The 65312-nt window shown below is 40.6% G+C and overlaps 2 protein-coding genes across 2 annotated transcripts; both read left to right on the top strand.

Moving 5' to 3' along the window:
* Window positions 1-498: 498 nt before the first annotated feature.
* GPR61 (G protein-coupled receptor 61) lies at window positions 499-10248 on the top strand. The gene is made up of 5 exons (XM_069573677.1): window positions 499-1072; window positions 1163-2050; window positions 6527-6644; window positions 6868-9049; window positions 9727-10248. Exon 4 carries the CDS (start codon window positions 7446-7448, stop codon window positions 8796-8798), a length of 1353 nt encoding a protein of 450 aa, XP_069429778.1. The 5' UTR covers window positions 499-1072; window positions 1163-2050; window positions 6527-6644; window positions 6868-7445; the 3' UTR covers window positions 8799-9049; window positions 9727-10248.
* Window positions 10249-12865: 2617 nt separating this feature from the next.
* GNAI3 (G protein subunit alpha i3) lies at window positions 12866-57419 on the top strand. The gene is made up of 9 exons (XM_069573679.1): window positions 12866-13169; window positions 40094-40136; window positions 40257-40398; window positions 44853-45010; window positions 47326-47454; window positions 50598-50727; window positions 51303-51456; window positions 55930-56142; window positions 56234-57419. Exons 1-8 carry the CDS (start codon window positions 13052-13054, stop codon window positions 56118-56120), a joined length of 1065 nt encoding a protein of 354 aa, XP_069429780.1. The 5' UTR covers window positions 12866-13051; the 3' UTR covers window positions 56121-56142; window positions 56234-57419.
* Window positions 57420-65312: the final 7893 nt, after the last annotated feature.

Here is a 65312-nt window from a genome sequence, read left to right on the forward strand (position 1 = left end):
ACTCAACACTTTCACTGCTGGGGTCTGGATTCAATCCTGTTGGGGAATTGGGATCCCACAAGCCATGTGGCATGGCCAAAAATAAAAAAAGAGATGATGGTGGGCAAGGGTAAGGCAGGGCAAGGAGCAAGCGTGGGATGAAATCAGACCTCAGTACTAAATCAGACTTCAGTACCAAGGACCCTGCTGGGATCCTGGGAGGGACTTCAGGACCTGGAGACTTGGCCTGCTGGCCACCACCCCAGTTGTTTGACCAGCTATGGTAACTGTACTAGCTCCCCTGAGCCTGAGGAGCAGGCTTATTCCTATTAGATAGGCTTCTCGGGGGGCAGTGGTGAAGAATCGGCCTGTCAAGCAGGAGACGTGGGTTCAGTTCCTGGCTTGGGAAGATCCCCTGGAGAAAGAAATGGCAACCCACTCCAGTATTCCTGCCTGGGAAACACTATGGACAGAGGAGCCTGGCGGGTACAGTCCATTGGGTCCCAAAGAGGTGGACATGACTTAGTGACTAAACAACAACAACAAATCCCGGCTGGGTAAGCAGGAAGTAAAGAATTTTATCCCAATTGGAGAAGGAAATGGCAACCCACTCCAGCACTCTTGCCTGGAAAATCCAATGGTCGGAGGAGCCTGATAGGCTACGGTCCATGGGGTTGCAAAGAGTCGGACACGACTGAGCGACTTCCCTTCACTTCATAGATAGAAATACTCAGGCACAGGCTAAGTTCCTGCTGTTGACCAACAGAGTAAAGCCCAGTTAGAACGAAGGACTTCTGACCAATCCAGTGCTCTTTCTTTCTTTTCTCCTGATCTCACTGTGTGGCCTGTGGGATCTTAGTTCTCCAACCAAGGACTGAATCTGGATTCCAGCCATGAACGCTCCAGGGAAGACCCTCCTATGATCCCATTCTAAGTGTAGTCTCTGGTTCTTTGTGAATCCTTGGACGGGGGCCAGGTCAGTCTGAGCTAGGCCCCTGCAGGAATGATGTGGGCCCTGACCAGAGACAGGCTTTACCTGATCCCAGAGGGTCTGACTGATGCCAGGATGATCCTGCCAACATGAGAGCACAAGGTTTGATAAAAATCACTTTGCTGTCTTCGGGTTTAATTTGACATTTTAATTAGATTTCCCTATACTCAGGTATATCTAATTTTGTTTTAGGCTATTTCCTGGAAGGTGGTGGCCATTTCTATGGAATTGGCTTTAGAGCCTCAATGGCAGCCGACTCCAGTACTCTTGCCTGGAAAATCCCATGGACAGAGGAGCCTGGTGGGCTGCAGTCCATGGAGTCGCTAACAGTTGGACACGACTGAGCGACTTCACTTTGAATTTTCACTTTCCACTTTCATGCATTGGAGAAGGAGATGGCAACCCACTGCAGTGTTCTTGCCTGGAGAATCCCAGGGACGGGGGAGCCTGGTGGGCTGCCGTCCATGGGGTGGCGCAGAGTCGGACGCGACTGAAGTGACTTAGCATTAGCATCATCCGGTGTTCTTGCCTGGAGAGTCCCAGGGACGGGGGAGCCTGGTGGGCTGCCGTCCGTGGGGTCGCGCGCAGAGTCGGACGCGACTGAGCGACTTAGCAGCAGCAGCCGGAGTCTCGTGTCAGACCTCCAGAGAAGCCATGGGGGCAGGGGAAGGAGTGAGTGCCTTGGCTTCAGACGACGTGGGCTCAAATGCTGGCTCTGGTTCTCACTAGCTATGCGATCTGTGCAGTCCCTTCACCTCCGGTACCCATTTCCTCATCTGCGACGTAAGGTGAATGATGGCTGCCTCACAGAGCTGGTGTGGGGATTGAAGGCCTCGTACGTAAAGGGGCTGGCACTCACACGAGCTCAGGAGAGGGTGGATGGGAACAGTGGAGACCACAGTGTGGGTCTGGGCTGGTCGCCGGACTCTTTGTTGTCGACCCAGGGCCTGGGACAGCCACCTTGCCCTCTTCGTGTTCCCTGGGAAATTCATTGTGCTTATGACTGTTTGACTGGGGTCTGGTGAACAGTTCCAGAATTCCCTTTCTTCCTTTTTCGAGACAGAAGGAGTTCCTATACAGGTGAGTCTCAGGGAAGAGGGCTCTGGAGCAGATATCATGACTGAATTCCTTGTCTAGGCTCACGGCTCTGCCATACGTGACTCTGGGCAATCTCTTCACCTCTCTGGGCCCAGAAGCACAGACGCCTTGGCCTGTAGGACGTCTTGCAACTCTACAGTCTTAGGATCCTGTCCGTGGGTGTCAGCCCCAATCCTGAGGGAGCTGTTTTCTTCATAGTTTGTGGGAAGTCATGCCCCTTCATCTCACTTCCAAAGGCTCATCACCTGTTCTTTGCCCTTCTGCCAATGATGTTTCCCAGCTCTGTTCAGCCCCGCAGACCCAGAACAATCAGAGCCTCCCCAAGCACCTGCCTCCCACCCTGCCTTGAGGGAGCAGTGCTGTGTCGGTACCACAGGGTGGCTTATGAGGGTGTTCAATTCTCCCGTCTCCACAAGCTCTCGCAGCCCCATACCAGAAAAACATACTATCTAAGAAGACAAAGCACTTTTTGAGGGGCAAGTGCAGGATTAGGACAAGGCCCTTAGCTCTCCTCCAAACCTGTTCTCTCTATACAGGAAGCAGCTTTTGAAGGAGCCCAAGTTTGGGCCATGCTCTTGAGCCACAGCCCCTGTCAGACCTGACCCTGGGCCCTGTGTCTGCACTGGCTGGCCTACTACAGAAGTGCCTTGGTTCTGATGTCTCAGAACCAAGCGAAGGCACAGCTGTCAGAAGCCTCAGGGATCACCTGTCTTCTATTCCCTTTGAGGGCTTCCCTGGTGGCTCAGACGGTAAAGAAACTCCCGCAATGCAGGAGACCCAGGTTCGATCCCTGGGTGGGGAAGATCCTCTGGAGTAGGAAATGGCAAAACCTGCTCCAGTATTCTTGCCTGGAGAATTCCATGACAGAGGAGCCTGGCTGGCTACAGTCCATGGGTCACAAAAAGTTGGAGATGACTAACAGACACTTTCACTTTCATTCCCTTTGAACAAATAAGAAACCAAGGCCAGAAATGACAAGTGACTTGCCTAAGGTCACACAGTTAGGAACTGCCAGAGTCAGGCCTTAAACCTGGATCTTCTGACTCTGAGTGCTCTTTTTATGTCATCAGGTTAGCCAGGAGGGTCTCCCCAGCCTGCCATCACCTGGCCTCACCAGGCTTTTGAGCTACCACTCTAGCAGCCTGAGAGGAGTGGGAGGGGCTGGGCCCACTCCTGGGTACCTTGCCTGGGGGCCCTGGTCCCTGGCTCCTGGCTCCAGAAGTGGCTCCAAGGGTCTGGGTGGGAAGCAGGAGGCCATTAGGACCCAGAAGCTCTCAGAGCATCCTGCTCTGCCGGCTGCCTCTCACTGATCACTGCAGTGGTTCAGGCTTCAGCAGCCTTGGAGAAGCATCAGCTGAGAGGCGCTATCACATGGGAGCTGGGAGCTGCTCAGCAAAGGTAGGAGTTGCCGACTAGGCCAGAAATGGGGGCCAGACCCAGGCCTGGTGATGAGTGCTGAGATACCCCACAGAAGGGTATACAGCCCACCCTCCCTTATGGTAGGCAGTTCTGTCCAGGGATGGGCCCCCAGGTATCCTGAAGGAAATATTGGGGTGTGGGCATCTCTGAAGTCTAGAGATGGGGGTTGATCTACAGAAGGAGTATCCACATCCTGCAGACAGACAGGGTTCCCCATCTATCTTGCTCCATGTCATAGAAATGGGTCCCCTACATCCTAGGAACAGGTCCTTTGGCATCCAGGCCGACAGGCAACTCTGTGTCCTAGGCATGGGCAACTCTGCCGGGGGGAGGTGCCATAGCCCCCTGGAAATCTCTCCTGGCTTGGGGGGGCATGCTCTTGTCTGAAGGAAGACCAGGCTCGGGTCCTCAGAATGGAAGCTCTGTAACTAAGAAACAGGTGCATGTGAATCCCAGCACCTCTGTGGCCTTGGGCTGGGCACTTATGTACATCCTGCCTCCTGAGACAAGGCTATTTGTAACTTGACCATACCCCTGCTAGAGGCCCAGACTTCAGCCTCTAGGATGGCAAAGCCTTCCAGGTATTGGGATGTCCTGGAGGTGAGGAAAGGGTTGCTAGAAGGGAGCAGGGAGAGGAGAAGAGCATCCGAAAAGCCACGATAATCAAGCGAGGAGTGGAGCGAGGCTCCCTGGGCTTCCACTGTGAAACTGTTACCCCATGTCCCTCCCAGCCTTTACCCTGGTCCATCCATGAGGAAGTGCTGGGGAGCGGGTATACTGGCTTTTCTTTGGAAGGTAAATGGGAATGCTGTTATTTAGGGAGCAGTGCGGAGATACTGGTAAGGCTCAGAGGGGCGGCGAAAAAGAGGAATGTTCAATGCCTTCTTGCCTAGGGCTCCATTATGGCTGCACAGCACCTCTCTACCTCCACGTGGAACACACATCCGCTTCCTGTGGTCTGGGACCCTGGGCAGGCCCTGCTGGCAGACTCTTGATGTCTGGGCCGATGTGGTGGGCCTTGACTCTTTTAGTTCCAGGGCCCCAGAGACATGTCTTCTGGGCCCCACCCCAGGTGGAAGGGATGGGGGAGTCATGGCATAGGAAAAGGGCACGTTTGCCTCTCCTGGTGTTTCCTCCCACATTTGTTTCTGGAAGCTTGTCTTATGATAAGCGTCTCTACTCTGAGCCCTCTCTTTCACCTTCTCCACAGACTCCGAGTCTACGTGATAGGAGCTGTCTTTTTTCCCCTGGGAGAGGCACATCTCTAGGTAGGCAGTCCAAAGTTAGGGCTCTCTCAAGTCCAGGAGCCCGAGTTACTCATTCCAGAAGAGGCTCCTGGCTGGCACACAACTGATGGACTGAGTGTTCCTGGAGTATATCCTGTAGGAAAGGACTCAACTGATCAATCTGAGTTTGATTCAGGTCACTAAGTTGTATTGAGCACCTATTGCATGCATGGCGTGCTAAAAGTTAAATTAGTGCAAAGTTGATGGTAATGCCAAAAACCAAGGGTGATTGTAAGGCTGTAGCTATAGAGGGGCAAGGGACCTATCTGCCCCATGTGGGCCTCTTTACTTCAGTCAGAGAAATGATGGGGTTTTTAATTGAGCAGCCACCAGGCCCTCCATAGCCCAGGAACTCACTGAGCCATCCAGTGTATCACATATGGAAACCCTGAAGTTTTTCCAGTCCAACTCTCCAGTTTAACACGAGGAGAGTGACCCAGGAAACTTCTGACTTGTCTGCAAAAAGCCCATCAGACTTGGCATTGCCACAGTTTGCCTTTAATTTTTATGCCTTAGTACACTATGCTGAGGGACTCTGGACTGCAAGAATGGCATATGGAAATCAAAAAAATTAAAATTTCAGCTGACTCTTGAACAATGTGACGGTTAGCAGTGCTGCCCCTTTGAGCAGTGAAATATCCGGGTATAAACTATAGTCATCGGCCTTCCGTCTTGCAGTTCCACATCCCATACTGCTGATGGGATCCTGTAGTACTGTAGTGTTTACTACTGAAAAAAAAAAAATCTGCGTGTAGACTCACTCCAGCAATTCAAACTCATGTTGTTCAAGGGTCAACTGTACGTTGGGCAACTTATTTCAATTCTGTGCGAACTCCCCATGGATAATGAGACACATGAAACAGATTTTATCAGAGAAACGAGAAACGCTGAACCCGGAGACTTCTCCTTTGCCAGTTTCTTCTGGTTTACCTCTCTGCCTTATGCTCACCCACATTTACTCCCCATACGTTTTACACAGACGCCTACTCCCCCTTCTTGTTCTAGGTCTATGGTAACAGCCCAGGAGCAGGAGGGCTTTGGCCAGAGGTCCCTCCATGGTCAGCTGCAATGACCTGAGATCCAGGGCCCTGGACAGTGGGAGTTTAGGAGCAGCTCCTCTCCCACCTCCGGGGGCACAGTGACCTTGGGAAGTTAATGAGTGGGTAGAGATGGGCACCTATCATATGCCTTATGCCCTTCTGGCTTTGGGAGCAATGGAGGCTGGATGAATTGACTTCCCAGGTTCTTGCCAGTGGGACGTGTTGTTTTCACTGGTCCTTCTAAACACTCCCAAAGGAGCAGCTCTTTGGCTCGGGGGTGGTGATGTTAGAGCAAACTCAAGTGCAGTCTTTCCTCTTTTCAGGTGATCTCTTCCCAGTGGTAGCCTCAGTTCAGTGGGAGACATTTTTTAATTTTTAATTAAGTAATTACTTTTTATTTTTGGCTGTATTGGGTCTTCGTTGCTGTGTGGGTTTTTCTCTAGTTGCAGCGAGCAGGGGCTACCCATCATTGTGGTGCACTGGCTTCTCATCGTGGGCAGTTTCTCGTGTTGTGGAGCATGGGCTGTAAGGCGTGCAGGCTTGCAGTTGTTGCTCTGCGGCACACAGGATCTTCCTGGTCCAGGCATGGAACCCGTGTCTCCTGCATTGGCAGGTGGAACTCTTTACCACTTAGCCACCAGAGAAGTCCGAGAGACATTTTTAGAGATGTTTCAAATTCATCAATTATTCACTGAATGTCTGTTGTGTTGCAGCCACTGTGGAGGGCACCTTCAGGCGAAGCATGGCACGGTGGGCTGGAGTACTAGCCCTGGAGCCAGGCCTCCTGGGTGTGTAACTGGACCTGGCCACTTACTAGCTATGTGACCTTCGGTAAGTTCCTTTATCTCTGGTAGGCCCCAGTTTTATCAATTGCAAAATACCTCATAGGGTTGCATAAGGATTAAAATGAGTTAATTATGTGGAGTGCTAGAACAGGGCCTGGCATGTAGAAAGCACCATATATACATTACCGCTTACTAGGATCTTATTAATAAATCCTGCAGCATCTTCCAAACACAGTTGTGAAGTAGGTATTATTCCTTTCATTTTACAGGTGGCTTTATGAGGAAACTGAAGCTGAGAAGAGCCACAGAGTTAGTAAGTCCCAGATCTGGGACTGGAAACCGGATCTCGTGCTTATTCTCTGCAACGACTCCTGCCATTCTGAGGAGACAAGAAATCAGGAAATTTACATAAGCAACCTTAAAACTGGGGCACGATCCCAGAGCTCAGCGGGACCCTGAGGAAGGGAGACAGAGGATTTAGACTCTGGACAACAGTCCTTGAAAGGGGAGAAGGGTGTGAAAAAGAGAGGAAAAGGAAGTGGAAAAGGAGCTGGAGACCACTCAGAAGATGGAGTGTTGAGTGGGTGAGGCTCCTGCATCGCTCCCTCTCTTGCCTCTTTGCAGTCACCGAGGTGGACCAGAGCTGCCTCCTGAGCCCTCAGTCACTGGCCTTGAAGGCTGGCAACAGGAGCCTGCTGAGAGGCTCCAGCAGGGGGCGCTCTCTCCCCAAGATCTGCACACACAAAATTGGGAAGCCTGGGCCTGGGCTTGCCATCCCAGGGGTACTGGACTAGGATGGGGGATGGGCCTGTGACAGGAGGTGCCCTGGGTGTCCTCTTTCGGCCCCATGGAGTCCTCACCCATCCCCCAGTCATCAGGGAACTCTTCCACTCTGGGGAGGGCCCCTCAAACCCCAGGTCCCTCTACTGCCAGTGGGGTCCCGGAGGCAGGGCTGCGGGACGTGGCTTCAGAATCCGTGGCCCTCTTCTTCATGCTCCTGCTGGACTTGACCGCTGTGGCTGGCAATGCGGCTGTGATGGCTGTTATTGCCAAGACACCTGCCCTTCGAAAATTTGTCTTTGTCTTCCACCTCTGCCTGGTGGACCTGCTGGCTGCCTTGACCCTCATGCCCCTTGCCATGCTCTCCAGCTCCGCCCTCTTTGACCATGACCTCTTCGGGGAGGTCGCCTGCCGCCTCTACTTGTTCCTGAGCATATGCTTTGTTAGCCTGGCCATTCTCTCAGTGTCGGCCATCAACGTGGAGCGCTACTATTACGTGGTCCACCCCATGCGTTACGAGGTGCGCATGACGCTGGGGCTGGTGGCCTCTGTTCTGGTGGGTGTGTGGGTGAAGGCCTTGGCCATGGCTTCCGTGCCAGTGTTGGGAAGGGTCTCGCGGGAGGAGGGAGCCCCCAGCGTCCCCTTAGGCTGCTCACTCCAATGGAGCCACAGTGCCTACTGCCAGCTTTTTGTGGTGGTCTTTGCTGTCCTTTACTTCCTGTTGCCCTTGCTCCTCATCCTAGCGGTCTACTGCAGCATGTTCCGAGTCGCCCGTGTGGCTGCCATGCAGCACGGGCCGCTGCCCACGTGGATGGAGACCCCCCGGCAACGCTCGGAGTCTCTCAGCAGCCGCTCCACAATGGTCAGCTCGGGGGCCCCCCAGACCACGCCACGCCGGACGTTTGGGGGAGGGAAGGCAGCAGTGGTCCTCCTGGCTGTGGGGGGACAGTTCCTGCTCTGCTGGTTGCCCTACTTTTCTTTTCACCTCTACGTCGCCCTGAGTGCTCAGCCTGTTTCAACGGGGCAGGTGGAGAATGTGGTGACCTGGATTGGCTACTTCTGCTTCACTTCCAACCCTTTCTTCTATGGATGTCTTAACCGGCAGATCCGGGGGGAGCTCAGCAAGCAGTTTGTCTGCTTCTTCAAACAGGCTCCAGAGGAGGAGCTGAGGCTGCCAAGCCGGGAGGGCTCCATTGAGGAGAACTTCCTGCAGTTTCTTCAGAGCACTGGCTGTCCCACAGAGTCCTGGGCTTCCCGACCTGTACCCAGCCCCAAGCAGGAGCCACCTGCAGTTGACTTTCGAATCCCTGGCCAGATAGCTGAGGAGACCTCTGAGTTCTTGGAGCAACAACTTACCAGCGATATCATCATGTCAGACAGCTACCTCCGTCCCGCTCCCTCACCACGACTGGAGTCATGATGGGCTGGTGGACACTTGGAGGGTGATGGGGCTGAGGGCCAGTTATAACTGCAAGGAACTCCTTGTGGGATCACCTTTTCCTGGCTAGCTGGGGCTGGGGTCCCTGCACACAGCTTTTGCTTAATGTTTTCTGGGTCAGCAACAGAGCCAACTGGATGGATATGTGGCAAAAGCCTTGGACATGGCTATGATCCTTGACTACTGGGGGAGGGAACCTGGTGAGATGGTGACGAGAGTCAAGGGTCACGAAGGTGAGATGATGATGATGATGATGCTTTTCAACCAGTGAACTTTCCAAGCTTCAGAAAGCAGGGAAATTCTAAGGGCAGGAGCTGGAGGATATAGGGCAGCAGGCCAGGCATGGAGTTATTCTGAGGACTCTTTAGGATCTTTCATTTTTCAGTATAAGAGTCCATGGTAGAAACTGCACCCAGGCAAAGTAAGAAAATGACCCCTGACTTCTCATTTCCTTGCTAGGCTTAAGAAAAAGGACAAAATTGCAGCCAAGTGTTTCCATTTAACAGATTTTTTTTTTCTAGTTTTAAACCTGAGGTCTCTTTGAAGTGAGAGGACCAGCTTTACTCCTTTCTTGAGTTTGGTCAGAGAAAGGGGAAGTAGTAATCAGGGCCCATTGCGTAGAAGAGAGGAAAGCTGACTGCAGCTCTGTCTCCCACCTTTCAGGAACAGCCGTTCTGTTGCATTTCTTCTGTCTCTCTCTTAGACGTGAGAGATCAATTTTGCGACTTGATCTTAGCAGAGGAAAGATTAAAGCAGGATGGCTCTTCCTCTTTGTCTTTTAGGATGAACTGGAAGGATTGGGGGGTGGATTGCTGAAGGTGGGGGTTAGCATTTGAATTGCTAAGGTGGTTGGATACAGAGAGGCCCATAATAACCCTGACCAATAATACTGTAAATCTTTATTTTCCAGAACTGGCCTCCCTGATCTCTCTCCTCATGGCAGTGACCCATCGCCAGCCCCCTGGACAACCGGGTACAAGAGACTAAGGTTGGGAATGGGAAAGGTGGGGTTTCCATGGTTCATTAAATGCTTCCTTACTCCCATTCATCGCTCTCAAAATTAGCTTCAGTGACAAAGACTTAAATCTCTCTCCTATCTGCAGCCCTGGGTTGGACAGGGGGCACAGGAACTGGGCTCAGCTGTTCACTGATTGAGACTGTAGGAACTGTGTTAGGTGGTACTGATGGCAGTATATTCAAGGGAGGGGGAATAACTGCAAAACTGGACAGGACACCCATCTGGGACTACCTGTTCATCCATTTCCCTCATTTCAATCAGGTAACATTAAAGAATCAAGGCAGGACCAGATGGTGATGTGATCTGTATTTGAACAAATTCCTGGTTTATTGAGCTTCAAGGGGGAAGTCGGGTTGGTGGGAGTAGGATAGCTTCCCCTTCGAACAGCTAATAAATAATTTTTATTATAAAAAAGTTATGCTGATATCAACATTGACTCCTTCAGTTCAACCCAGTGCATAATAGCTGAATACCCCACTCTCTGGGACTCACACAGATTTATAGTCACTGCCTTCAAGGAGTGCACAGTCTTAATTTGATCAGGTACCTTATTTTATATTTTGACAGAGCATTCACATATAGTAAAGCATTTTAGAATTTTAGAGAAATATATTGAAAAATATGTTCATGGTTCTAACTTGAGTTCAGCCCATTGCAGCAAGATGTCTACATGGAGGCTTCCTGCAGACTGGAAAGTGTGGGGGTTGCAGATGAAACCCTAGTTGAAGAAAATGATTTATTAAATGAAATAGGGCAGCTTTTTCTCTCCAGATCTAGGAAATTTTCCAGGTTTCTGTCTTCCTACTGCTAGACTTATTTTAGCACAAGGCCTATTGCACTGAGGAGTTCCCTCAGATAATTTATACGTCGAAGAGAGTCCTTTGCGATTGAAGGCATGTTCTCCACCACTCTCTCCTCCCTTTTAAGATAAATTCATGAGGAATCGCATTTCTAGACAGGGGAAACCATCCAAACATCACTGATGAACTAGTAGCCTGAGCGTTGCCAGCAGGTGGCAGTGTGAGTCTAGTGGAAATAGGAAAGAGGCGTGTGGGTGGGGAGGGGGAGCATTGCCTGGCAGCCATTTTGTTAATTTATTTTGCCTTTTCCTTTGACTTTGCCCTCCAACTCTTCCTTCACCATACTTCAGAAGGAGAGAATCTTGAGAGCAAGGACATTGCTAATTTAGGCTGAAATTTCTTGACACTGTGACCTCACTGGCATTTATTACAGAATTTGACATATGCTGGTTTATTCGCATTTATTTTTCCTTGAGTTGATCATGAAGGAAATAAAATTTTCTCTTCTATTCTGCCGAGAACTTTCCCAACAATTTCTGTCATGACCACCTTCCAGGAGTATTCTAATCACCAGGATCACTTGGTAAAGTTCCATATGTAATTCTTAAACTTGTGAAAGCAGTTCCTAGGCAAAATTTGACTTATAAATCCACTGAAGAAATCAACAGGTTGAGAAAATTGTGCTCTCAAGTTATTTTTTCCCTCACCCCAGTGTTGTTGGAGTAACTCTCAATCCTAAATGAAAAGCTGTTGTCAGGACTTCCAGGTAACATCTTATAATGGCATGGTAGAAAAGGAGTGAATTTGGAGTCAGATCTACTTATTCACTGTGTGAACTTGGAAAGATGCTTAATTTCTCTAAGCCTATCTGTTTATCTGTAAAAATGTGGACAACAACCCACAATCACAGGGTTGTTGTGAAGAATAAACGAGATGACACATCCAAGTACCTAGCCATACCTGGCAAATAGGTACTCCATAAATATTGTTTTTTCTTCCCTTCTTCTTCCCTTTCTTCCCGTAAGTACTGATATTCTAACAGTCACTAGGAAAAGTAGGAGGCTTGGAACTTTGAAGAACTGGCATTGACAAATTAAGGTGCATGAAGCTATTTAATGTGGTTTTCAAGAAATCCCTCTAATGATCATCAGTCACCGTATATATCTTTCTGTTGGGATCTTATATTCTAAGGTCTAGGTTCGATTGGGGAAATAATATTTAATCATAGGGAAAGGTCTTGGAGGCTGCAAGAGTTCCCCTCCCTAGAACGTACGGTGAATGTTTTTGTGGGGCTCTTTGGAAGTAACGGTAACGTAGGGCTACTTTCACCACAGAATCCAGGATTATGAGTAAAAAGAGTATCAGTGTGGGGCTTTCATAGGGGATTTATCAACTTCCAGGTGATACTATAGCTGAGAAACAAATTTTACTATGACTTCTCTTTTCGTGTGTTACCACAACAGGAAATTTTAATAGAGATTCACAGGATGCACTGGTTTGTTTTAGGGTGTGGAACTTTGGTTGACTAATCTTGGTAGAAGTCCTAAGTCCTTAACGCACGACAATATGTCAGGGCTAAATCTGGCTTGTGTGGGGGAAAGGCAGCATGGAAATTTCATGGAAAAACCACATTCTTACCTTATGTAAGATCTGTTACCGATTTCAAGAGATCCTTTACCGACATAGTAGCTGGGCAACTCAAGCCCACTAGGTACCAGTAGGTGAGCCAGAGAGGGCAGAAAGGGACTGCAAAGTCCCAGGCATGGTGGGTCTTAACTTATTCCAGATGTGGAGCGTGACTGCGTCGAGGCCCCGACTGTAATTCTCATCCCATAGCTCTGGCTGGGACGACGCCAACAGACAAACTATCCTACACTTGGTCTCAGATCTCCACAGCCAGAATTAAACTGGTTTTCTGGCCAGTGGAAAAATTCCCAGCAGAAATTCCCGTGCGGATTGCGGGCTTTTACTTGGGAATTTCCATTCCCCACGCCAATCGGCCGTGCGACCTCGGGAGGGTGCCTTGAACCGGAGAAACCAGTCCCTGGTATCTCTATATTCATCCAAATAAGACAGCCAAAAAGGTGAAAGGGGATTAAAGTCGAGCGGCGCCCGGTAAGCTCGACAGGGCCGCCCTACACCTCGGAACCGACGCTCGGCGTCCTGGTCTTTCTCTCTCTCCCCGTACTTCCGCTTTTGGTTACGCCTCCTTTACCCCAGCTAAGGAGGTCGAAGAAGTAACGGCCGCGGGCGTTGCCGGAAGTGTCGTAAAACGCCGGATATCCGGTTTCTCTGGGCGCCCTGGGAGCTGACGGAGAGGGCCGCCGCCCAGCAGTAGACTGTGTCTCCGCCTGCCAAGCCGCAGTCTCCGCGGTTTTTGAGTGAGCCCCGGCCCGGTCCCTTCTTTCGCCGCCGCCATGGGGTGCACGTTGAGCGCCGAAGATAAGGCGGCGGTGGAGCGAAGCAAGATGATCGACCGCAACTTGCGGGAGGACGGGGAGAAAGCGGCCAAAGAAGTGAAGCTGTTGCTACTCGGTGAGGGGCTGGGGGCGGGGCTGGCGGGGTGGTTTAGAGGGCCCAGGCACTTGAGAGTCCTAATGGGGGGTCGGGCCGGGCGGGAGGAGAGGACCCCGAAGAATCTGGAGGGCGTGACGGACGTGGGGCGGGGTATGGGGTTGTGGCTGGTGCCGGAGGGCATGATGAGGGGGTGGGGTTTTGGGGTTGTAGGAATTAGGCTGGAAAGAGGGTGTGCCACCATGCTGGGATTGTGTTTAGCGAAGGAGCTTCTAAATGTGGTCCAGTAGGACATTGAGACTGTATTAGGAATATGGGAAAAGCTCATAAAGAAAGAGCTGATGTTAGAGAAGGTTTTTCAAGGGAAGGGTTAGAGTGAGTTGGTGTTGAGAACGGGAGAGTGTGTTGGGCTTGTATAATGGATTGTGAGTTTGGAGCGTGGTGATACTTTATGACATTAGAGCTGGGGGGGGGGCTTGAATAATTAATATAAATAGAGAGGGGGTCTTGAACAGAGTGGTCACGTAGGACCCTGTCATTTATTAGAGAGTGGACATTTTGAGCTCTCGCTGAGGTGGAGGAACCCTGGGTCATCCAGGAACATAAAGGTGTATGGTTGAAATAACTGAAAAGTTCTCAGGTGTAAAGGGAAAGAGTTTGAGTGTAGAGGCTGTGTGTATTTATCCACTATTTCCTATTATTTTTATTTTCTTAAGGTTTTTTTTATAACTCCTTCCACTGTTTTTATAAGAGCTGGTGTGAGCTGAGGATATTTAAAGACTGTCTTGTTTGAGGTTTGTGGCATAGGATGTGATGATGACAATAGATTACACAGGGAGAGTTGATGAATATTTGCTAGGGATGGTGTGCAGTGGGAATGCAGTTATCTTAGGATAAATTATGGAATTGGACTTACTGTAAAAGATGTGATTGTGACAGACTTCTGTTGAGCTGGGGTTTTTTGTTTGTTTCTTCAAACGAAAAATACTGGCTTCAGGAATTACCGTTTATTTTACTTGACATTCGTTTTAAGTAGTTTTTATGTACAGTCAGATGCATTTTACTCAGCCTGGTTGGTTTTAGAATTTTTGAGAAATTGTTTTCTAGAAGCTCAGTGAATCATATAAAATACCCTGATGTCAGCTTACCAATAAATCAGGCCACATTTTTTCTTCACTGTTAGTATTTTCTGGGGATCTGTTAGGGAAGAATAAATGGAAGTAATGGTTTCTGTAAGCGGTAGAACTTTGCTCTTTAAAACAGTTGATTTTGGGGGAAAATAAGTTGCTTTAGAAGAAGTGCCATATTTTTATGGTGTGAAGCTCCAGAGGACAGAACGCACCACAGTAACCCAGGGTTTATTCTGCATTCAGGGTGCTCGTGCTAGTCTTCTCATGGTAACGTGTTTGACAGTTTGTAGATTGCAGAAGCCTTGGTAACAGCTTTTTGAATAAAGGGAGGAAGTTATGCACTGGAGTTTGAGCCTTCAGTTTGAATACTTAATCTTACAGAATGTATGAAAAAAAAAAAATTGAAGTTCCAAACTGCTACTCTTCCATATAACGGGTATCATTTGTGAATGAGCATGGTCCCTGGTACGTAGTAGATGCTTAAATATAAACTGTTAACCAGCGTGTGTCAGCTGCTGTTGGACATAGCTCCTTGGGACCTTTCAGGTGTTTGATATAAACTGTAGTACTCAAGGCATTAGCATTGTTCCTATCAATCAGTTGGTTATGAAAGTAAAGGTGTGTTTTTATCTTCTGTGGTTATTTTGGTTTACATTCATAATCAGAGATCCCCTCAGGATATTAGGCTGTTGTAATACAGGACTTTATAAATAGTGCATTTAATTAAAAACAAAATTAAACACATGATCACTTAGGAAATTTCAAAAGCAGTAGGTAAAAATCAAAGTACTACAACATTTGCTTTTCCTTTTTAATCAATTTCATTGTTTTAAGTAAGTTTTTTTAAATATTCTTGAGCAAGTTAAATGAACAGATTCAAGCAGGTTGCAGAGAGAGATGTATTTGCTTGAGTCATGACATAACCCATATATGAAATTAAAGTTATCTTCTTTGCTATTTCTATAAACAAAATGCACTCATCACAGTAAACAAATTATTTTGCTGTTGAATACCTCCTTTGATATACATGCAAGTCATTTTTACTTTCTCTCTGTAAAACTATCAAACTTGGTCTAAGTTGCAGGCATTGTTATTATTTTAACAAAATGAATGTTACCAATTATAGTTACTATAGAAATTCAGGAGGAATGCAGTATTATAATTGTTTTGTTACTTTTTGTTTAAATTTCTTTTAGATGTATTATTGAGAAGCTCTTGATATACTAGTGTCTAATCATAATATTCTGTAAAGAAACAAAATTATGTTATACGGGGCTTCCTAAGCAGATGGTAGTGCATAGGAAGGCTTGCAGTGTGCTGTTTGCAAATGTTTTATGGTTTTGAAATTTTAAATCATTTTTATGATTTTAAATCATTTTGTAACTAACTTTTCAAATTTCACAGCAGTTAGAATGATATTTGAACATTTTTGGTGTGATTCCACCAGTACACTTTCTGAGTTTGACAATTGAAAATATTTGATTTGGAAGATTTATACCAATTAGTGTTTAATATCATCTATAACATTTTATACTTTATTTTTCATGTCATAATTTTATAATATAAAAAAAATGTATGTTATTTTCATCAGGTCCCTCCAGTTTATTTGGCAGTCTATACAAGTATTACAATTTTACGCGTGCAGCATGATGTGACCAAAGTTGGGGATCACTGGTATAATGGATATGAGCACTGCTTTTGGAGTCACATAAAACTGAATTCAATTCCCACCTCCATTTACTAGCTGTGAGACCCAGAGCATGTAACTTAACCCTAGGAGTCTTATTTTCACATATAAAGTGGGGATGTGATACTTATTTCTAAAGCTCAAATGAGATAATATATGTAAACTGTTTAGCAAATAAATGCTAACTAAACGGTGACTTCTGTTACAACGATTGGCAAACGTCATTTTAGTTGCTTTTTTCAAGGGTGTTTCAGATATTTGATTATTTTTCAAATATTAATGAACCCTTTTCAAAGACCTTCAAAGAATTTTAATACAACTCTTTTGTGGTAAAAGGAATTAAACATTATCTTTTAGTTTTGTGAGTTATTGAATGATCTACTCCTGTGCTGTCTCGATCCATTTCTTGATAGTTCCCCTTAACAGACCTTGAGAAAGCATTGTTATACAAAATGAGGTTAGTGCTTTCTTCTTTAGGATTTTGCTGGTAGTGGCAGGGCAAAAATTAAGTTGCATGCAGAGTAGTAGTTAATTAGTTAGTAAAGTCGCTCAGTCGAGTCCGACTCTTTGCAACGCTGTGGACTGTAGCCCACCAGTCTCCTCCATCCGTGGGATTCTCCAGGCAAGAATACTGGATTGGAACTATCTAATTCACTTAAACCCTATATTTTATAATTTATTTACATTTAAGTATCTGCATGTTACTGACTGAATATGCTTGTTATTGAAAATCGGACTGTCCTTTGATAAATATGCTATTATTTTAAACTCTCATAAGAGGATATTCTTTATAATGTTTGCTATTTGTTTGGCATAAGATTCATAGCTTTGATTTCTTGTGATGATGCATCTCATGCCTGGGCAAAAGAAACTGGCATAAAAAATTGAAATTCACGTGCAAGAATAGGTTGGTTTGTTTCTTATAAGAATTTACTATTCTTTGTGTCTTTTATTTGCATTTCTACAGTCTGAAAGTGTGGTATCCTTTTCAGCAGTTAAAATATTGTGATCTTGCCTGAGTATGCTAATTCTGTTGTAAGTACAGGAATGACCATAGAGTTGGGTGCTTAGTACTTCTGGATTTGATGGGACCTTTAACTTTGTAATGGTTGCTGCAACTGTGTTTTGTTAAAAATAATTTTTAGCATATTAAACATATTTTAGTCTATTCAGTTAAGTTCAGTCACTCAGTCGTGTCCGACTCTTCGTGACCCCATGAACTGCAGCACGCCAGGCCTCCCTGTCCATCATCAACTCCTGAAGTCCACCCAAACCCATGTCCATCGAGTTGGTGATGCCACCCAACATCTTATCCTCTGTCCCCACCTTCTCCTCCTGCCCTCAATCTTTCCCGGCATTAGGGTTTTTTCAAATGAGTCAGCTCTTCGAATCAGGTGGCCAAACTTTTGGAGTTTCAGCTTCACCATCAGTCCTTCCAATGAACACCCAGAACTGATCTCCTTTAGAATGGACTGGTTGGATCTCCTTGCAGTCCAAGGGACTCTCAAGAGTCTTCTCCAACACCACAGTTCAAAAGCATCAATTCTTCGATGCTCAGCCTTCTTCACAGTCCAACTGTCACATCCATACATGACCACTGGAAAAACCATAGCCTTGACTAGACGGACCTTTGTTGACAAAGTCTCTGTTTTTTAATACGCTATCTAGGTTGGTCATAACTTTTCTTCCAAGGAGTAAGCATCTTTTAATTTCATGGCTGCACTTCCCATCTGCACTGATTTTGGAGCCCAGAAAAATAAAGTCTGACACTGTTCCACTGTTTCCCCATCTATTTGCCATGAAGTGATGGGACCAGATGCCATGATCTTAGTTTTCTGTATGTTGAGCTTTAAGCCAACTGTTTCACTCTCCTCTTTCACTTTCATCAAGAGGCTCTTTAGTTTTTCTTCACTTTCTGCCATAAGGATGGTGTCATCTGCATATCTGAGGTTATTGATATTTCTCCCGGCAATCTTGATTCCAGCTTGTGCTTCCTCCAGCCCAACGTTAGACTACTACTAAAAATCTTTTAGTTTGGGGGCAGATATCTCTGATAAAAATAGTTCCTTCTCTTACAGATGGTTGGTAAAACTGCAGACCTTGAGCTCTGCGCTCTTCACTCTGCCTCTCCCCCATGGTGTGCCGCTTCATGCTCTAGTTGCTTGGAAGGGAAAAGGGAGTGGATGAGTCCCTGCAGATACTTCCTCTTTTTCTTCCAACCCACTCTCTCCTTCCACAGGGTCTTTCACATCATGCCTTTAAAAAAAAACAAAAAACCTGGGATGTGTGTACTCCTCAGGGCTTCAGAAGATCCATAAACTTTATAAAATTGTTAGCAATATTTGTGGTTACATGGGGTTTTCTGGAGAGAAAAACCGTATTTTCATCAGGTTTTTCTGTGATACTGCCTAACCTGCTTAAAGTCTGTCGTCTTTGGACCAGGAAAATCAGTAGCTGGGCAAAAACAGGACATTCAAAATGCAAAGGAGAAACCTAGACACTGGAAAATCTTTTCCCTCTTTTCTCTAAAGGTTTTTTACTTGGAATTTTGAGAAAACCATTTACTGTGCTTGAGATGGCTTCTCTTTCTGCAGTTCCCCAGTGATTAATGAACTGCTCACTGCCACTTGCGTTGTCAATATATCCAGTACAGAACTTGCCTCCCCTCTTCACTTCTCTTCCCCAAATCCGCCTCCTGTGAACCTTTCTGTTCTGGGATTGTCATTCTCAAAATCACCTACCCTGAAAACTGAACTTTTTTTTAACTCCTTGCTTGCTCTTATTCATATAACCAGTCAGTTACCAAGTTCTGTGACTCAGTTGTAAACCAGATTTTTGTATTTCCTGGACCAGTAAAATTATTTTTTTGTTATTAACTCCACTCATGTCTCCAACATTGTATTTTTCTTGTAAATATATTTTTTAACTCTCCCAAGCACCATCTATTATAATTACTATTTTAGTTTCCTTTCCTCCATGAAACCTTTTTGATGTTCTGAGTTGGATATGATGTATCCCTCTTTTTGAAACCTCATAGTACTTTTTATGCTATCATCTACCTTATGTTATGGTTATTTGTAAACTTAGCAGCTCCTAACTATGTATGTCCTTTGAAAGCTGAGTGAACTTGGTATTTTCATGTGTTTATATCTGCTGCAGCACCTAGTGTATCGCTAAGGTGTTTTGCCTGTAAGAAATAGAAACTCATTCATACTTGTTCCAGTCAAGGAGGTCTTTGTTGAAAAGACACAGTAGGCAACTTTATAGGCATTAGACATCCAAGGATAGATAAGAAATGAAATACAAGCAGGTCGAATGCATGTGGAATGTAATACATGTCCCCTCCCTCCATTTCTCCTAGAGACTGGTCACTTGCTCTGCTTTTGGTAAGTCACCTCTTCAGATCAGCTTTCTCTGCTCACTCAGGACCTCTTTGCTCCTACTTCCCTTCAGGTCTTCAATTTTGACTTACTGTGATACCTCTGGCTCACACACTGCCTAATCTGGTAGTTCAGGTACTTCATATCGTCTGACTCAGGTTCCCAGGATTCTCATTCTGGGTTCTTGGAAAAGAATATCAGATTGGCCCATCCCTGTCAGGTGCCTACCTATGGTGGGAATATGGCAGGGCTGTGGGGTATCATGAGTTTCATAAGGCTGACCCTTTCAGGGACTAGGTGGGCCAAGTTCTCTATTAAAAAGGCTTGGCTAAAGAGTTAATGTTTAATAGATGATAATGCCTAGCTAGTAGACACTCATTAAATGTAAGCTGAACTTAATGGAATGAGATGAAGAGCTAAACATATCATTGTTTAGTTTTCCTTTAATTCACAAGAACATGGCTGCTAATTTTCAACATGGCTGTTGAAAATTGGGAGATGTAATTAAATTCAACTTCAGGTAGATGCAAGATTTTAAACTCCCATTGTCAATATAACCAACTCAGAGATTTTCTTTTCAGCTGTAGGGGGCTTGAGTTCAATCCCTGGTAGAGGAACAAAGATCCTACATGGTGTATGGCAAGGCCAAACAAAACAGTAACACATCCAACCAGAGTAGTTAATGTCACTTGAATTTAATTACCTTTGATTTTTAATTCAGGAATTAATTTTCTTAAATGCATATAATCAGTTCAGAATCTGTGCATCATTGTCCCTACTTTTTCCTGGCTAACTTTTCCCCGTTATTTTTATAAGCACCAGAAAATTGTCCAGAGCTAAGGGAGGAGGGAAAATGGACCATTTTTTCCTTGTTGATAACGTTGCTTAGAGGGTTTTGTTAGAGAGTAGGTAAAAACATTTGGCAAAGAGATTGCTCTTAGATTTTAGTTATCCATGCCATGCCTTCTTCTGTTTGGTTTTATTCGGAAGTGGGGCTTGTTAGGAGAAATGGGAAGGAAGATATGCTTTAAGTATTCAGGAGCTAGAATATTAGCATTAAAGACCAAAAAATTAAAACCTGGGTCTCATAAGAATTGTCTAGAGCAGTAGACACTAAATTTGTTCAGATTACCAGTTGGTAGTGTGTTGTTGTTGCTGTTTATTTGCCAAGTCCTGTCTGATTCTTTGTGAAAGTCCCGTCTGACTCTCTGCAATGCCGTGGACTGTAGTCCACCAGGCTCCTTTGTCCATGGGATTTCCCAGGCAAGAATACTGGAGTGGGTTGCCATTTCCTTGTCCAGGGGATCTTGCTGATCCAGAGATTGAAGCAGGCATCTCCTGCTTGGCAGGAGGTTCTTTATCACTGAGCCACCTGAGAAGTCCATAGGGTAGGATGAATTGGGAGATTGAGATTGATGTATATACACTATTGATATTATGTATAAAATAGATAACTATTGAGAGCCCACTGTGTAACTCAGAGAACTCTACTCAGTGCTCTGTGGTGACTTAAAGGAAATCCACAAAAGAAAGGATATGTATATGTGCTGCTGATTCACTTTGCTGTACAGAAGAAACTAACCCAACATTGTAAAGCAGCTATACTCCAATAAAAATTAATTAAAAACATTTGTTTTGTAGTCAACAGAATACAGCAGACTAGCACTAATAAGATCCATCTATTTGGGCTAGTAACTCAATTGAGCAGTAGGAGCCAGCATGTAATGTAGGACAGAGACGGAAAGCTGGAAGAGCAGTCCTCATCGCTGAGCTTCGTTTTCCTTTTTCCGTACAGTGAGGTCCAGCCTCAGGGGTCCCTTTGTCTGTGAAATTAATATTGTCAACTAGATGGAATATTTTAGCAAGTTATTAAGAAGGCTATATTTGTGTTATTTCTCTTTTTCCTGAGTTTGATTGAAAGTAGTGTAACATAATAAAGCTGTTTAGGAAGATAGTTAGAAACAAGTTTAAAATTTGAAAGACAAATTCACAAAGTACCTTGTATGTCAGTATTCAAGAGGATATAAATAAAGTCTTCTAGTATTTGATTTTCCTACCTATTTTAATTATCTTCACTTTGTCTAATTCTTTATCAGTGTTGGGCAAGTTAGAGTTATCTTTAAACCTTTATCTATCCAGGCTATTGTTTTACCTACATAGCAATCATCCGTGTCATTTCTGTAATTCAAGCTGCTTGAACTGAATAACAGTGTGTTAGGATCACTGTTGAATTGTTCCAGTTTTGATACAGCACTGTATGTAAATGGAATACACCATTTTTGATGTCTTGCTATTAGGTGCTAACAGAAATGAACATATCTGATAAGAACCAAGCAAAGAAAGGATACCAGAAAGACCAAATTTGTTTGATTTGTACCTGAATAATGGCCTAGGTGATCTTTGAAACAATTTTCGGGAGGATGTAGTCTTTTGTTTCCTTTTGGATGTGCTGCACAGCTTATGGGATCTTGGTTTCCAACCAGGGATTGAACCAGGGCCCATGGCACTGAAAGTGCAGAGTCCTAACCACTGCACTGCCAGGGAATTCCCAGATATATAGTCTTTAGACATGAGTTTCCTTTGATTTTTGAGTTTAACTTAGAAGATATTTAAAGGTTAGGACTTCTAAGGGTTAGCTGAGATACATTGTTCCAGTACTTTTTTTTTTGCTATAGTCACATGACTGTATCTCAAATAAATAAATGTTTTAATAATCATATAAAAGTTTTAAGTTTTTTGAGTGCTGTTAGTATTTTACATCTCAAAAAATTTTCGTTGCTTAAAAGTAGACGGTGTCCTAATTTTTTTAGCTGCTCATATAAATCTATACAGCTGGCATGGCAGGCATGTCTTGCCAGGATTGAAACATATACTATTTGTATATTTAAATTGTTCTTGTATTTCCTGCTTTTATTCACGTGGCCTGCTGTTAACGCTTATTACACTCGTAAAATAGGGACCAATTAAGTCAGACCTCTTTAAAAATGAGCAGTATAACTTGATTCTTGTCATATTGTAATTAATCTTCCTGTAGTGATTGACCGTGGAACCTATCTACACTTGGTTAAATACTCAAAAAATTTCCTTTATCCTTTCAAGTTGGATTTTAAAAGTAAAATAGTATTCCATTGAATTCTGAGAGCTTACGAACATGTTATCTTTAAACATTGTATTTGGATTTCTGTTTTAGTCATGTATTGAAATTTCTTGTTTTTATAGGTTTTATTTAATGGATAGTATTTTATACTTAGATATGACCTTGGAACTTACCAATATAATTTTAGAATCATTAGGTAAAAAATATTTTAAAATCAGTTGAGCAGCAAAGCTCCCCTTTAGTCACTGCTTTGAACTAATGAGGAGATGAATTTTGCCCCGGACCTTGAAGTTATGTTTTACAAATTACTGTAAATTACAGAAGGATTGTTTTAGAGTGAGATACCTTTAATAGAACATTTCCGTCTCTATTTACTGCAGTTAGAACATGGGAATCGTTAACTTCAGAACAGGACTCGGTTTGAAGTAATGATATAAATACTACAGTGACTTATGTAGATATTCTAGTTCTGATGTATGTGACATGATGGCACAGTCTTAACCTTTCTGTGCAAGTTATTTTAATATTGAGTTATATATGTATTTCTGAAAATAAAAATTGAACTACTTCAGTTTAATGGTGGAAGTCTTTTTTTTTTTTTTTTTACCATTTTGCAGCATTAATAATTCTTCCCGTGTTTAGGCTCATTTCAGATTATTGAAAATAATTTCCTTTCTTTGTCTATGTCTAGGAAGACACGTATGTTTCTTATTCTTTTTTGTTATTATAGTTGCAATTAAAGTCCACATTCATGTTCTCATTGATTTTGTAGTTTTCAACTTTTTTTAGACTACGTAAAAGTTTATTTAGTAAGCTTTTTGTTTGGGAATAATTTTTGGTTTGTAGGAAAGCTGCAGAAATAATGCATGGAGTTCCTGTATAGTATTTGCTTGATCCTTCCTAGTGTTGATGTGTTACATAGCTGTGGTTTATTTGTCAGAACTAAGAGATTAATGTTGATGCATTAATGTTAACTAAACTTCACACTTTATTTGAAGTTCAGCAGTTTTTCCATGAATGTTCTTTTTCTGCTGCACGATCCAGTTCAGGACACTGCATTGCATTTAGTCAAGGCTACTTTTTATTAAGCTTTTTGATTTTCAGTGTTCAGAAGGAGGCTTGTTTATTGACTTATTTATGATTAGGTATCTGATTGTCTTATGTGTACACAGGTACTTTGCTAGCCTGGAGATATAAATGAGAAATAGACAAAACTCTTAAGCAGTTCAAGTTGTGGAGATACACAAGTAAACAGTGGATGGAATGTTGTTATAGAGAGAATAGCCAGTTTTGGGAGGAGGGAGAGACATATCAGGGAAGTCCTCTCTGAGGTGACATTTGAGATAGACTTTGAAGGATAAATAGAAACTCTTAAGGCAGAGAGTAGAGAGAAGCACATCCAGGCAGAGGGAATAGTATGTACATAGACTCAGAAATATGAATGAGCAAATAGATTTGCCCTGGAGTAAAGGGTTGGCATGGGAGGAGTGTAGGAAGTAAGGCTGGAAAGGTATATAGCAGATTTGGAGAGTATTGATTTGAATTTTTACTAGCTGTATTTTAAAAAGCTACATTTTACTATAAATAGATAAAGATTTGTTGTTGTTTAGTTCAACTTTGCGACCCCGTGGACTGGAGCCAGCCAGGCTCTTCTGTCCCTGGGATTTCCTGGGCAAGAATACTGGAGTGGGTTGCCATTTCCTTCTCCAGGGGATCTTCCATACCCAGGGATTGAAATGCATCTCCTGCATTATGGGTGGATTCTTTACCACTGAACCACCAAGGAAGCCCCTAGATAAAGATAAATATAGATAGAATTTGGGGGAAATCATCTGGAGACTTTGCATTCTCCTCCCCTTTATTACCTCTCTTTTTTGCCATTCTACTACTAATTCATGCTGTGATAAAGGTTAGTAGAAGGAAATACATGTATGAACCCAGAGTTTTTGGGGTTTGACTTACAGCATTGGTGAGCATTTATATGGTAAAGGAAATTGAAATTGTAGACATCCATAGGGATGTATAACTGAATTTGAATTGAAACTGAATTGAAATTGTAGACAACTGAATTTATATTTTGTTATTGGTAAACTTTTAAAGTTGGTATTTGCATTCAATTAAATAGGCATTTAGAAAAGTGCTGTATGCTGCCATCAGTGTTTGAGATTTAGGTAGCGATATGATTCTAATATTTTTAAATGTGAAAATTTGATGAATGGATGTAACATTACAGTTTACTTTGTAGGACATCACTGCTGTGAATTATTTATATGGGTTAAATGTGTATTTCACATTTCTGTCTCACAAGAAAATTTTGAGGCAGAGCTAGCTGGTAAGAAATGTGCCTATTCAAAAATAGTTTTCAGTCAGGTCACATGTATATACCATGTAATTTAGCCTTAGCACTACAGTGACTTTATGTTGCTCTGCTTTCAAAGAAATAAAAGGAAAGTTACTCACCAGAAGCCAGGATTAGAACTTTGCAGCAGTCAGAAAATGAACCCCCTTCTTGCTCACAAATGACTGATCCCTTAAGCACACTTGTTATATTTCATAAAAGTGAAGAAGAGAGCCTACTTCCCCCTTTTACTTGACTTGTTGTCCAAAGAAAACACATGATCTTTAGTAACACTGTTCATATTCTCAAGTGAAAATATTTTGAGGAGAGCTACTTGGCTAAGTGAGCTGCCCCCCCCCCCCTTTTTTTTAAACTATTTTGTCCCCATTTAGGTGGTTTATGAACGTTAACTTTCTACTTTGTGGTTTATAATATGGCTTGTAAAATGATAGGATCAAGTCCATGAAAGATGTGAAGCTGAACAAACCCTACACCACTGTGTAAGCCAGACATATTTTGGTTGTTAGAGATTAAAAATTCTCCCCATCCCTTACTGAGTATTTGCCTTCTAGAAATATTTAATGAAAAAGTAATTGATACTGGGAGGAGACACATAGGTAACTTCAGATAACTGGTAATGTTTAACTTTTTATATTGAGTGATAGGTACACATATATTTGTTTTGTCTCACACATGTCATAAATATCTCTTCTTGTATTCAGTATTTAATTGAAGCAACTTAAAAAGGTTTAAAGGCCAGGAAAGGGGTAATTGATTATAATTAGCTTTTTAAGCCAGTTCCATTCAAAGTGGTGGTCATGGTGGTTTTGTTTTGTTGGGTCACAAGGGATAGAAAACTCACTCAAACTAGCTTAGAGTTGAAGAGGGGAATTACTGTTAAACTAGAGACAGATTTATGAAAGTGCAGGAAGAGCTGAAAAATCAGGCTGCAGAAACTGAAGCAGTGCTGGCATTGGCCACCTGCTGTCTGCCTTCGTTCTGTTTCTCATTGTCTTCATTGTCCACTGTTTCTGCCTCTTTTTACTTTGTCTTTACTGATTCTCCTTGGTGTCTTCCTCTCCCTTTTGTCTCCTTGGTCCCATACACTCTCTCTTCCCTCAGTTATCTTTAGTGTCTTCTTTTGTGCAGTCTCTCTCTCATGACATCTCTGAGTCTCTGTGTGTATTTGTTTATGCTGTTTTCTCTCCACACCAACTTTCTGAATCCTTTCCTTTAGCAGGGACTTCCCTCATGTCTCAGATGGTAAAGAATCTGCCTGCAGTGCAGGAGACCTGGGTTCGATCCCTGGGTCAGGACAATCCCCTGGAGAAGGGAATGGCAACGCACTCCAGTCTTCTTGCCTGGAAGATTCCATGGACAGAGGAGCCTGGCAGGCTACAGTCCATGGTGCTGCAGAGTCAGACACGACTGAGCAACTAACATACCTTTTTGGTGTTGATGTGCTATAATGGTAGTCTAAGTTTTCACACATTGTGACCTTGTAGTTTAGGATGACTTTTTCTGTGTCTTCTAGTGCAGAGTCCTCCAATAATTGACTGGTTGAAATGGCAACCCACTCCAGTATTCTTGCCTGGAAAATCCCATGGATGGAGGAGCCTGGTAGGCTACAGGCCATGGGATTGCAAAGAGTCGGATACGACTGAGCGACTTCACTCACTCACTCCAGTCACAATACATTGAGTGGCCTATCAACAAAATCTTTGCCAAACCTGAGAATGGACATTCTCAGCACCATGGGATAAAACGGTCATGAAATACAATCATGGCTACTGCAACTGCTGACTTTCAACGCCCATGAAAGGAGTTCAGGGTGAAAATCATAAACGAGGCACTCTGTGCTCTGGGAAAAACTGTCAGAACAGGCCTTCAGATAGTTAGATCCTTTCAGGAAAAGATTTTGTGAGTTCCAATTCTTGCATCTTCTCATACCTAGAGAGACACTGACGTCATTAATGGTGACATCTGCTTTGGCTATTAAGGAAAATTTTACAGTTAAAAAGTCAAAATAGAGTGAGTGGCTATGGTTCAGACAGGGCTTCCCTTGTAGCTCAGTTGTTAAAGAATCTGCCTGCAGTGCAGAAGACCCGGGTTCAATCTTGAGTTGGGAAGATGCCCTGGAGAAGGAAATGGCAACCCACTTCAGTATCTTTGCCTGGAAAATCTCATGGACAGAGGAGCCCTAGTGGGCTGCAGTCCATGGGGCACAACTGAGCGACTAACACTAACACACTCATCTTTTGGAGCTAGGTCACACAGGGTGTAGGCCTTCTGTCAGCCTGTGACTGGGTGGGTCCTGTGTGAGGTATTTACTGATTATCCAGTCATAGAGAGGGGCATGGCCCAGATCCTGTAGTTTCCAACCCCCGAATGAAATAGGGATGTCTCCAGAAGAGGTTATGGGCAGGCAAGTATTCTTAGTATATCAATTAAGTTTAATAAAAATTTCTTAGTGCACTTTTAGTCTCTTTGGTGATTGCTATATAGTTACTTCCTAGAAAAATCTTTCTCAGAGTGGAGATCCTTTATCTTTGTCCTGTTCACAACTCACTGCCATCTTTTATTGTTAAGATATTCATTCATTCATTCATTCATTCATTCAGTGAACAAATATGTAATGAGCACTCATAACATTTCTTACACTCTTTCAGGTATTGGATATAGAGTGGACAGGACAGATTGATAGCAGTTAATTTCACTGAAGCGGATAATGGGTATAAGAGAGCTGGAACAGGGTTTGAGAATAAAGTTTAGAGGGGAATAGGGAGAATAGAGGGCTTCCCTGGTGGCTCAGATGGTAAAGAATCTGCGTGCAATGCAGGAGACCTGGGTTTGATCCCTGGATTGGGAACATCCCCTGGAGGAGGGCATGGCAACCCACTCCAGTATTCTTGCCTGGAGAATCCCATGGGCAGAGGAGCCTGGTGGGCTACAGTCTGTGGGGTCGCAAAGAGTCGGTCATGACTGAGCGCCTAAGTACAGGTCAGGGAGAATAGGAGACTTGTGAGTGAGTCCAAATTTATTGTCAAGTATAGTTGTGAGGTGAGAGTTGAAGGCGTAACCACGAATGGGTGTGGGGCTGACTAAAGATAGCAGAGGAATGGAAATGTCCTGTTTCTGTTAACTGCCCACATTGAAAATTCCATCTATTGGAACTGGCATTTGCAAAATGTGATTAGGCAACCACTGACTCTCATAGAAACTCAAGCCATTTTCCCACAGTTACTACGTGTCTGCTCTGCCCTAGAACGTGCTCTAGACTGGGGATAGAGACACAGAAAGAAGGCAGTGTTCTGTGCTTTCGAGGATCATGCTTTTGAGTTTAGGGCTAGTGGAATACTAAACACACACCAACCCAAATAATTAAAATAATTGGTTCAAGTATTAGTGTTTTGGTATTTGACATTAGCCTGTGTAGGATCAGATTGAACCTGGTCAGGGTTACTTTGAAGGAGAATTACATAGATGTGGAAGGATTTTCAGGTTGTACCAAAAAGTTTACCATTTTAATCAAAATCAAGGAAAACTCATTAGCAGTTTATGAGATTAGGAGCTGGAAAGAGAGTCAAAAATTTTTTTCTTATTGAGTAGCTAGAGCTGGCTAGAGATAAAATGGGATGATGTGACTGGGAACGACAGTTTGGGGCTTAATTTTGGAAATTAACCTCTAGGGCTGATGCTGAAAGGGAATAATTTGTGCCAGCCATCAGAGCAGGGAGTATTAATTGACTGTGTTCAGAGGGAATAGGGAAGGCTTCAGCAAAGAATTGAGTTTGAATTGAATAGTATTTTCAAGAATGTTTAAATACAGAAGACTGGCATGCTTAGAGGGACAGTGGGCTGGGGGAAAAATTATATTTTAGGTTAAGGAAACTGGTTAATTTCACAAGAAAAATAGATCTAACTTCTCCTGTAAGACCATAAATTCCTAAACTTATTTGTCTTTGAAGTCTCAGTGTCTAGCAGTGCCAGGCAATGCAAGATATGTTTGTGTTTTTTTGTTTCAAAGGCTGAATAACAATTTTTGTTTGTTCTGTAACGTTTTCCCCATCTGTAATTTTGCTAACCATTTCTTTTACTGAGTTAGAAAGCTGGAAACTAGTCTTTGTGTTAAGTATCGTACCTTGAAAAACATGTTGGATGAAATGTCAGTTTTTTACCTTAATCTGAATTTTTATTCTGTTAGCTACTTTTGCCTTAATAGAAAGAAATCAGTATGAACAATAGATAATCTTTTTAAAAACATTTATTTTTAATTGAAGGGTAATTGCTTTACAGTATTGTGTTGATTTATGGCAAACATCAACATGAGACCCCTCCCACAATAGATAATCTTACTGGAAATAGCATGACTTGTGCATCTGTGATCTTTAGTTATAGATATTCACTTTTTTTTTATGAATAGTAATCCACTTGAATGTTATTCTAGTTTGAGATTGTATAAATACAGAGTATCCTTGAGCATGATTATAGGAGCTTGGCTGCTAGATGGCTCTTACCTTCTCGCTGTCGTGGCGCTCTTTAATTCTTTCTGCTCTTTGTTCCTTCGTGACTAGAGTGCGCAATTGGTAGAGTGCATGCACTACCATGCATTATGGTAGTGCTGTGGATTGTTGGGTTAATCGGAAGATGTGGCTCCGTGGTTTGATTTGAAGCCTCTGTGTGTTAGAATTAGTCTGTCTTTAGTATTATAATACAGTCATTGACCATTAGCATACAGCCATAAGGCACATTGAGGCCAAAATCCTTCACCTTTTATGTATAAGGAAACTGGACATTAAATTAGGTGACTTGCCCACAGTCACAAGCTAGTCATGGCAGAGCTGGCACCAGAGTCTCCTCTTGCATAGAGTGTGTTACTACATGGCTGCCCTGGTGGCTCAGATGGTAAAGAATCTGCCTGCAATGTGGGAGACCCAGGTTCGATCCTTGGGTTGGGAACATCACCTGGAGAAAGGCATTTGACTAAAAAAATCTTTTCAAGTGCCTGAGTTGTAAATGAAAGGTGAAAATAATTTAGAAAGAAAAATAAAATGTACCGACCAAGCTTTCAGTTTGCTGTGGGAGAGACGCTGTCTATACCTGTTCTAGTCATATGTTCCCATAGTCTGATTTTGGAGGCCTATGGAGAGTCCATGAGCTGTATCTTGGTCTAGCACTGGCTAGAGGGTTATCCAAAAATAGTGACATGCTGGGGGCTGTGCAGACCTCTAGAAAAGGGATTATGCTGCAGCTATAATCCTGGGCTTTTGGAAGTTACTTGATTTCTCCACAGAAACAAGATTTGAAAGGAAAAGAGATTTTTCAGGTGCCACTGGAGTAACTACTAGTATATGAGGTAGAAGGAGGTAGTAGTGCAGAGACCTGTGGGGAGGCTTAAAGAAACAGCTGCAGAGGTGCAGAGGGGTGAGGAGCGTGGGAGAAGAGGGAGCAGACAGGAGACTCTAGAACTGAAAATAAATTTAAGAAAGAAAGTGTCTTTGTTCCTCAGGGTGGGGCAGAGAAAATGACTAATGCTTTGATGTAGTTTGCTGTAGCTTTTAGGTTGTAAGTTGCTGTTTAAGTGTGTGAATCCAGATTCTATCTATAGTATTGTTGTTGTGAGAGAGCAGCTAAGTGGTTATACCATTTCTACTGCGATTTTGAATCAACATCAATATCCAATATCCAACAAGTTTTTATTAAGTTAAGCTCTTTGGGCCTTAACATCACTTGGTGGTATTCAGAACAGAGAAAACAGCATTCATAAATAATGGCTAGTTAAAATTTATTGAATACCTAGTATGTACTGGGCACTCTGCTCTAGGAACCTCCTATGGACCCTGTTTTATGGATGAAGAAATGTATTATACCTGATGGCACACAAATATGAAAGAGCATAATAAACTCACGTACCTTCTTTGGGCTGACTTTAAAGTTTTCTTTTAGTCAAAGTGAAAGAGAAAAAGAGGAGGTATCAGGTGACACGGTGTTTTTGAGCGTCAGCCGTCTTTCAGGGTTAATTTTTAAAATCAGTGTGTATGTAAGCAAAATGTCTTTACTGACATATAATGATTTATTTATGCTAGCAATTCACTGACCTTAAAAAAGAAAACCTGCAAAGAAATCATCACCACCTGTTACTTTTCACACCCATAATATAGTATATGTTGTGGGGAGAAATAGAGAGGGCCTGTAATGTGAAACCTGCTCTCAAGGCGCTCCTTAAAAGTAAAATTTAGAATATATTTAGGTAATTACAGTGATTTTACAGTCGAGTATGTACTGGTAAATTGTTTTTGGTTTTACAGTGTTGGTGATTGTATGCACTAAGCTGTACACGTTTCTTTCTTGTTCTGTTTGACAGTTTATAACATGATTTTTAAATTATTAATAATTCTATTCCTTTATTCTCTGCAGACTGCCTTGCTTCTTTTATTGAGAACAGGGCCATCTAACTTAGTTATTTGTCTTCATTTTCTCTCAAAAATCTCTATAACTTCAGCTCTCAGCCTTTTTTCCTTTCTATATAGGATGTCCCTTAGACAAATATTGTTATAAGGATAAATCTTTTAAGCCGAACTTATCCCATTCCTTCCTGTCTCTGGAAACTTTGAGATTTTTCCCCTGTATATCTGTCTCCTGCCCAGTTCTGCCTCTTTTGCCTACAGAGTCATCTTCAGTTCCTTGCTCTCCAAGCCATGAAGTCGGTCTTCGCAATTCCTTTATGTTTACTCCATTCTTTATATCCTTACTGTTGAAGATTGGAGATAGTTAATGAATCTCTCCTTAAATTTGATGAATTTTGAAGGAAGATATGTAAAAAGATGTAGATAAAATTAGGAAATTTCAAACACCACATGTATATTGGGGGGTGAAGGTGAGACAAGGGAAGCAGTTTAGGGAAAACCTCAGAGTGAGAAGTTACTAGAGAACTATTGAAGCAGGGAAGCACAGAGGATGGAGGTGAAAGTAAAGAGTTCAAACTAATAAGAAAAAGGCTTATAGAAAATGTTATAAGAATTTGGAGAATTATTAAACTGATTTTTTTTTTAATAGAGCCATTTGGAGATGATGAGAAGGAAGAGGGGCCTTAAGCTAGAAGTTTGAGAAAATTATAGCAGTAACATATAATAGATATAATGTCAGGCTCAGATATGTGAAGAATAGAAAGGATTAATTTGAGAAATGCATAAGAAAAAGATTTTGTTACAGCCTGATGTAAAGAGAGAAGGGTGAGTGGCTTCCAGATGACTCTTAGATTTCATGCTTGGAAGAAAGATAAGATGGTGGTGCCTTTCATAGTGATGTAGAAACTGAATGGGGCAGAGACTTGGTATAAAGTGATTCTTTTCTTGCATGAAGTGCCATGGAATGCCCACTGAAACAGATCCTGTGTTTAGTTCTGTGGTAAGAGGTGCTTTCTTTTAAGAAATAGAACTAGATGCCTGATAAAAACCTGTATGTTGTGTGATAATGTTGTATGATAAAGAGAAGACAAACTGACATTTTATGAGTAACTTTGGAAAAACATGAGAGAGAGCAACATTTAAAAAAATCAGCACCTTCATAGGGTAGAATTTAGTGGGATGAGTAGAAATTGATTCTGAGATTAATAAACTTATTTCACTCAAAATAATCCAACATTAGTGATTGAAATGCAGTTTTCATTATATAAAAGAATAGTACACATTACTTCATTAATCACTGCTTTTCATAGTTAATTTTGTAGTTGTTGCTAACATAGGAAAATCTGGGAATTGTCTGTTTGAGACTATATAAAATGTACCTGGTATGCTTTTGTATTCTCTTCCTCAGAATGAAATCATCAAGGTTTTTTTAGATATGCATGGGCAAAATCACTTCTTTCCAACACTGCTGTTCAGTTCAGTTCAGTCGCTCAGTCATGTCCGACTCTTTGAGACCCCATGGACTGCAGCTCTCCAGGCTTCCCTGCCCATCATCAACTCCTGGAGCTTACTCAAACTCATATCCATGCAGTTGGTGATGATATCCAACCATTTCATCCTCTGTCGTCCCCCTCTCTTCCTGCCTTCAATCTTTTCCAGCATCAGGGTTTTTTCAAATGAATCAGTTCTTCCCATCAGGTGGCCAAAGCATTGGAGTTTCAGCATCAGTCCTTCCAATGAATATTCAGGATTGATTTCCTTTAGGATGGACTGGTTGGATCTCTTTGCAGCTCAGGGGACTCTCATGAGTCTTCTTCAACACCACAGTTCACAAGCGTCAGTTCTTCACTGCTCAGCTTTCTTTGTAGTCCAACTCTCACATCCCTACATGACCACTGGAAAAACCATAGCTTTGACTAGACAGACCTTTGTTGGCAAAGTAATGTCTCTGCTTTTTAATATGCTGTCTAGGTTGGTCATAGCTTTTCTTCCAAGGAGAAAGAGTCTTTTAATTTCATGGCTGCACTTCCCATCTGCACTGATTTTGGAGCCCCCCAAAATAAAGTCTGCCACTGTTTCCATTGTTTCCCCATCTATTTGCCATGACGTGATGGGACCAGATGCCATGATCTTAGTTTTCTGAATGTTGAGCTTTAAGCCAACTTTTTCACTCTCCTCTTTCACTTTCATCAAGAGGCTCTTTAGTTCTTCTTCACTTTCTGCCATAAGGGTGGTGTCATCTGCCTATCTGAGGTTACTGATATTTCTCCCGGCGGTCCTGATTCCAGCTTGTGCTTCATCCAGCCCAGCATTTCGCATGGTGTACTCTGCATATAAGTTAAATTAGCAGGGTGACAATATACAGCCTTGATGTACTCCTTTCCCAATTTGGAACCAGTCTGTTGTTCCATGTGCAGTTCTAACTGCTGCTTCTTGTCTGGCATACAGATTTCTCAGGAGGGAGGTCAGGTGGTCTGGTATTCCCATCTCTTGAAGAATTTTCCAGTTTGTTTTGATCCACACAGCCAGAGGCTTTGGCATAGTCAATAAAGCAAAAGTAGATGTTTTTCTGGAATGCTCTTCTTTTTCGATGATACAATTTGATGTATGGCAATTTGAACTCTGGTTCCTCTGCCTTTTCTAAATCCAGTTTGAACATCTGGAAGTTCATGGTTCACATACTGTTGAAGCCTCCTGGCTTAGAGAATTTTGAGCATTACTTTGCTAGTGTGTGAGATGAGTAAGGTTGTGCAGTAGTTTGAACATTCTTTGGCATTGCCTTTCTGTGGGATTGGAATGAAAACTGACCTTTCCCAGTCCTGTGGCCACTGCTGAGTTTTCCAAATTTGTTGGCATATTGAGTGCAGCACTTTCACAGCATCATCTTTTAGGATTCGAAATAGCTCAACTGGAATTCCATCACCTCCACTAGCTTTGTTCGTAGTGATGCTTCCTAAGGCCCACTTGACTTCACATTTCAGGATGTATGTGAAGGATGTCTGGCTCTAGGTGAGTGATCACACCATCGTGCTTATCTGGGTCATGAAGATCTTTTTGTATAGTTCTTCTTTGTATTCTTGCCACCTCCTCTATCTGCACCTCCATTAATCTTCTCTACCTTCATCACTGGATGAACTATCTCTGCCAGTATATCTAAGACTAACCCCTCCAACTTTGCACTTTTCCACCTTATTTTACCTACTCAATGTCTTGGCTGCTACAATTATTCCATGTCACTCAAACAACATTGAGTTTTCTCTACCCACTGGTTCACTCTCATCAGTATACACACTTGCTATATTACCTTCCATCTTATAATCAACACAAACACACCCCATGCATGCATGCGTGTTAAGTCACTTCAGCTGTGTCTCTTTGCGATCCCAAGGACTGTAGTCCACTAGGCTCTTCTGTCCATGGGATTCTCCAGGCAAGAATACTGGAGTGGGTTACCATGCCCTATTCCAGGGGATCTTTCTCACCCAGGTCTTCTGCATTGGCAGGCAGGTTCTTTACCACTAGCACCACCTGGGAAGTCCCTCAAACACACCCCACTTCCTACCTTTTCTTGACTCCACAAATCTTTCTCTAGCTACCACTTCATTTTCTCTCTTCCTCTCATACCCAAAGTCCTCTGAGTTGTCTATATATATATATACACACATGTTGGCCAAGTTTGTGCCCCTAATTCTCCTTAACCTATTCCAGTCAGGCGTTTATGCACTACTCAACTGAAACCACTTCTCAGTGTCTTCAGTAACTTCCATCTTAACAAATGCAATGGTCAACTCTCAGTCCTCATCTTACTCAAACCCTCTAAAGCAGAATTTGTCCAAGTTGATAACTCCTCCTGAAATATTTTCTTCACTAGGCAGCTACTAGAACCCACATCCTGCTGGTCTGTCTCCTACCCCACACCTCAGCGTCCCTGCTCCTGCCTCTGAATTCTAAAGGTTGTATTGCTTCAGGGCTCCTTCCCTGAATGGTTTCTCTACCTACATTCACTCTCTAGGCCATCTCATCTAATAACCTCACAGTTTTAAACGCCATTCATAAATTGGTAATAGTTAACATCCACTGAATACTACATGCTAGACATTGTTCAAACACTCTGCTTGTGTTAACTTATTTAATCCTCACAATAACCCAGTGACATACATATTATTACCATCTCCATTTTTTTATGGAGATGTCAAATTAACTTGTCCACCATTACATAGTGAATGCCAAAGATGAAAACTGCGTTTACACAGGATGGTTCCAAAGTTCTTGTACACTGCCTCTTTCCTAATGATTCTCAATCTCTAATCTAAATCCTGGCTTCTAACCTTGACTCCAGGGTCATAAATGTAAATCACTTACCTGATAACCTCATATTTTTAGTAGACATCTCACAATGTCCAAAATGAGTTACTGCCTCCCTACCCTTATCCTCACACAAACCTTGCTCTACCATGTCATCTCTTCTCAGTAAATGACATCAGCATTTACCCACCTGCTCAGGCCAAAACTGGTGACATGCAGCTAATATACAGATGGAATGTGGGTGCCAGGACAGATATGTATACTGAATTAGTAGAGCTTAACTTTAAAAATAAATGTAAATATACAGTTCTAACAGTTTCTTCTTGCACCACAATGGATGGTCATGAGCATACTGGAAATCACAGACCTAGATCGCTGCAAAAGACTCCCAAATGGTTGAATGCTTCAGATCTCACCTTTCCTATGGTCAGTTTTCCACTCAGTAGCTGGAATGAATTTTGTAAAATGTAAATCAGACCTTACCACAGCTCTGTCCCCAAACTCTCCTATAATGTCCAATTACACTCAAAATCAAATCCGCGGGCAGTAAGGCCCAGTGCGCTCCAGCCCCTGCCTGCTCCTTCACCCTCAGTTCCTCTTATTCTACACTTTGTTCTCTGCACTTGTCAGACCAGCTTTCTTGCTTTTCCTCCAGCATACCAAACTGGTTCTCAGTGAGCTAGATCCTGACTCATGATTTTCACATTTACCATTCCTTCTGCCTGGGATAAATTTTTGCAAAATCTTCTGCCTCCAGGTTTCTACTTCCCTCAAAACAGCCTTCCCTGACTAATCTATCAAAACAGCCCCCACTTGATCACATTCTCTCCCTTCACTCTGTTATTTTTTACAAACTACCCATCACTTCCTCACATTATTTACTTGTTCATTTCCTGTCTTCTCCACAAAATATAAGCTCCATGAATGTTTGCTCATCCTTGTATTCCCATGGTCTAGAACTGCGCTTGATATAAATTGGTTACATAGGTAAGTAATGTTGAACAGATGAATAACTTTTGTTTTAAAAGCATAATCCTTTATAATCTGTTGTTAATATTTCTTAGCTTTATCAACCAAAATTGTTGGTTAAAATAACGTTCAAATCATTTTAAAATTCCAGATATCTACATTTTTATAGAATCAAAAAGAACATTTATATAGGGTTTTTTTTTTAATATGGTTTTATCTCTGTTCTTACCACTTAATTGACAATCAGAGGTGACACTAAAATAGTAATAATCAAGTAGCACACAAAGAACTTTCTTACGGTAGTGAAGAAGCCGAAGTTGAATGGTCCTGTGAAGACCTCACCTATAAGATCTTCTAGAACTATCACCCAAAAAAGATATCCTTTTCATTACAGAGGGCTGGAATGCAAAAGTCGGAACTCAGGATATACCTGGAGTAACAGGCAAATTTGGCCTTGGAGTACAAAATTAAGCAGGGCAAAGACTAACAGAGTTTTGCCAAGAGAACACACTGGTCATAGCAAACACCCTCTTCCAACAACACAAGAGAAGACTCTACACATGGACATCACCAGATGGTCAACACCGAAATCAGGTTGATTATATTCTTTGTAGCCAAAAATGAAGAAGCAAAACAAGACTGGGAGCTGACTGTGGCTCATATCATGAACTTCGTATTGCAAAATTCAGACTTAAATTGAAGAAAGTAGAGAATACCACTAGCCCGTTCATGTATAACCTAAATCAAATCCCTTTTGATTATACAGTGGAAGTAACAAATAGATTCAAGGGATTAGATCTGATAGAGTGCCTGAAGAACTATGGACGGAGGTTCTGACACTGTGCAGGAGGCAGTAATCAAAACCATCCCCAAGAAAAAGAAATGCAAAAAGGCAAAATGGTTGTGTGAGGAGTCCTCACAGGTAGCTGTGAAAAGAAGAGAAGCAAAAGGCGAAGGAGCAAAGGAAAGATATACCCATCTAAATGCAGAGTTCCAAAGAACAGCAAGGAGAGATGAGAAAGCCTTCCTTGGTGATCAGTGCAAAGAAATAGAGGAAAACAATAGAATGGGAAAGACTAGAGATCTCCTCAAGAATATCAGAGATACCAAGATAACATTTCATGCAAAAATGGGCACAATAAAGGACAGAAATGATATGGACCTAACAGAAGCAGAAGATATTAAGAAGAGGTGGCAAGAATACAAAGAAGAACTATACAAAAAGATCTTCATGACCCAGATAAGCACGATGGTGTGATCACTCACCTAGAGCCAGACATCCTTCACATACATCCTGAAATGTGAAGTCAAGTGGGCCTTAGGAAGCATCACTACGAACAAAGCTAGTGGAGGTGATGGAATTCCAGTTGAGCTATTTCGAATCCTAAAAGATGATGCTGTGAAAGTGCTGCACTCAATATGCCAACAAATTTGGAAAACTCAGCAGTGGCCACAGGACTGGGAAAGGTCAGTTTTCATTCCAATCCCACAGAAAGGCAATGCCAAAGAATGTTCAAACTACTGTACAACCTTACTCATCTCACACACTAGCAAAGTAATGCTCAAAATTCTCTAAGCCAGGAGGCTTCAACAGTATGTGAACCATGAACTTCCAGATGTTCAAACTGGATTTAGAAAAGGCAGAGGAACCAGAGTTCAAATTGCCATACATCAAATTGTATCATCGAAAAAGAAGAGCATTCCAGAAAAACATCTACTTTTGCTTTATTGACTATGCCAAAGCCTCTGGCTGTGTGGATCAAAACAAACTGGAAAATTCTTCAAGAGATGGGAATACCAGACCACCTGACCTCCCTCCTGAGAAATCTGTATGCCAGACAAGAAGCAGCAGTTAGAACTGCACATGGAACAACAGACTGGTTCCAAATTGGGAAAGGAGTACATCAAGGCTGTATATTGTCACCCTGCTAATTTAACTTATATGCAGAGTACACCATGCGAAATGCTGGGCTGGATGAAGCACAAGCTGGAATCAGGACCGCCGGGAGAAATATCAGTAACCTCAGATAGGCAGATGACACCACCCTTATGGCAGAAAGTGAAGAAGAACTAAAGAGCCTCTTGATGAAAGTGAAAGAGGAGAGTGAAAAAGTTGGCTTAAAGCTCAACATTCAGAAAACTAAGATCATGGCATCTGGTCCCATCACGTCATGGCAAATAGATGGGGAAACAATGGAAACAGTGGCAGACTTTATTTTGGGGGGCTCCAAAATCAGTGCAGATGGGAAGTGCAGCCATGAAATTAAAAGACTCTTTCTCCTTGGAAGAAAAGCTATGACCAACCTAGACAGCATATTAAAAAGCAGAGACATTACTTTGCCAACAAAGGTCTGTCTAGTCAAAGCTATGGTTTTTCCAGTGGTCATGTAGGGATGTGAGAGTTGGACTACAAAGAAAGCTGAGCAGTGAAGAACTGACGCTTGTGAACTGTGGTGTTGAAGAAGACTCATGAGAGTCCCCTGAGCTGCAAAGAGATCCAACCAGTCCATCCTAAAGGAAATCAATCCTGAATATTCATTGGAAGGACTGATGCTGAAACTCCAATGCTTTGGCCACCTGATGGGAAGAACTGATTCATTTGAAAAAACCCTGATGCTGGAAAAGATTGAAGGCAGGAAGAGAGGGAGACGACAGAGGATGAGGTGTTGGGATGGCATTACCAATGCAGTGGACATGAGTTTGAGTAGAGGGAAGAGTTGGTAGAGGGAAGCCTTGAGTGCTGCAGTCCATGGGGTTGCAAGGAGCTGGACATGACTGAGGGACTGAACTGAACTGAACTGAGATAGATTGAAGGGTTTCGTCATGGGAAAATGAGATAATTTTTTCAGAGTGCTTTGCTTTTTCCCATAAGAAGGAGGCGGAATCATTAGCTGAGAGTCAGAGTGGGAAGGGGTTTGTAAAGTTTGAGAGAGAGGAGGTGGTGTCAGATAGGCATCTTGGGAAGTAAGAGAGAGTTCACTAGGGAAGTGCAGGTGGATTGTCAAGGAGTTTGGGGCCCCATCTGAGGTTATTAAAGTGATTCTAGGTGGCTGAGGAGGGAAATGTGATTTTGAGGGAATATGCAGAGGAAAGGTGGTAGAGACAATGCCCCCTCTGCTTCTGTTTTGAACTCGTTAGTTATGGCCTAGAATTGACCGTTGGATTTGTTAAGATGGAAGAGTCATCTCAGGTTCATTGATATAGACAGAGGAATTAGTGGAAGTGAATAAGCCAAAAATAATCATTTCCTTTTTGCCTGTATTCAGTATCTGTATCATGCATGATGTTTCATGTAGATGATGAGTTTGTAGAGGTGTTTATGTTGCCATGTCTCCGTTAGAGTGCCTGCTTTACGCAAGTTATATCAAGATGACACTGGGACACTTTCAATGAATTATATTTGGTTGCTGAAGAAAGTAAAATATATATATATATGTGTGTGTGTGTGTGTGTGTGTGTGTGTATGAAATCTCTAATGGAGAAGCTTTGTAGTTTTTCCTGATAGAAAAACCTCATCAAAGTTTTCCCTGGGACCTGTGGTTTCTGTTAATCTAGAATTATCACTCATGTTGACATCATGCTTTTGAGCTGGATTACGGATGAATTGAAAGTCTGGTTTTCTTTTCTTTCAGGTGCTGGAGAATCTGGCAAAAGCACTATTGTGAAACAGATGAAGTAAGTTGAACACGGTCTTTTGTAAAAGTGTTCAATACATTTCCTCAAAATGCGTGAAAGTCCATAGTGTCTTTCATTTTAGTTCCGTGGTAATGATTTGTGGTTTTCTTTTTTTTAAAGAATCATTCATGAAGATGGCTATTCAGAGGAAGAATGTAAACAGTATAAAGTAGTTGTCTACAGCAATACTATACAGTCCATCATCGCAATCATAAGGGCCATGGGACGGCTAAAGATTGACTTTGGGGAAGCTGCCAGAGCAGTAAGTGTTTCTCATTTCCTCTTTACTTGCTCTTTTTGAGTAGATGCAGTTGAGCAAAATCTGCTTCATGTTTTAGGGAAATAAATGTAAGTGACAAGATGTAGCAAACTACTGTCTGCTCATTTGAGATGTGTTAACATTCTGCTTTAAAAGATATTTGATTACTGCCACAAATATAAATCTAGGAAATGGGATTCTGTGGATATACTGTAGGTTTCTGTGGCAACTGTTTTATTTACTTGCTGCTTTTACAGAGCTGTTGACTTTTGTAGTAGTGAATGATAAAATGGTCTAAAAGAGGTTGTCATGGCAAGTAGCTCCGCTTTCTGAGGTGTAGAGATTAAAACAAATATCAGTCTCTGGGATAAACTTGATAAGGACGTGAACACTAAGTCTCAATTTTAGAGGTGATTTTCCAGTATTCAAGAATACTGTATCCTTATACTACACTGTACTGTAGGCTATAGAATTGAGTTTTACCATGTCCTAGTATAATTTTTGAAATGTCAGATATTCAGAAGTTGTGTTGATTGATTATAAAACTTATTGGGCCCTGAAAGTGTAGTTTGTAAATTAAGATATTTGATACGGTGGGGAGAGGGCCAGAATGAAGGTGCAGGATTTCTTATATCGTCATTAGCTAAATTCCAAGAGAAGGCGAGGAATGTATAGAACGCTTCCCTAGAACTAAGGGAGTCATCAGCTGTGCTCATTGTCATACTTAGGTGCTGTGGTCAATAAAAGGGAGTGACTTCAGGAGACTGCCTGGAAAGGCAAAGCCTCTATGTCTGTAAAGTAGCTTAGGAACTCTTCTAAGCAAGTGTCAACCTTTCAAATGCAAATTAATATTCAGTAAATAAGTGGGAAAAGTATTGGAGGGAATCATAGTAAAAGGATGGTTATAATTGATGTTAGACTAGGAAGTCTAGAGGTGTCATGAAGGAAGGGAAGCTGTAATAATGATTATAAATGATTAGAGAGAAGAGAGCAAAAGAAAAAGTGAAGAGGAATGTGTGGGGCATGACTTTGACATTTTTGTAGAAATTCCATATCACAGAAATTAGAGACTGTTTTTCTAACCCTCTGAGCAGGAAAAATGTGGTAGCTGAGACAAGAATAAATGAAGTCTTTATTTTTGTCTTACTCCTTTCTATCCTTTCTCTCACCAGCCTGTCTTCTTCCTTCCTCCCCACACCATCTACCAGTTCTTTCTCGTTTTCTTACTTTCTTCCTCTCTTTTCTCATTCCTTCTTATCACCCAACTCTGTTTCTCTGTCATATTTGCTGTATCCAGTAACTGGTTAGTAATACTACTCTCTTCCCTCTCTTTGTTGGCTTTTTCTCTGTCTCAGTTGTGTACTTACTTTCTGAGTTTCCTCCCTTTTTATTTCTCTCTCTCTATCTGACCTCCTTTCTAGCCTGGCCATTCCTTCTCCCTTCCTTTCTTTCCTCTGTCAGATTAGTTATTAATCTTTGGGTCCCATCATTCCTTTGTCACCAGATGCAGCTGACATTCTGTCTTAGAATGTTCAGGCTGCTGTAATAAAATGCCACAGATTCAGTAGCTTATAAATAACTGGAATGTATTCCTCATACTTCTGAAGGCTGGAAGCCTGGGAACTGCGTGCCAGCATGGTCTGGTTAGAGCTGTCTTCCAGGTTGCAGACTTCTTGCTGTGTCTTCACTAGGCAGGAGGGGAGGGGATCTCTGGAGTCTCTTTTATAAGGGCATTCACCCATTTGTGAGGGCACCACGCTGATGACCTAAGCATCTCCCAGGGGGCCTACCTCCTAAAACTATCACTTGGACTAGGATTTCAACATAGAAATTTGCTGCTGCTGCTGCTAAGTCGCTTCAGTCGTGTCCGACTCTGTGCGACCCCATAGATGGCAGCCCACCAGGCTCCCCTGTCCCTGGGATTCTCCAGGCAAGAACACTGGAGTGGGCTGCCATTTCCTTCTCCAATGCATGAAAGTGAAAAGTGAAAGTGAAGTTGCTCAGTTGTGTCTGACTCTTAGTGACCCCATGGACTGCTGCCCACTAGGCTTCTCCGTCCATGGGATTTTCCAGGCAAGAGTACTAGAGTGGGGTGCCATTGCCTTCTCGGATAGAAATTTGAGGGGGATACAAACATTCATACCATACTATCCGCCTTTCTTTCATTTCTTTCTTGATCAAATCAGTACCATTAATCTCCAGGTCCTAACACTCCTGTGGCACCAGAAGAAGTTGACATTGTTAATTCCTCTCATGCCTGCTGAATCACCTAGCCCTCCAGCATCTACTCATCATAATCTACAACCCTATATAATTTTTTGAAGTTTCCCTTTTTTTTTCTTTCATATGTAAGGATTTATATTTATAGCTCCTCACTTATCTTTTGCTAGTTTTTTGTAGTTGGTAGGAGAGTGAATGGAAAAGCATAGAACTGTTGTGGGATAGGTTGCTTTTTCATATTTGCTTTATAGGTGGAGGTATGATGATCACTGAAAAGAGGGGCCTCTTTATGGAGCTATAAAAAAGGGTTTATTGTGAACAGGCAGGAGTAGGTCTCAGGAAGGGGTTAAGGGAAAGATGTTACCTCCTAAAACTTAACAAAGTCAAGACAGCAAAAATATGTATCAGTATCTCTGTTTTAAAGTTTCTAAAATTAGAATCATGGTATTTTAAAAAACTAATACTTATTGAGGTTTTGAATACTTGCATGAGTATAGGTCAAATTTCAGAACCAAGGGACTGTAAAGTCTTTATTTTTTTTAACTTTTTTTTAATTAAAAAAAATTTAGTTTTATCCCTGGCTGTGCTGGGTCTTCGTTGCTGCGTAGGCATTTCTCTGGTTGCTGTGAGTGAGGGGTACTCTCTAGTTGTGGTGCATGGGCTTCTCATTGCGGTGGCTTCTGTTGTGGCGCACGGCCTCTAGGGCGTGTGGGCTTCAGTAGTTGTGGCATAGGGGCTGTTGCTCTGGCAGCATGTGAGGTCTTCCTGGATTAGGAATCAAACCGGTTTCTCCTGCATTAGCCGGCAGATTCTTTATCACTGAGCCACCAGGGACATCCCTATAAAATCTTTAAATGTTAAATAAGGCAATCTACCATATATAACTTCCTTGGTGGCTCAGGCAGTAAAGCATCTGCCTGCAGTGCAGGAGACCCAGGTTTGATCCTTGGGTCAGGAAGATCTCCTGGAGAAGGAAATGGCAACCCACTCCAGTATTCTTGCCTGAGAAATCCCATGGACAGAGGAGCCTGGTAGGCTACACTCCATGGGTTTATACCGTATACGTAGAAGGACATGCCCACTGTTGACTACATTGCCAGTTCGTGTAATTTTTGAGCTTTTCTCATTCATTCCTTTTTAATAAAATTATTATATCTGAAAATAGAGGAGGGGAATATAGATATTAGATAAAGTTTATTAGAGAGGGATGGGTCTCTATTACTGGGAAAAATACTGGAAAGAATTGCAAAAGAAGAATATTACCTGACTGCTTGTAATATAGTTGATTGCTCCCCTTCCCCCTTTACTACTACTTTATGAATTTGTTTAGCAGTTGCATTCTTATAGTTAATTAAAAATCTCCTGAGACAGATAAATAATTAGATTCAAGGCAGGGAAATCATCCCATGAGATCTGTGTTTATTTTTAAAGTATCTGACAAGCAGGGCTGGTTAGAACAAAGCAGTCACAATTCTCACAGCCCTTTCTGTCCTCTTTATCTCTCACATGTCTTACGTTTTAAAAGTATAACCACTTAGAAAGCTGTGCCTGTGACTCAGGAAGTTTTGATCAAATCTCTTTATGGTACTTTCTTTTTCTTCTTCTACCATTCTTCCTCTTTCTTATTTAGAAGATTATTATACTTCGGGGAAACCTGGAGACTCTGAATTTTTCCCTTAGGGATTTATTTCCTCCACTAGACGTCCAGACTCCGTAAATGCTTCAGTCTCTTCTTCCTGTTCTCTGTCTGAGATTTAGGGGGGGAAAGAGAACAGTGTTGCCTTAAACTTGATTAATGTTTTACTCCCTTTGATGTGTTTAGACTTTACCTCTTATCTGCTAGTCTTTTCATTTCTACTTTTATTGTAGGCTTCCTTTAACAGAATGGGGATGTATTCCATGTGCCTGTCTCTCAGACCAGTTTTTTCTGTCAAAGAAATCACGAGTGACCGGCATGGAGATCTGTAGGACAGTCAGGAGAGGTCTTTTCAGGGAATGGTGGAGTGAGAAGTGGGGGTGCACTTCTGACTGTAGCGGGGTGAGAAGGGAGGAGACAGGCTTCGTTGTAAATTCTCTCAAACTACACTGCCAAGAAAGGTCTCTTTCATGTCTCTTTTTAGAAGTAGTTACCATGTATTATGTGTGGTACCATTTGCCTGTGTGTGTTAACGAGACACTTATTAAGTCTTCAAGAAATGGAGAATCATCTGTCTCTCTCCCTTAAATGCTTTCCTCAGGACGATGCCCGGCAATTGTTTGTTTTAGCTGGCAGTGCCGAAGAAGGAGTCATGACTCCAGAATTAGCAGGAGTGATTAAACGGTTATGGCGAGATGGTGGGGTGCAAGCTTGCTTCAGCAGATCCAGGGAATATCAGCTCAATGATTCTGCTTCATAGTAAGTAATTTTTCCTTGTGAAACTAAAACAGAAAGTATCTTGGTGACCCTATCGAAAGTTCAGTGCCTGTTCTTAAGGGAATATTTTAGAACAGACACCCTTAGAATTCTGAAGGATATATTTATAAAAATTGTTTCAGTTTAGGGTTATAGAGCCATTGGTCATTTTATGTGGCTTGGAGAAAAATATTTCCTCTTGGAATGTAAATGGGAGACTTGGCATCATTAGAGTAGCTCTGTGGCTCTGTGGTCATTTATACTAAATACGTGAGAGGAGAGAAATCATTGCAGCTGAGTCCTGAATTTCTTTCTACTCAGTAAGTTCTCTCTGCATAAGGGCTTTATATTGATTGCCAGCTAACAAGAGAAGTTAAAATTGTGATATCCCTTTTATGCACACAACTCTCTGTGGCTGGGCTGCACTATGGATTTCTCTAATGGCACCCACTCCAGTACTCTTGCCTGGAAAATCCCATGGACGGAGGAGCCTGGTAGGCTGCAGTCCATGAGGTCGCTGAGAGTTGGACATGACTCAGTGACTTCACTTTCACTTTCATGCATTGGAGAAGGAAATGGCAACCCACTCCAGTGTTCTTGCTTGGAGAATCCCAGGGACGGCGGAGCCTGGTGGGCTGCCGTCTATGGGGTCGCACAGAGTCAGACACAACTGAAGCAACTTAGCAGTTACCACTTAAAAATCTTTTGTCTAGATCACAATAATAGCCTTTGTATAGAAGGAGAATGTTGAGCCTTGGGACAAAGCTGAAGCATCTGTTTGTTAAGCAAATTCTCTGGAGTGTTACATAGTTTTAGAAAATTTGTAATTAATACTTCTGTTAAGCTATTACATGTTGTCCTATATTTCTTCTTTTACAATGTGTTTATAAGACCTATATTCAGAACGTGTAGGTTTTTTCTTAATGTTGTTTTGGGGTCTTGGTGTGCTTTTGTTACCTGTATTCATCTCTGTACTAAATGAAGGCATTTCTAAGCATTAAGGTATTTTTTCCAATATTATATTCCCCTACTTTTCCTATCATTCTAGCTTAAATTGTTATAAGAAGAAATTAAATGATATTTGAGAAACATATTTTTTAAATGAAAACTTGACTTTAGAAACATGTCAGTTCAGTTCAGTCGCTCAGTTGTGTCTGACTCTTTGCGACCCCATGAATCGCAGCATGCCAGGCTTCCCTGTCCATCACCAACTCCAAGAGTTTACCCAAACTCATGTCCATCAAGTCAGTGATGCCATCCAGCTATCTCATCCTCTGTCGTCCCCTTCTTCTCCTGTCAGGATTCTATAATTTTCTCTGTAGTCATCAAAGCTAGATTGTAATTTTTAAAACATGCATTCAATAAGCTCTGAATCCTCTAACTATACCTGGAGACACATGATTTATAGAGTGGTTTTTTTTTTTTTCATAATTGTTGATCTAAGCTTGACTGATTCCCTAACATTAATGATGGTACTTAGCTTTGTGTGTGTGTGCATGCTGAGTCGTATCTGACTCTTTGCAGCCCCATGGACTATATCCTGCTAGGCTCCTCTATCCATGGAATTTTCCAGGCAAGAATACTGGAGTTGGTTGCCATTTCCTACCAAGTTGTATAGAGGGTCATTAATAATTCACTTACTATGATATCAGCTGTTCTTTAAAAAAAGATCGGGGTGGGGGGGCCTGAAATTGTGCAGAATTTAATTTAGCTTTGAAGAAGTTTTTAAATTATTTCACTGAACAAGTGAAGTTTCTTTGGAGGTATTTATTTGTTTTTGGCTTAGATTAAAAAGAAATCTTTTAACTTTTCTGTTTCATGAATGAAAACAGGAGGAAATAAATACTCATTCTTACTGAGCTTAGTAGTTCTTTTTAATTTTAATAATTCAAACAGCATTTCTAATGCCCTGGCAAATGTTTAAACAGACAAATGACCTGTTAATTTAACTGTCTGAGGGCTTTTGTTTGGTTGGATTTTTATACTGTGCAGTGCACAGTTAATTTAGTATTGAATTTCAGGAGTCTTTATTAAGAATAGTGTTTTCATGTTTTTTAATTGGCTTTCACAGTTAAATTTTGGTAGAATTAATAACACTTTTGTGTAGTGTATAAAGAATCTACTTCAGTTGTCCTGTGCTAGATGCCCCTTTTTTTTCCTCATTATCATTTCTAAGATACTGAAGGTCTGGTTTGTTCTGCCACTTTAGTGACAGGTACAGATTCTGCTTTTAGCAAGGAACTAGTTTAGTCTGTTGACTTGCTCTGCACATGGTTGGCTTCATTAGGTAAAAATAAATGTGTATTTTACTTACTTAGTTACCTAAATGATTTGGATAGAATATCCCAAACCAACTACATTCCGACTCAGCAAGATGTTTTGCGGACGAGAGTGAAGACCACAGGCATTGTGGAAACACATTTCACTTTCAAAGACCTATACTTCAAGTAAGTCACTAGCCTTTTTCTAGATATGCCAAACACAAATATCTTTCCTTTAGTTAGTATCTGTTAATCGGGTATAATTTATCTAGGCAACTTTCTTTGATTCAGAAATTTATAATTATATTCATCTGCTAGTATTTGGCTCTTTTAAGTGAATGGGTCCAAGTGTTTCTTCTTTCTCCAAATACCGTCAAATATTTTTTCTATTTGGAGCAATTTGAATTCAAAATTAAATTAGAACTTACATATCAATAAAAATAATCATGTGGTTACCAATTTATTTTATCTTTAATTTTATTCTTTTCAGCTGCTTTTTTATTGGAGTCACCAAAACAGGTATTGAATGTTTGTTGTTTAGAAGGGTAGCAACAATACTAAAAGGATAGAAAGTAGTGTTTTGGTTTAGTTTATGTGGCTTTGTTCTGGCATTTTGATATTAAAATAGAAATGCTTTTCTCACCAGTGTCAACTGTTTCTTACTGGATCTCACTTCTCTTTAAGTTTAATGGAATGAAGCTAATATTGTCATGGCCTTTGACTGATTAGTGCACAGTATAATGCACAGCTTAATTCTTAATACTGTGTACAGAGTGGAATATTGATCTAGGGGTAGAGTTAATTTGCAGAAGTAAGATGACTTATAAACAATTACTGTTTTAGAGAGAGAAAACTCTAGTATTCTAATACAGGGGATTTTCTCATCAGCATTAGTAATTCTAGAATAGGCTTCAGCTTGTCTCTGTGTTAATAATAGACCTGTCTTTTTGGTTCCTGTTTTCTGCTTTTGTGACCTTTGAGCTTAGGAGTAAACTTTCCCTCTTCAATATATGATGTCCTTTTTAGCTACTTCGTTATGCTTATATGTAGAATGTGACATTCAGCATTATTGCATGCAAATGTAACTTTAGCTCAGATTCTCTCAATTTTCTTTTCTCTGAAAAAAATTGCTTCATAGAATTCTGTATGCAGAACCGTATGCAAAATCCATACAGAGTTTAGCTATAACTAGACACTAGTTGAGGTCTCGAAGTCTTAATACACCAAAATGGATTTGAAACCTGATGGAGGAAAATAGCAGTTCAGCTGAATATTTTTAGAGTAGAAGAGCTGCTTTTCATAGTATTGATGAATTTATTAACAAGAATAGCAGAGTCTCCATGGATTATAAGTCATGAAACTGTAAAAATGAGATGATGTATGCTGTAAGATAAGTAATCCATTTATATGTCATGACCTTTACTTATTTAGTGTGGGAAACTTGTCGATGTCATAGTTGATCTTTAGTTAGGTAAATCCTATTGGTCTCTTTATGTCAGGATTAATAGCCTGATCTAATTAAGGTTCTGCACACACTTTATTGTTGGCATGTAGATATCTTGTTATGAAGTACTATCACTTCTTCCTTTTCCTCTTCTCTCTAGGCAAAAACCACTATCCATTTATTCAAACATTTATTGAGCATCTGCTATATGCAAGGCATTCTGTAATTGCTTACTTGCCTCTCAGTTATGAGGTAATGTTTATAAAATGTTGATGTTAGTGAATGATACTGTAAATGTTAATATATGTGAAAAGCCCACTTTGGGAACTTCACAGTGTTCTACCAGTTTTATGGATTTCATAGAAAGAAATGGTAGAGCATACTGAAATTATTGGTGTACCAGTGTGTGTCTGCCCTTGGAAGGTCCATGGTGAAATGTGTGATGTTAACTTTTCTAAAACTTACAAGTTTTAGAAGTTGTATTAGCGCCAACTTGTGATTGCCTCATTTCAGGGGTCAGGACTAAAGTTTCAAAAAACTGTGTTAAGATCAGCCAAAAGTTGGAGTTGGGTCATGAAGAGATGAGATGACTGTTCTTTTAAAACATACACTGAAAAATTATTCAACTATGTCTTAAATTTCTCTCAATCTGTTGAAATAGACACCTAGTCCCTGTAGATCTGACACACTGAACCAGCTTGGCAGAGTTTAACCTTAAAACATTTTATCATTGTCATTCAAACATATAACTTAAGAGTAGCGAACCATTTGTATACATACCTCCTCAGACCCTAGTACCAGTTAAAAAACAAAGTGATGCAGGTCCTTCTTTTACCGTAGGTGACAAAAGAGGACACTGCTGACAGAAGTTCAGCAGTTTACTCAGAATATCAAGTTAAGTCTCCTGGAAGGGATTAGTGGAGTAAAACTAATCAGAAGTGGAACATAAGGTGTGTGAATGGTTTTGAGGCTTTGTTATTATTCATTAGGTTGAATGAGACTTGAAGTTGGAAAATACTGGTTTTGTGTTTAGATACTGGGTTCTTAGAGTTCTACCACAAAATATAATTTACTTTTTTCTGCAGTTAATCTTGAAAATATTTTCCTTAAAGTAAGAAAAACATATCTCAGTTATAACTCGATGTAAAGAAAGAAAAAGTAAGGAGAACAAAATTTTGAATCAGTAGAATTATGGAAGCAGGATGCAAGTTGGGGATTTATGTTTTTTCATCATTCTTTTTCTTTTTTATCTGTATAACTAAAGAGATAAATCATTTTGAGAGGTAGAGTGGTGTTGTGAGTACCAGCTTGGGTACAGGGATTAGAGCTCCAGTCCCCATTTGTTAGTAGTGTTCCCTTGGGCAAATGAACATATCTGTACCTCAGTTTCTTCATCTGTAAAAGGGGATAATAATAGTACTGGCAGGAGTGTTATGAGGGTTAAATGAGTTAATATACTTAAAGATGTTTAGGGTAGTGTCTGGCAAATGTTAGTTATTATTTTTACTATCTCAGATTGTTCAGTATTGTTCAGCTTTTCATTTTTCCTGTCTTTTCCCCTCCTTCCTTTAATCTGTTTCACTGCTCACTCTGCTGACTTTTGGCACATCTGGCACAAGCTTTGATAGAGAGGAGGCTCAACTGTTTCTCTAAAATGAGAATCTTGATTGTTCTTCAACTTTATTTTCTCATATTGTTCTCTTACATTTAACTACAGATAATTTTTATTTGCTTCTTGTTTGTCTTTTTTTTTTATTATAAATGGGGTTTTGAAAATGCAATAGTGGGAACTTCCCTAACCATTTCAGTTTCGAAATGTGTGTGTGTGTGTGTGTGTGTGTGTGTGTGACCTTGCTAAAATTGTGCATTCTTTCCCCTTGTTCAGGATGTTTGATGTAGGTGGCCAAAGATCAGAACGAAAAAAGTGGATTCACTGTTTTGAGGGAGTGACAGCAATTATCTTCTGTGTGGCCCTCAGTGATTATGACCTTGTTCTGGCTGAAGATGAGGAGATGGTATGTTGGAGCTTCTGGTAAATAAAAGACCTGTCTAATGCAAGCAGGAAATGGAAAATAATTCTTAGGAAGACTTTGTGCATCCATTTACTTATTGAACCAGAACCTAATAGTCTTAATTTTTCTCCTTGTCAGTGAGATTAAATTTTCAAATTATTGATTTATACCCTGTTAACCATAAGGAGATATGACAGCACACTGAGTATATGGACAGGATTAGGTCTCTTATTAGCTAGTCCTTATTCCCACTTCCCAAGCTTCAAGAATTATAAAAATAAGGACTGACTCAGCTTTTGTATTATCAGTATCTGACTAGTTTCCATGATTGCACATCAGTGGTTTTAAGACTTCATGGTCTGAGACTTCTCTTGTGGTGCAGTGGCTAGGACGACGCCACACTCCCACCGCAGGAGGCATGGGTTCAAGCCCTGGTCGAGGAACTAAGATCCTGCATGCTGCGTAGCACAGTCAAAGGAAAGAAAAGAAATAAACCCTTTCTGGTCTGTTTTTCATTAATAGTTAATCTACTTTTACTTTTTGCTACTGACCTATATCATCCTTTGTTTATTTCTCAGAACCGAATGCATGAAAGCATGAAGCTCTTTGACAGCATTTGTAACAACAAATGGTTTACAGACACTTCAATCATTCTGTTTCTCAACAAGAAAGATCTTTTTGAGGAAAAAATAAAGAGGAGTTCATTAACTATCTGTTATCCAGAATACACAGGTAAAGGGTCATGAAAGATTTTGTTGGAGGTATACATCTTGAATCAAAACTTTCATGACCTTCCTACAGCTGTCATTTGTTTTGAATATTGTATGTATCTCCTTGTGGAGAGTGTTCATTTGTAGTGGTATCAGCATTAAGCATGTGCTTAAGACCCCTGAAGTCTAAGGTGCTATTCCAGATATAATCATATTTATGATGTTTATATTTCTGCCCTCATTTTTTGAGGTAAAGAAAGATAAAAATTTGATATAAATATATTCACAAAAAACAAGGATAAGATAGAGTTTTGCACTCAAGAAACTAACATTAGTTATAGAAAGAGAGAGAGAGACACACACACATGTAAAGAGTTTCATTTTAGTGTGAAATGTTCATTAATAGAAGAACCAAAGAAGTGGTTACCTCAGTGGGATCAGTGTAATCTTTTTCTAGAGGAAATGACACTTGGAGTGAGAGAGTAGGAGGATGAACTAGAAATCATCAGGCAGGTGGGGGAGTAAAAAACATTTTAGGAAAAGAAAATAGCATATATAAAAATCTGCAGTTAAAATTGACATTATTTGTCATAACTGCCATGACTGGTAAGGACATCAGTGGGTTCACTTGAATTTAAACCAGCTCTAGATAGGAAAAAAATCTCAGTCTCCTCATTTGCTACTCCAGTGGAGAGCACATCTCATATTTTAGAACAAATAGGGGTGCCTTGCTTAAATAAAAATAGCATTTAATGTATAATTGTGTGAAAGGTTTATGGGTAAAGCTGTATTTTTGCAGCATTGTGACAGTAGCTTCTGCTTTAATATTAAACAGCTTGTTATTTAAATACTGGATCAAAATGGTTGGCTTCAAAATGTCATCATTAATTAACTTCATGTGCAAAAAAAGAAAAAGACATGATTTGTTCTGAAACCTAGGAGGAATTTAAAATTGCTGGAGCCTAGACTGTGGGGAGGAGTGGTTAGAGAAATGGGCAGGGATGCTTGTAGAGGGCATTGTATGCCATGCTGAGACAGAGGGGAACTGTTGAAGGATATTCTTTGGGGTACATGATGTAGTAGGAACTGATTTTAAAAGATTACATAATAGATGCCAATAAAGATAGATAGTAGGGGAGTTGAATTAGTAAGGACTTTCAGTATACACATTGAAACTTTTGGTGAAGGTACAGAGATACAGAATTCAGGGACAAGAATGCAGATGGTCCTCGAGAATGCAGTTAGAATTAGGAAATATTGTCAGAAGTCCTGGAAGCCCTTCTTTCCCCATCTTTTTTCTCTTCTGTGTCTTCTCTATTCTTCTCTCTCTCCTTACCAACTCTCTCCTGTTTAGTGTATATGATAAAAGTTGGCCCTGTCATGGTTACTGTATCTCCTCCATTTAAAAAACCAGGCTAGATTGGGATTTGTTGGCCCAAGGTTCAGATTGATTGGCCAAGGTTAAGTAAGGCAAAAACCCTTAGCTCAGTAAGTTGAGGTTAGGGTCAACAAACGTGAGCACTAGGGCTGTATCATTATGACCTTTAGATCAGAATTAAGTGTTTCTAGGAAAGTAGACCTCTTGTTAGCTGAGCAGATGCTGTAAATGCTTTCTATAATAAGGTGAAAGGGTGTAGCTAGGGTAAGGAAATGGAAAGAGTCAGAGATACTCTTGATTGGTACTTGGTACGTTCCTAAATATAAATTCATTTAGGAATGTTAAATATGAGTTCATATTTTGGAATGTTGGTTTTGAAGTTTCTGAAACATCCTGATAGAGATATTTAATAGATAGTTATATATATGGCCTTGGAGCCTGGGGAGAGGTTAAAGGTTAGTAACAGATACTGATTTGGGATCATGTGTAAATACAACATGAAAATGGATGAGATGACCTAGGGTGATGATATAGAATGAGGAGAGAAAAGAGTAGGATGGGAGCAAATACCAGCCTCTGTTGGCAGGAGAGAAAGAAAGGTATGTATTGGATATAAAGAGAAGAATCTGGAAAGCTGAAGTGTCATAAACTAAGAGGAGAGTTTAAATAGTGCGGAGTGGTCAACAATGTCATATGCATATTTTGAAAAAATGTCTTGTGGAGCTAGCAGTTAGAAGATCATTGACTGTTAATGGAGAGCATTGTCAGTGGAATGAGAGCAGAGCCAGGACCAGTGAGTTACTGAGTGGGCAGTGAAGAAATAAAGACAAGTATAGCCTCCTCTTGAGCAGCTTAGATAACAGGGGAAGGAGAGATCTTTAAATGTTTATAGGCTTAGAGTAAGATCCTAAAGCAAAAGAGAAGTTGTTAAAAGTAGATGTAATTAATGGAGCAAAATTTGTAATCAGGTGGGAAAAGAAGGAATCAAGAGTCTAGGTAGGATGGATGGATAAATAAATTAGTATATCTGTACTATGGAATATTATTTAGGTATGTGTGTGTGTGTGCTCAGTCGCGTCTCTCTCTTTTTGACCCCATGGAGTGCAGCCTGCCAGGCTTCTATTTAGCTATAAAAAGGAACAAAGTATTGATAATGCTACAACTTTGATGAATACTATAAACTTTATACTAAATAAAAGAAGCCAAACAGAAAAGGTCACATTTGTATGATTCCTTCTATATGGTATATCCCAAATAGGCAGATCCATAGAGACAGAAAGCAAGTTGGTTGGCAGGAAATTGACACGGGGGAATGAGGAATGGTTACTTAATGGGGTATTTTTCTGGGGTGGTAGGAAAGTTTGAAACTAGAGAGAGGTGGTGGTTGTATAACATGTGACTGCACTGAATACCACTGATTGTAAACTTACTGCATGTTATGTGAGTTTCATTTCAACTTAAAAAGTTGAGATGTAGTTTTAAAGCCCTGTGACCTCTCTCTTCTTAGAGAATTTAGAATTGCAGCCTCTGTTAAGAGTGAGGAGGAAGATGAAAGTGAAAGTGAAGTCGCTCAGTCGTGTCCGACTCTTTGCGACCCCGTGAACTGGGGCCCACAAGGCTCCTCCGTCCTTGGGATTCACCAGGCAAGAATACTGGAGTGGGTTGCCATTTCCTTCTCCAGGGGAACTTCCCGACCCAGGGTTCGAACCCAGGCCTCCTGCATTGCAGGCAGACGCTTTAACCTCTGAGCCACCAGGAGGAAGATGAGAGTTGGTTAAGTTTATAAAAGGTAGCCAGATTTTAGAATGGGAGAAAAATTTTAAGACAAGTAAAGGATTGATGTTAATGTTTCAGCTGGGAATCTTCACACACAGCAAAGAGTTGTCAATATCTTATCCATTTTTTGGTAGGGGGTGGGATGAATTTCCAAGCCTGTTTTCCATTGCTGTCATTCGTAAGAATTTTCACATCATGTTTTGGTCATCTGTCTAAATGTTTGCCTTTCCGCATTCCTCATGGGCCAGAGAAGGGGGCAACAGAGGGATAAGATGGTTGGATGGCATCACTGACTCAGTGGACATTAATTTGAGGAGATAGTGGAAGAAAGAGGAGCCTGGCACGCTGTAGTCCATGGAGTTGCAGAGAGTCAGACATGACTGAATGACTGAACAACAGCAGCTGCTTTAATTTACAGAAGTTCTGTACATCTCAGTAAATCTTATTCAACCACCTACCAAGCTATCTTCCTTCCTCTTTTAAAATATTGTTTAAATAATAGTCATTTTTTTCTTAAGCTTTCCTTTGTTATTTAGTCTTCTTTATATACTTGGTTGTTGATATTTTTTGGGTCATGCTTAATGTCACTGAAAATAGCCCCTAATTCTCAGGCAACTGTGTGTTGTCTTTGTTGAGTTTCCCTGGCTCTGTAGCCAATTTCTAAAGCTATTCTAAAAACTCACAAGTAAACAAGATTGTTTCGGAAGCAAGTGATTAAGAGTGTTAATTTCAAATGTTGTTGAAATAGGGTTACTTTGGATAACCCCCTCTTTGAAGAAATAACAGATTTATTGAGATCTTCACGTACCATAAAACGCACCACTTAAAAGTGTGCGATTCAAGCCCCTTCCCATTTGCATCTACTGATTACCTTTGGTTATTTAAACTATTGCTGTAAGGCTCTGAGGCTAAGCTCTGTTAAAACTGGATGATTTTGAAAAGAAGCATGAGTTACCCTTTTGAATTGTTTATTTCAACATGACCCAAGGAACACAAGTTCTCTTAACTTTTTAAGCAATTGTGTTCTTCTAGAAATGCATCCTCCTATTTCCCTAGTTTCTTTTTATACTTTCTAAATTTTTTGGCTAAAAAAGGCAAATAAAAGGGAAAAAGGAAAAAAGCTTTGTTTTCCTGGATCTTTGTGATAAGTTTACTGACAATGAGATTGTGCACTCAAGAAACATGTGATTATAGAAAAACCTAATGATTATAGAAAAATAGGAATCTTTATTTCAATTGGGTTATAGTCCCTCTCTCCATAAGTAAATGGTGATGGCCTGATTTAATTGAGTTCAGGCAGCTGTTATAATTTGAACTAAGAATATTGGGTGTCTGCCTCAGGTTCCAACACATATGAAGAAGCAGCTGCGTACATTCAGTGCCAGTTTGAAGATCTGAATAGAAGAAAAGATACCAAGGAGATCTATACCCACTTCACCTGTGCCACAGACACCAAGAATGTGCAGTTTGTTTTTGATGCTGTAACAGATGTCATCATTAAAAACAACTTAAAGGAATGTGGACTTTATTGAAGAGTGTGGATGTTAATAAAAGGTAAAACTTTGAAAGGTTTAGTTATAGTGCTGTTAGTGATGTCTCTTGACTTTGTAAACTTTTCCTAATTACAGCTGTTTTTCTTTTCTAGTTATTACGGTGTGGAGTGTTGAGACCAGACTTCCTTTGCTGCCTCATTGGGCAGCTGCAAGCATGAACGGGACCAGGGAATGGCAGCAGCATGCAGAATCCTAGCACTCTTTTAGCACAATCTTCTGTATTAGGGAACTCTTAATTGACACAAGATGCTAAAGTCAGACATTGGAATTGGAGCAACTGTAGTATGATTTGATCATCGAGACATGACTTGGATTTCATAGTCTCAAACGTTTAGGGCAGATGTGAAGTTGAGGTGCTGCATTCCAGAACTTCAATATGTAGCTTACTGTTTTTCTTCTTCCCTCTTGACAAACCACCAGTAGTTCATTTTTTCAAGTTTTTTTTTTCATTAAGGGAAGAATAACTTCACTGAATTTTATTTTTTTGTGAAAGAACCTTTATTAAAACACAATCTTAACTATGCACATGATGTGACCAGATCATCTTGAAAATATTCCTCTTAGTAGGAACACTTTGTTTTTAACTCTAGGTATGGTCAGAATATAATATTTCCATAATAACTTAATTCTTTTCAGTTATTTGGGCTCTAATTATAGGTTTTTTGGTTGAAATTTATGTTACTATCCTGCTCAGAGTACCATTATGGTTTCTAAATGGCAGTTACATTGAAGAAGTCTATAGTAAGATTCAAGCTCTGTCTCTTTTTTTTTTAAGCTTGTGGTTGAAGGTTAACCTAGTTTATGCTTATCACCAAATTACGAGATAAATGCTGATGTAGTATGATAAAGTCAGCTTCTTGGATACAGACACACCCAGGGCAGCTGTCAATTAGAAAAGTATATTGCTAAATTCCAAACAGAACCAGTGACTTTGCTGCTGCATATCTGCTAAATTGATCACTTTGATTCTTGCTTGTTTGTCTCAGTCATAGGGAGTTCTGTAAAAGATGCCCCATGTTTTCCATCTTCCATTGGCCTTTTCTGTTGAGAAACATCTGAAGTGTATTAAAAAGTGCATGCTTTTACTTTGTAAATGTGGTGCCAAATCCCTGTTTGCCATTGTTTTTTTTACTGTAGCAATGTTGATTGTAGTAATCTTTAGTCAGTACCTTGTTTTGCTGAAACTATTGATTTGGGGACTTTTTTCTACTTTGTCGTGTGTACAGATTTTTAATCTGTTATAGTTGACAGCAGTATTAAAATGGTGAGTAAAGAGTCCAGGTTTGTTCCTGTTTGTAATTAGTCCTTTCTGGAAATATTTTCTTCTGCTGTTTTTTGCCCCTGCTGTGTGCTTAGGCCTTTGTCTGAGAATGGGTTTAGGTAGAAGGGTTCTCTGAAGGTCTTAAGTCTTTTGGTGTATAAGTATTGTTGAATCTTGGCCTGACTGAGGTTGTTATGTCATATCTGTATAAGTGATGCACAGTCAAAACCCATTTTCCAGATTTACATTTTGGTTTTGTGAAGAGCTCTTTTCACGTCAGCCTGCAGGTCCTTTTGTGCAGTGTACTGCAAATGGCATTAAATATTGAATGGTCCATTAGGGGAAGGCAGATGAAGAGAATGCAGTTTGAGCATTCCAAATCAGTAATTTGAGTAGTGCCTTTTGGGGTCCAGTCTTTTTGGATTGGATTCTATTTCATCTTTTGATGTGACCTTTCAGTAGTTTTAAAAAAAGGTTGGTGGTCATCAAAGCTGGTTCAGAAAGCAAGCCACAGCAGTTCAGTGCCTTTATTGGTAGGTTTTTTTCTTTTTGCTTTCTTGGGAAAATTACAACTCTGCAGGTGGTATAACTGTATTATCTAACAACTTTTTTTTTTTAGAATTGGCAAAACTGGATTTAAAAGAAAGAAAATTATCAGCTTCAATTGGTGATTGACTTATGCTCACAGTGTAAATAAGGGATCGTTCTTGTTCATTTTGAATATGTCTTTTCCTTATTGTATTCTGTGATGTAGAATCATTTGGAATGATACCAAATGAGAACTGGTAGAATGTTACTTTAACGGTAGTTTTTCTATAGTGTGGGCTAGTGGGATCGTGTTGTTGATAACCCAAAACAAGAGATAATCCAAAAAAGTTAATTTAACTTGAAATGCATTTTGTATTTTCATTTGAATATGTCTATCTGATGTGTTAATTTTTTTAGCCTTTTCATTAATGAAAATAGTAATTCTCTACTTTTTTGACCTTACACCATTTACATTTGTCCTACATTTGTGAGGATCACCTCTTACCCCTCCATCCCAAATAATTTATCAAAATGCACATTCGTTGAGGGCACAGTTTCAGTCTGTGGTTTTCAAATATGCCTTCAGTCAAAATCACCTGGATCCATCTCAGAGATTGACTCTTGGCTGGTGGGCTAGCAGTCTATAATTTTAAAAAGGTGATTTTGATCTGATGAATCTGATGGTCTGCCTTACAAACCACTATTGTGTTTTGAATTAAAAGATCTTTTCTTATAGCAGAGCCAAAATGTGGGGATGACACATCATATCTACTAGCTTGGAGAAAAAGAATTGATATTTGTAATCAAAGAAATGAAAAATCGCCTGTATCTTTTTGGTAGAGAACACTGAAAATTTATGATGGATCATGTTTCAGAATTTAGTTGGCCAGGCTTTGGACCATCTAAGAAATCAGCACATCTAAGAAAATTTAAAAATTAAATAACAATAAATAGCCATTAGCAGGAAGGACTGTAACAGCAGCTTTATTTTGTTGACAGTCACATCTTAGCCACCTGATTAAAACTCTGGGGTGTAAAATTGCCATGTTATGCTCCTATGTAAAGAGGAAGAATTCTGCTCCTTAATGGTCAGTCTTAGGGAATAAATCACCTTACAATTTCAGCTTTTCAACAGATTCACCTCCTGGCATGAAAATTCTAAGAACTGTTAGAGTTATTCATAAGTGGATCTTGAAGTATCATTTTTGTCTTGGATGGTTTGACTCTAGACCTCTAGTTCAGTGCATTGTACCTGACAGGTTGTGACTTTTCACAAGGTGCTGCTTTCGAAGAATAGATGGACCACATTTTAAAAACCTGTTTCCTTGCCTTGTTTATTTTTTATTCTCTTATGTATTCTATTTGTGTTTTATTATATACACATTTTGGAGTATTTAAAAATAACTGCTGGTTCTTCGAATTTATTTGCTCACCTTATTTTCTTACATTCAGGCCACTGATGTGTGGCCGTTCTCTCTGATTTGTAGCTATAACTTTGTTTGGACCTTGATGGCCTGATCTGGTTAGTTACTTTTTTATATTTATCCATTTGCTTAGCAGAGTTCTGGCGTTTCCTGTTGTAGAGCTCCTTGCTGTATTGGCAGTTACATACAAGGGGAAGTTAGTCTCTCAGTCAGTCAGAAAGCTGCCTTTGAATGATTTTTTTTTTCTTTTAGATGTTCAAAAAACAGTGGCCCCGTACTCATTGATACAAACCTAAAATATTAATAGTACTAATTCCTTTTACTGATTCCCTGTGAGATCTTTCATATGTGATACTGACTTTAAGAATAAAATTATCTCAGTTTCCCTGTACTGCCAGGTAATTTTCTTCTTCCAGTTTAGGCTTCAAAGTACAAATCAGAGATCTGACCTGAACCAGCCACAGGTCTCCTTGTAAACTTATGACTGTCCAAACACAAAAGAAAACCAAGCTGCTTAGAGACCTGAAACTTAGATACCTTTTGCTATCAACTATCAGAAAGTAAAAGATTTAATTTAAGTGAGGCATACTGAAGAACAGACTTCCAGGATGGTCAGGATCCTTGTTCCTTTACCCTTGTTTAGGTTTTGAATCCCCATTCCCCCTCACCACCCACCCTCCAGTTTTCTCACAATCTTTTATGAATTACTTCTGCTGAGGAGAGCATATTTCAGAACAAATCAGGGCAGGACAGTTATTTTCTGATACTATGTCAGGCCTGCACCTGGCTTTACTCAAGTCTTCTCAGGAATAAGAGATAATATGGAATATTATGCAGCAGCAGATACTTGTGGTGCAAGATTAACATAGAGACTCTTTGGCTAACCTCGACTCAATTAACATGTCCAAATCAGGTCCAGGGAATATGTAGTTTTCAGGTAAATTCCTCAGGTGGTTCTGATGTGACTAACCTGGGCCAACATCCTGGGGACAACTGAATAGACCTCATATTAAAGATCAACAGGAATAGTAAACAACCTCTAAGTCACTAGTGAAAGACTTGAGTTATTTTTTATTTGCAGTAAGTACAAAGCACCTTTTGTACATAACTTAAAGTGCCTTTCACCCAAAAAGTTAGTTTGAGGAATGTTTAGCCAAAGAATATTACTGCATTTTGGATAAGAGCATTTAGCTTTTATACAAAAGTTAGACAAAACAAGAAACTTGGGGTTTCTAAACATTTATTTCATTTATTTCACTCCATTTATTTTCAGTGAAAATAGATACACAAAAGTAAAGATAAAATCCTATAACAAAGATAACTATAATAACATGAATATCCATTCACAGTCGGTAGATAAAAAACAAAACTAGCTATAGAATGAAAGTTTGTCGGGGATGAGGTAGGTAAGGGGAATGAATGATTGAGGAGTTAAATATATATCTCTGTATGCCCAGGGGTATATGTTTTCCCTTCCTGAAATCTAGTGGGAATCAGCATGGTAGGAGAGATAATCAAATATTAGTAAATATACGTATGGGGTACACTGTCTCAATGTGTTAGCATTAGCTGTAAGATCATTTACAGCTGGAATATTAAATTCTGTACACCCTGGTTGTACAGATACCCTATCTTACCCCCACCCCCCGGCCATATTCCTTTGGGTTATCCAAACATTTTTATCAAGAGGTTTGTGTATATGTAAGAGAGAATCCCAGTGGACATAACAAATTATAAGAAATTACCTGTTTTTTCTAACTGTTCACCTTTGCTTACATAGGATGAAGGGTTCTTTTACGAGGTTGGAGAGTTGCTTGATGTGCTGGGTTCTGGTCTTTTCCCTGCTTCCTGCTAGCTATGAAATCTTTCAGTCTTATATCCCTCATCTAAAGACAGACTAAAGTACTCCTTCCAGTTCTGATACACTATAGTTCTGACCAAATAGAAATAACATTAGAAATGTTTCATAAATATTCTTTATGATATTCGAAATTATACTCTACTCCAAAAAAAAGTAAGTCTTGAGACAATACCTACAAATGTTGCTCATTGTTGCCTGTTGTCTTTTCTCATAATCACTTTTCCCTACCCATTTCAAAAACCTAAACTGAACTAAATTACTACAAATTCAACTGCAAATTTTATTTTGTGAAGCCGGGTGAAAAGGTCTGTAAAAATTTTGCATTTAAATCCAGTTCTTTATTTCCTGTTCAAACCAGTGTTTGCTTTTCCATGACCAAAGGGCAGAAAAGTTCCTACAATTTGCAGTTTATCTGTTTGACCTCACAGAGATGTCTTCACACTTCTGCCTAGCAGGATCACCAGAGGCTTGGCACACTTGCAGTCCCTGGCCCAACACTGAAGTCCTGCTGGAATCTGTGCTCCGGGGGCTGTGCCGGGTAGAGAGGGCAGTGGGAGGTAAGAGCTCTTCACCCTTCACCACCTTCTCCACCCAGCAGGGCCAGCACACTTTGGTCTACGGCACATCTCCAAGTATAGCATGGTTTTTGAAGGTTCTTATTTTTCACCTTGGGGATGGGGCCGCCCAGATTTTGACTATTTGGGGTACATGTGCGTGAATTTTTTTTATCAGAGTAGGAACTGTTTTGAGTAAATGTGTCTTTATATGGTTCTTATACTGAATTTTTGTGCTCATTTTATCCATCCTTTAATTGACAGAAACATAAAAGCACATTTCCAGTTATATTTTTTCTTTTTTTTTTAATTGTAGTAAAATGTACATAACATAAAATTTGCCATTTTAACTATGTTTAAGTATATAGTTCAGTAGTATTAGGTACATTCATGTTTTTATGCAGTATCACCACCGTCCATCTCCAGAACTCTTTTCATCTTCCCAAACTGAAACTGTACCCATTAAATAATAACTCTTCACTTCCATTCTACTTTCTGTCTTTATAAATTTGACTACTTTAGATTCTTGATCTAAGTGAAATCATATTGTTTGTCCTTATGTGTCATATTTTTGTAAGAAAAAAAGCAGCTGTCATCAGATTGATATGAAATGGAACTTAATTTACATTTGGCTTACTTTCATCAATGTCTAATCACGCAATTCAAGGAAAACATGGTCTCTGCCCTGTTAAGAACAGAACAGGAAATTATACCTTCAGCAAACAAAGCTATTTATATATTTTTTTATTCTATGCTAATAAAAGGACTTGTTTGGGACTAGAAGGAGCTTAGGTGAATGAGAAAATTGACTTTGACATTACGGTGTTTGGTGGACTGTTGGTATTGTGCAGATAGAAAAACTACTGGCTTTGGATTCAGAAGACCTATTTTGGAGTTCAAGTTCTGTTACTTCCCAGCAGTGTGATCTTGATGAAGACACTCCACCTCCCTTGGCCTCAGTTTCTTATCTATAAATTGCTAGTGATGGACCTGGAATAGCTTTACCATCCTAAGCATTAAGGTTGCAGTGTATGAAAACAGGGTTGAGTATTAGTTTCTAACCTATCTTGTTACAGAAAAGAATTTGTGATGACATAAAATTCAACAGTATAATGTAAATTTAAAACAGAGCAAAAGAAGACATAGACAGCAGAGTGAGTATTTGGCATAATTTTGGTTTTAAGCTTTCTAGATGCTGTTTTATGCAAAGAGAACTTTTCATGGACACAATCAAAATGTCCATGAGATAAAAATAAGCCAGTAGGATAGGAGAAGTACCAGTGTAGTTGTCTCTAATAGTGTAAGGTTTAGGAATCATCTCTGGGTCTGACAAACAATTAAGCTGCAGTAAGGATTAACATGCTTTTTGGAAGCCTACCCAGAACATTTAAAGTCAAGTCCTCTTAACTTTACTCAGAGAAGAGCCTGGTGGTTGCTAAGAGCTTTAGGAAATTATTTTGACTTTGTTTTAAGGAACAGATGAGTGGATGACCAAGGCCCCCAATTTTTATTCTGTGTAAACTCACCAGAAGAGTTTTAGCTTGAAAGCATTATGAGATGAATAACCAGATTCTAACCTGAGTAAAGCAGCTGTAGAAGTGTTGCTTTTAAGTACTGCTACTTCCCTATCCAGCCTCCAAGATAACCTTTCTGCAAAGTGAATATAGGGCATCTTTTGGCTTTTGGGAATTTGTTTATAAACCAGTTAAAAGTTGAGGTGTCTACCAGAGCAGAAGAAAACTAAAATATAACTGTGTTTTATTCTGCTAGAGATTGTTAAACCATAAGACCTGTCCCACTGACTCTGTTTTCATGGTAGTACTGTAGGGCAAGTTCTATATGAACATTAACAACCAAGGAGTCTGTGTTGGGCTTCTATAGTTTGTTTGACCTATAACCAATTCCTGCCTAGAGTCAAAGATCAAGGAAAACGTAATTTAGAAAAGCAAACAATTTGGCGTGATTTTGGGGTAGGTGGGGTTACCCTACTTGAAGGTGGAATAAATGGGAAAAACTACATTTGGGCCTTGAATAGCTAAGATCATAGCTGTAGCAAAATTCTTAACCTGGGGCTTCAGAACTCCAAAGATACAACTGTTGTTGGTTCAGTATGTTGGTTTCCTTTGTAGATCTCTGAATTTTGTTTTATGCATTTTAAAGTATCCTGAGAAAGAGATCCATAGGCTTCATCAGACTGCTAGAGGGATTTATGATACCAAAAGGAAGAAAAGAGAAAAAAACACCTCGGAACCCCCTATAAGTTGAGTTAAAGCAAAGAGGTTAGTGAGCATTAGAGTGTGCCCTTTAGAATAGGCCCTGAACAGTGCTTGGATTCAAGAAATCTTGCCCAGATTTTTTTCCTTCGGTTTAAGTTTTTTAATCGGCAGTAGACAGTAGTTTTCCTTATTTCCCTGGTAATTTTCCCAAGTTGGTTTCTTTTCAAAGAATCAGAAAGACTATTAAATGAATCCAATTTTAACACCTGCAAATATATTCTTCAGTGTATTTCAAGCTCATATGGCTTTCTAGTATCAATATTGCTAGTAGTAGCCTAAGTGTGAATGTGTTTTTCTGGCAAGGAGCAGATTTTCATTTTAATTGACACTTTCTTTTATATACTAAGTCTTAGATGCCAAGAGCTTTCCTCACTAGTAGTTGTAAATGCTAAATCTATACTTGACTTCACCACCTCCTGTCAAGATAAATACAAGCTTTGTTTCCCCTCAAAGGAGTTCAAGGGATAATTTAATTGTTGGCCTGTTTGGGGAGATGTTGTTTTCAGCCAGGCATCACATGGATCCAACTGCAAAGATTTTCAGCGCCTAAAGCAAAATCAGCTGCCTTTTTTGTTCTGAAACATGTAGCAGTTGAAATGAGGATTTTAGGATTGCTCACTTGTTCTAAATTCTGTGACAGAGAAGTAGCAGCAATACAGTCATTAATACTCTAGTGGGAGTGTGTTCTGTCCTCCAGGTTCATTTAGAAAGTGTCTTATATAGCTGAGAGAGTTACTTAGAGGGATCAGTATCCCTATACTTACAGAGATATAGGGAACACAGTCTGGCAGTTTGGGAGCAGAGGGATAATATGATTTAATGAAAATCGTTTTAGGGAACTCCCTGGTGGTCCAATGGTTAGGACTCTGAACAGGGCCTGGGTTCAGTCCCTGGTTGGGGAACTAAGATCCTGCAAGGCAAGCCATGTGGCCAAAAAACACAGGAAAGAAAAAAAAAAAAAAACACGGGATGTGTGCCTTAGAGCTCACAAACTCAAATCTATCTGGTGATTCAGATCTCTTAGCTAAGGCACATAAAGGTCTTATAGTAAAAAAGGGTGGTAGGTTTATTGAAATTCTGTTTTTAACTAATTTAGGCTTTTTTGCAGATAGCAGGGAAGGTTTGCTTTTTTGTTTGGGATAATTCATCTAAACCTTGGTGTTGAATTTCATTAGTGGGAGCTTTAATTTGGGATTTCTTTGCGTCACCTCACAGTTTTTATGTGCCTTCCTTCAGTTATGTTTGTGATCATTAGAATAACCTTGTG

Source organism: Ovis canadensis, chromosome 1 (genome assembly GCF_042477335.2).
Source record: "Ovis canadensis isolate MfBH-ARS-UI-01 breed Bighorn chromosome 1, ARS-UI_OviCan_v2, whole genome shotgun sequence".
Classification (NCBI taxonomy): Eukaryota; Metazoa; Chordata; class Mammalia; order Artiodactyla; family Bovidae; genus Ovis; species Ovis canadensis.

Coding starts and splice junctions, on each gene's coding strand:
- GNAI3 (XM_069573679.1), top strand. CDS start 13,052: ATGGGGTGCACGTTGAGCGCCGAAGATAAGGCGGCGGTGGAGCGAAGC. Junction 40,399..44,852: donor TTGGGGAAGCTGCCAGAGCA/GTAAGTGTTTCT, acceptor TGCTTTCCTCAG/GACGATGCCCGGCAATTGTT. Junction 47,455..50,597: donor TTCAAAGACCTATACTTCAA/GTAAGTCACTAG, acceptor CCCCTTGTTCAG/GATGTTTGATGTAGGTGGCC.
- GPR61 (XM_069573677.1), top strand. CDS start 7,446: ATGGAGTCCTCACCCATCCCCCAGTCATCAGGGAACTCTTCCACTCTG.